At 38.8% G+C, this 70,007-nt stretch overlaps 5 protein-coding genes across 15 annotated transcripts in view; 2 read left to right on the top strand and 3 right to left on the bottom strand.

The window, feature by feature from the left end:
• Positions 1 to 460, top strand: part of LOC103480358 (SLAM family member 5-like) — a 6,724-nt gene extending 6,264 nt beyond the window's left edge. The window contains exons 9-10 of the mRNA XM_008435262.2: positions 77 to 127; positions 212 to 460. Coding sequence (XP_008433484.1) covers positions 77 to 123 — 47 coding nt within the window. The 3' untranslated portion in view covers positions 124 to 127; positions 212 to 460. The remainder of the gene's footprint in view (positions 1 to 76; positions 128 to 211) is intronic.
• Positions 461 to 12,582: 12,122 nt separating this feature from the next.
• LOC103480359 (SLAM family member 5-like) lies at positions 12,583 to 22,611 on the top strand. Of its 2 annotated transcripts, none has more exons than XM_008435265.2 (7): positions 12,583 to 12,677; positions 17,647 to 17,949; positions 18,369 to 18,653; positions 19,675 to 19,779; positions 19,885 to 19,943; positions 20,044 to 20,112; positions 21,234 to 22,611. In XM_008435265.2, the coding sequence occupies exons 1-7, from the start codon at positions 12,599 to 12,601 to the stop codon at positions 21,309 to 21,311; spliced, it is 978 nt and encodes a 325-aa protein (XP_008433487.1). In that variant the 5' UTR covers positions 12,583 to 12,598; the 3' UTR covers positions 21,312 to 22,611. The 2 variants fall into 2 exon arrangements, with proteins under 2 accessions (XP_008433487.1, XP_008433486.1); XM_008435264.2 differs by having other exon boundaries at positions 19,669 to 19,779.
• Positions 22,612 to 23,849: 1,238 nt separating this feature from the next.
• On the bottom strand, positions 23,850 to 33,874 carry LOC103480355 (SLAM family member 5). The gene is made up of 6 exons (XM_008435260.2): positions 33,647 to 33,874; positions 27,905 to 28,132; positions 27,717 to 27,827; positions 27,307 to 27,579; positions 25,621 to 25,725; positions 23,850 to 23,971 (listed from the first exon to the last, which is right to left on the bottom strand). The coding sequence occupies exons 1-6, from the start codon at positions 33,678 to 33,680 to the stop codon at positions 23,871 to 23,873; spliced, it is 852 nt and encodes a 283-aa protein (XP_008433482.1). The 5' UTR covers positions 33,681 to 33,874; the 3' UTR covers positions 23,850 to 23,870.
• A 116-nt stretch (positions 33,875 to 33,990) lies between these two features.
• LOC103480354 (vang-like protein 2) lies at positions 33,991 to 47,315 on the bottom strand. 2 transcript variants are annotated; one of them, XM_008435257.2, is made up of 8 exons: positions 46,764 to 47,315; positions 42,206 to 42,447; positions 40,621 to 40,744; positions 39,634 to 40,241; positions 38,900 to 39,036; positions 38,531 to 38,663; positions 38,104 to 38,350; positions 33,991 to 37,060 (listed from the first exon to the last, which is right to left on the bottom strand). In XM_008435257.2, the coding sequence occupies exons 2-8, from the start codon at positions 42,274 to 42,276 to the stop codon at positions 36,803 to 36,805; spliced, it is 1,578 nt and encodes a 525-aa protein (XP_008433479.1). In that variant the 5' UTR covers positions 42,277 to 42,447; positions 46,764 to 47,315; the 3' UTR covers positions 33,991 to 36,802. The 2 variants fall into 2 exon arrangements, with proteins under 2 accessions (XP_008433479.1, XP_017165903.1); XM_017310414.1 differs by lacking the exon at positions 46,764 to 47,315 and adding an exon at positions 42,518 to 42,633.
• A 9,152-nt stretch (positions 47,316 to 56,467) lies between these two features.
• Positions 56,468 to 70,007, bottom strand: part of arhgef11 (Rho guanine nucleotide exchange factor (GEF) 11) — a 23,853-nt gene continuing 10,313 nt past the window's right edge. For 6 of the 9 annotated variants that reach the window (XM_017310408.1, XM_017310406.1, XM_017310410.1 and 3 more), the window contains 28 exons: positions 69,380 to 69,478; positions 69,155 to 69,197; positions 68,964 to 69,060; positions 68,105 to 68,227; positions 67,651 to 67,674; positions 67,433 to 67,559; positions 66,083 to 66,176; positions 65,490 to 65,519; positions 65,178 to 65,310; positions 64,072 to 64,275; positions 63,865 to 63,912; positions 63,464 to 63,612; positions 63,233 to 63,373; positions 62,170 to 62,246; positions 61,823 to 61,948; positions 61,426 to 61,543; positions 61,021 to 61,169; positions 60,860 to 60,935; positions 60,601 to 60,783; positions 60,425 to 60,506; positions 60,233 to 60,304; positions 60,069 to 60,109; positions 59,313 to 59,462; positions 58,980 to 59,231; positions 58,586 to 58,708; positions 58,106 to 58,479; positions 56,816 to 56,948; positions 56,468 to 56,706 (listed from right to left, as the gene is read on the bottom strand). In XM_017310408.1, the coding sequence (XP_017165897.1) occupies positions 56,657 to 56,706; positions 56,816 to 56,948; positions 58,106 to 58,479; positions 58,586 to 58,708; positions 58,980 to 59,231; positions 59,313 to 59,462; positions 60,069 to 60,109; positions 60,233 to 60,304; positions 60,425 to 60,506; positions 60,601 to 60,783; positions 60,860 to 60,935; positions 61,021 to 61,169; positions 61,426 to 61,543; positions 61,823 to 61,948; positions 62,170 to 62,246; positions 63,233 to 63,373; positions 63,464 to 63,612; positions 63,865 to 63,912; positions 64,072 to 64,275; positions 65,178 to 65,310; positions 65,490 to 65,519; positions 66,083 to 66,176; positions 67,433 to 67,559; positions 67,651 to 67,674; positions 68,105 to 68,227; positions 68,964 to 69,060; positions 69,155 to 69,197; positions 69,380 to 69,478 (3,318 nt within the window). In that variant the 3' untranslated portion in view covers positions 56,468 to 56,656. The remainder of the gene's footprint in view (positions 56,707 to 56,815; positions 56,949 to 58,105; positions 58,480 to 58,585; positions 58,709 to 58,979; positions 59,232 to 59,312; positions 59,463 to 60,068; positions 60,110 to 60,232; positions 60,305 to 60,424; positions 60,507 to 60,600; positions 60,784 to 60,859; positions 60,936 to 61,020; positions 61,170 to 61,425; positions 61,544 to 61,822; positions 61,949 to 62,169; positions 62,247 to 63,232; positions 63,374 to 63,463; positions 63,613 to 63,864; positions 63,913 to 64,071; positions 64,276 to 65,177; positions 65,311 to 65,489; positions 65,520 to 66,082; positions 66,177 to 67,432; positions 67,560 to 67,650; positions 67,675 to 68,104; positions 68,228 to 68,963; positions 69,061 to 69,154; positions 69,198 to 69,379; positions 69,479 to 70,007) is intronic. The other 3 variants (XM_017310409.1, XM_017310407.1, XM_017310405.1) reach the window with 3 other exon arrangements.

Genomic DNA, 70,007 nt, shown 5'->3' with positions numbered 1-70,007 from the left:
AATTATAAGAAAATAAAAATCCACGTACCTTCAACTTTCAATGAAGTGTGTTATAGTTTGTTTTAATTACTGACAGGTGATGCTTTGGTGTATGAAAACTCAGGAGGATCTGCAGACGCTTAAGAAAGTACGAACTGCTGATACTCAAAACATTGTCAGGGATAAGGAAAGATGCTATTTTATATATTTATATATCTTTATTTTTTTTCAGATGAAAACATCCCATCTCTATAAGTTCCCATCAACTATCAGGACAATGGATTGAGAACGAGATGAACCCAGGAAATCCATCAAATCTCAAACCCCATGTCAGTTGTGGAAGACGGTTTCTCACACTGAGCCAGGTTCTGGTTGTGCTGGGGGGTTTTTCCTGTTAAACGAGAGGTTTTTCCTCTCCACTGTCGCTGCATACATGCTTGCAATGAGGAAAATGAAACAACAGATTGCAACGATTATCCACTGTCAATCACAATCTGCTCGGTTTCCTTAGGTTTAAAACATTTTAACAAATTTGAATAATAAACCAAACTTGACTTGATAACTAGGAACTAATAGAATGTATGATCGGATCGAATTGTCTCGTTTTATGTAAAGTCCCTTGAAATGGTGAAATATAAAAAAACTGAATTGAATTGAAAATGTAAACAGCAGTATCTCACATAATGAGTCATCGTTCAAAGGAAATGTTAGTTTTTTGCCTTTATGTTGCTTTTAGTCACACGTTGGTGTTTTGAGGTTTTGAAATGAGAAAAAGAACCGATTTAGATTTAATATCTTTCTCATCATCTGTCTGACGAAGATTTGCATATTGCTGCAATAAATACTCGTTGGCACATTAATATAAAATAAATGACTATTTTCTTCACCTCTGGTTTAAAGGTTTTTTTCTTCTCTTTTGCTAAGGACTCAGAAAAAAAAATTGCCAAGATATAAGAAATCTGAAAAATATTTTAAAAAACCTGACCTAATATTTCAGGTATATAATCTGAATTATGCTCAGATTGTCTCCGGATCCTGAAGTCATTGAATTTCATCTTCTATCCTTTTGGTTTGTTTGTTGTTTGAAGCTGTTCACCTGAACTGGTCCTTACATAACATGTTTAAATAGCTGTAAAACAATGGCAGACTTCTCATTTTCTTAATCAAATTAACCAAAATTGCAAATTTATGAAAAGGCAATGATGACCGGCAGCTGCTGCACTTGGTGGGAAAAGCAACCAAGTGAAGTAAGTGGAGATTTAAGCTGCGTTTTTTGTCAGTAGAACTTTAATTACCTTTTACAGTGAATGAGTACCAACTGGATTGTTTACAAAGTGAAACTACAGTCTGAAAGTGAAATGGTATTAATAGAGTATGAAATGGGAACACGGATCAGTGAATTAACACAGAACTACTGAGTGACAAACAATAATATTATAAGAATTAGAATAAAACATTTGGATCTAGACATAGCATAGGGTCTCAACTATTTCATTGTACCAATTAATTCTACTTTTTAGTTAATCATATACTTGTAATTTGTTGTTATTATTACAAATATTACTGTTTTAAGTCAGTAGTACCAAGAGATTGGCAGCAGGTGTCACTGTTGCTCCCTTTTCCTGTAACCATCACCCACCTGCAAAACCACCAGCTAATGTCCATCCCAGATGGAGCATCAGCAGATAATCCTAACGATATGAAACCATTTTCAATTACAAACAGAACCTTTTCCCCAAATCTTCATTTTTAACATCTAAGCTTTTTCTCTGATCATTAAACCAGAAAAGCTTCAGGTCGACTGCATGCTAAAAAGTCGTGGCTTTTATTTATGCTCTAAAGTGCAGCTTACAGACAGTTCAACTTCGACTCGCTCACTGCGGTTTTAGCACATTCCTGTCAATCACATTGACACTTCTCTACAAGAGGAAGTGCAAAATGCTCGTCTATGCTGACCAGGGGCCTTCTGGGTTTTTTTCTTCTTCACATTTCCTCTGATTACCATCTCTCTCTCTCTCTCTCTCTCTCTCTCTTTCTCTCTCTTTCTCTCTCTCACTTTATTTTCATTACTTATGTTAAACAGTCTTACCTACATATGTTTTCTCTTATGTCGGATAGATTTGTGAAGCGTTTGTTCAAAACTTGTTTGAGATGTCTGAAGTAAATGCCTCCATTTCAGCAGCAATAAGACCAGAAATGGTTTGAGGTGAATTTGTGACAATGGTCAACAAAGGTAAAATGGCTCCTCGGTCCTTTCACTTCTCCACCAAATTCAACCGTAATTTTGTACCCAGTTGTCCGATTTTTAGACCAGTGATCAAACCAGCATGTTCATGTAATTAACCACTGTGTATCTACGCATTTATCTTGGATTATTGATTAGAATTAGTTTTAAAAAAAGCAAGGTTTCCAAATCTCACTCATATGTTACTTAATATCAATTGTATATTATTCTCTCTTAGCATTTGTCACTTCGTATATGTTTCATTGAGGTTCTGAATCTAGTTTTGTCCATTTGATTCTCATTAAATATCATTAAATGACCTCCACTCAACCCAGAATAACTACTACTGGAGAGACAAAGCAAACAAAAATAAAACTATCAACTTTTTCTTCTTTTCTTAGTGTTGACTTTGTTAGCAGGATTTTAATGCATTTTTTTTTACAGATTCATATTGGTGTTGTTTCACAATGCATCTTCTTTACTTATTTGTTTTTGATCCTGTGATATTTGTGAAAGTTTTACATAGTCTTAGCCATCTCATTGTGTTTCTGAGTTTTAGGTCCTTCCTCTCCAAGAACTAAGCTTCTTTCTCATAAACTTTTAAAAGTTGCCAGGTTGAACCACATTCTGTCTTCAGTCCAGCTCTACAGAGTCGTGTGGGCGTCATCTCTTCTTTGCAGCTTTACCTTTTTTTTTTTTTTTTTGCAAAGCTTTGGGGAAGTGGGAGGCACTTGAACGAAACCGGTGGTATTCAGAGCGCTCGGCGTTTTGGCGAAGTCAGAACTACATTTCTGACCACATGATGGAGCTCTGCGGGTTTTCTTCCAGTTACACTGTCTGGTGGTCTGCAGGGGTGATACGTTGGAGCTTACACGAGGTGATATTTTAGTCCGATTGCGAAGCTAACAGCAGTGCTCAACATTCAGAGTGAAACTCACACATCTTGTGCTCTCCTACCTTGACGCACACACTTATAAAGATCAACAACCCACCTAGGCATTTGAAATGTATTTCTACGAGCTGTGAGATTTCTGGTCTGATATTATTGCATATAGCTGCTGGGTTGCATTTGTCTGTCAGAAGAGTTATCTGATCTGAGTGAGTTGTGCAAAACACATCGTTGCACAACATCTGCACGAGCTAAGATGATGCTTAAATAGAAAAGATAACATATTTACTAGGTTTAGTTCATTTAAGTGACATGATCTCGGCCTTTTAGCCCAACAGTAGCACAGCCCTCCTTTTTTTTGCTATTCATGTTTAACGTTTCTACATCTAATTAGGACTTGCGAGTGTCGATTCACTTAAGAAATGAGATATTTCTGCAATGCTAACGTGAATTAGCCTCCCTGATAGCAGTTTTATTTCTGCTCCGATGGATGTCCTTTCTCTTCCCTCTTGGTTGTGTTTCTCGAATGACTCACTGGTTGGATTTGTTTTACTGGTATTGTGTCACTTCTTCTTTCAAAATGCCAGTAAATGTGTTTTGGTGTTTCAAGAAGGGACTCCACAAAAACCTCTACAGGAACCCTGCAAAGTTTTTAAAACACACTCTGAAGTTTACGTGTGATTAATTGGAAAAGTAGAGTTTGTGGAAGACCGTTTTGTTTGTTTGTTTGTTTGTTTGTTTGTTTGTTTGTTTGTTTGTTTGTTTGTTTGTTTGTTTGTTTGTTTGTTTGTTTGTTTGTTTGTTTGTTTGTTTGTTTGTTTGTTTCAAAATGTGTTAAGACCTGTAGGAATGCAACCTGGATGCACCAGAATGAAAAAGGTTGAAGGTCAAAAATGTTACTAAGTTTAAACTTTTTTTTCACAGATACAAACAACCCTTATATTTTCTCTCTAAACTGAACTGAACAAGTAAATTAAGCTTTGAAATGTTAAGAGAAACTCCTTGAGCTTTTCTGATAGTTTAGTTTGTGGAGCTTTTGATTAAAAATATATATATATATTCCCATCAGAGTTTTATGAAAAGAAAGCTTTGGAAGTTACAGAGGCCTGTCAGTCTTACACATAAAAATGCATGACTGTTCATCGTAACATAAGTCTATTTATTTTAACAAACGTAACTAGGGAGTGACACGCACAACCCAGAAAGTCGCCATTTTTGATTCCTTAATATGATCAAATTGCAACTGAAAGCAGAAATATGTAGCTTATGCCAACAAAAGAGAAGTCTGGGAGAACCGATGTATAGAAAGCATTGGCTAAGAAGAGGAAGCTGCTGGAAGCCAGATCCCATTTTGCTGCCTTGATTTCCAAGAATGGACATTATCGTCTCCCACTTCTTTCATCCATCCATCCATTTTCTTGCACCCTTGTCCCTTAATGGGGTCGGGAGGGTTGCTGGTGCCAATCTCCAGCTAATGTTTTGGGTGAGAGGTGGGGTACACCCCAGACAGGTCGCCAGCCAATTAACCTGACAGTCATGTTTTTGGACTGTGGGAGGAAACTGGAGTACCCGGAGAAAACCCACGCATGCACAGGGAGAACATGCAAACTCCATGCAGAAAGACCGGGGCCGGGAATTGAACCCAGAACCTTCTTGCTGCAAGGCAACAGTTCTACCAACTGCGCCACTGTGCAGCCCCACTTCTTTCAGTACCTTACAAAAAAATAAAAAATAAAAAATGACATCATCTTGTCATCCTGATGTTTGTTTGTTGATGTTCATGTGCATTTGTGATTATTCAAAAGGGGGAAACTAAGGGTTTAAAATGCATCCTCAAAGTGAAGCTGATGTAGGCTAACATGAAAAACTGAACTTAGACATTTTAGCATTTTGGAATAGTTGAAAATTTAACAAACACTGGCTTACTTTTTGCACATCCTCACACTTCATTTGTTTGGTTTGATTTGAATTTTCATTATATTCAAAATTTCAAGCTTAGTTAAATGGTGGTAGGTCACAAGAAATGTATTGATCACTCTATAAAACAACAGGTCCTGTTCATATTTATGTATAAATATAAATCCATTAAATTTAGTTCAATTCATTTAACAATTAAATCCAACATAAGTCAATTCAGCTTCAAATACGTTTCCAAACAGTTACATAACCCTCAAGCTACATGGTTCTGTTTGTCTGATATTGGATTGGGTTTTCATTCTAGTTGTCTGTTGTTTGCTTTCTGTTGTGAAGTCCGATTGAGATCGTTTCACTCAAAGAGAATTTTTTGGGTTCACCTGATGGTCTTTGTGGTTCTACAAATGTGGTCTAAAGACTTCTTGGCTGTTGATTGGTTCGTGCCCAACCAAACATCTGGCCGTTTTAAAAACTAAAGAAATTCCAGAGCATGATATCCTCTCTATTTTCAAAAAAATGTATTTAGAAAAAAAAAAACAGAAAAAAAATTGAAAAAACATATATAAATATATTTTTAAAAACTGAAACATTTTTGTTTTTGAAAAAAAATTTTTTTAAATGAAAAACAAAACAAACAAAAAACATGCTTAAGTTTTTGTTTTCTGCACATCAAACCGGTTTGTTAATATTGGAAATATTAAGGGTTGAGCAGCCTTTTTTTTTTGCTACAGTTAGTGATAAGACAATGTTACGGTTTGCTTTATTTGTTATTTTGGTCTGAGGCCACCCTGAAGAGAGGGTAACAAAGCTTTAATACTGGTTTTGCTTAATTTGACTTTATTGTGGGCGAGGTCCCTCTCCGGAACATGGCCTCCTTTTGAGCAATATGGCTGAAAATAACATGCCCAAAATGAATTGAATGTATCTCAAGAACTACAGAGTTTATTTTAATTGTTTTGGTATCAAAACAAAGGCAAGACCCTAGAGAACATGTTACAGCTCTAAAAACCACCCTGCCTGTTACTGAAGAAAGTGTATTAATGATAAACAGCAGAAATTAAGAAAAAAATCAATTTCCGCCTAAAAAAAACACTTCAATCTATGAATGCTCCTTTCAAAACATGCAGTGAAAGCCAAAAAATGTAGTAACAACAGTACACAATCTGACATTTTACTGTGCCAAGTTTCATGAAAAAAAAGTCAATCATATGAGTTTTAGAGAGGTGCTACTAGATAAAAAATCTAGGCGGATCTTCCAAATGAGCCATTTTGGCACAATTTGTGCCATTTGAACTTTCTTAGTTTTTATTTCTGTAGGGTCTGTTTTAATAATTTATTCTTTTCATATAATAAATTATTATCTATCATAAATAAGTAATTACATCTAATAATTGTTTTTGGGGGTTCTTTYGAAAAATCCACATTGCATTCATTCATAAAAAGAGAAAAAAAATAGACAAATTGTAATAGACTGAAAATGGAACAGATTAACTTACAATAACACTTCAAATAGAATTATAYAACAATGAAAATGCAAATAGCAATGAAAACTAAGTTGTCAAAATGATATGATCAMAGGAAAAACTAATATATAATTATATTACAATAGCTGCGCTCTGTGCGTAAAACCTCCCAATCCCATTCAATTTTTCAAAACTACGCGGGGCAGTTTCTCGGGAACCCATTGGTCAATTTTGACGATTGACATGTCGTTCGAACCGTCAGAGCCAATAGAATCTGAGGGCGTTGACATTAATACGGAAACTAAAGTCATTCACCAATTACAGCGAAAAAAAAGGCATGTGACGTAAATTGACCAAGTTTGACCCGGCATAATGTGAATCCACATAAAACACGGAAATGCCTCTTTGCCGAACCAAAAACCATGTGAGATGTACTCAGGGAAAAGGGATTATCGGACCAAGTGGAAATATTTACTCTAATATGGATTATGACCACGAAACGGCAAAGGTAGGACTGGAKTTTTGATTTTASCTTCRTGAAATGAGCTATTTCTGTTTTTCTTCTTTAGCTGCTGGTTCATTGAGTTTTGCACGTGGCGTGGTGACTCTAGTATTGTTAAAAACCTCAGAGCTTCGGCTTTACTCTGTTTAATAGTTTTTGTATATCGGGCCTTCTTGCTCTTTCACTATTGCGTTTTTTACCGGGTGTGCCTCGTTAGCGTCTAATTGCGTTTCTTTTTATCAATCTGCTTAGTGTTCAATCTGGGTGTTGTTGAGGAAGAAAATATCGATCCTATCATTTAGAAGAGCTTTTTCCCTTTACGTGGATATGCAATATGCCTATATTGATAAATGTATAGCATGTGTTTTTAATTGATCTTGTTGCGGCAAGCGCCGAGGACCCAAATTTGGGTCCTCTAGCTGACGGAGACGACCCTAAACACACTCCCACGTCCATCCTGTAGCGTTAGACCCAATATGAGGTCATTATTAACGGGTTCATCCCAACTATTCTCATCTTGGTGTCAAACATAGTTTCTACATAGCAACAGTAATCGCCAAGGTTACAAACTGGAAGTTAGTTTCACTCTTGGGAGAAAGTAGTGAGGGTTTTTACCAGATAATAAGACTGTTTTTCCACGGAAGTCTGACGTGTTTCTGTTTCCATAAAAAACAGGGTAAAATCCAGCCATTATTATTTAGTGCTCATAACATCCATGTCATCATTTGGGGAGGCAACCACTGCAGCTCAGATTAGTAATCCTATGACTGAATCAACTCCTCCTGTTCTGTTAGAATAAGAATAAGCCTGTGAGTAGGTTAAAGGAAGTGTAATAATAAATGTATTCTTATCTTTAGCCTGAGTTTAAATAGCTTTGAGTCATAATTAAAATATCCAGAAAGAGATAAGGCATGAGGTAAACTCTGAGAAAACCTCAGCTGGCCACATATTAAAATTCATTCAAGATGCCGTGTGTTGTCTGACGTTTTCTGTAGCGATCGCGTCGTCTGCAGTCTTGTTCACAATGACGTTGCGTTCGCGACGGGCACCGCTGCTTTGTCTTAGCAAGAAAGAGTTGTGGTGAAAAATGCACAGTGCATAATTAGAGGTGCTGTGGGTGAATTTGCACTTCAACAGATGAACGAAAACCACATTTTGAAGCAGGAACTGAATCTACCTATTCAGAGGGTACTGACACGAAGCTACAATTTTCAGAATAACTTTGTATTTCCCTATAACTCCACCAGCACACATACATGGAGTTCTCACCGTTGCATATGTTGCAAACTATAACCTATACATTGACTTTTAGGTATTGGTAGTGTCAGACGAGCAGCACAAACTGAGATAGCCTTAATGTGGGCTTTATCTGTGTGTGGGTTTGCTTCCTCAACAATGAACAAGTATTGTACACAAGTGTTCAACCTGTTAGTTCTACTTATAGACCCAATCTTGCAAGGGCTACTACCTGCGCAACAGAGGAAACGAGTCGCACGGTGACCTTTGGTGCGACTCGTTATATGCAAAGGACCCTTCTGGTGTTCGAAGTGTTGGGTTGAGCAAGGCCGGCTTGAAAAGAAGACTGAAAATCCAACAGTGCTAAACGTTGTTCAGTACGGTCCGCGGTTGCAGGGGATGTCCAGCTGTACTATGACTGGCACTGTGTAACTTTATCATGGTAATGGAAAGTTTATCTCCCTGCTTTGAAGCCGATAACCTGTTTTATGAGACTCTAGGTCCCGCTTCAACGAAAGTTTATAACATCCAAATCCAATAAGAGGAAGATTGTGAGAAGGACTTAAACTGGAAGTGTAAAAAATACTTTGGTCAGTAAATAGCAACAACATTGACGGGTTTTCCTCTCCTATATGTAGTAGAAAAACCTCAACCAAAACCATGAACTTCTTACATAAGAAGCATTAGTAGCACTTCAATAACGGGGTGTATTCACAGTTGCCTAAAAATATTTTCACAGATACCAAATACGCAGAAGCTTGCTTTCTGTTTCCAATAAAAGTCACTCCAGGGTACTGCACACCATCTTTCTATTCAATATTATTTCTTAAACCAAGATGAGGCCAAAATAGAAATGTTGCTTCTTTAAGGTCCCACAACTGCAAAAAAAAAAAAGAAAAGAAAAAAAATTGCCCAAACCATTACCGCATCATGTCAACATCACACTTGAGATGTTGACATCTCAAGCTATACTATGTTTAGCTTTTGTCAAACACGCCACAATGCATTGTGGGATGGCAAACATCTCAGCTTTGCTCTTCGATTTCACCAGAAGGCCTTGATCCAGAAGTCCTGTAGTTCGTCCAGATTAAATTTTGTCGACCTTAAAGGAGAAACAAAACTCTTATTGGACTAGTGCTTCTTATTCATTAACATCTACCAATATAAAATGGCTTTCATTGTTTTAATGTGGCATGGGAAATACTTAACTTTTTTTTTTTTTTTTTACTTTATGTTAGATTCATTGATAAATATAGATTTTTGGAGGGATATTGCCAATCCTTGATTATAATTTTTAGATAATGGTGAGGTAAACAACCAAACCTAGAAGCTGGTTATTAATAAAAGCTGCTCTCAGGACAATAATGATGCATTAAAATGGTAATCAGTCAGTGTGCGTTGAAGATTTGAGAATAAGTTTGTTCTCTTGAGATAGCATTAGCCTTTAGCTTTCTCATAAAGCCGTTATTCATTGGCAATCTTTCAGACAATAGAAGGTAGCTGCCCTTATTTATTTTTTTATTAAATGTTTTTTATGTGTTTTAATCAGAAGTGATGATTTAATCCCAGATATAACTGTTTTGGTAATTGTGAAGTGATTGGTGATTGTTTCCATCCCTCTCTCTGGCTGTCTTGGTTACTTTAACCCATTTTTCTGGGGTTAGAAACCAAACTCATTGTTCTGGGTCAAAGCTGTAACCAAACCCTGTCTGTAAACTCAACCCAGGAGGCCGGATTCGGGTCAAAGTCCCACCCAACAAGCGTAACTTTTTTTAAACCAGCGGGTCACACTCTGAAAACTTTCTGACGAGAAAAAAATGTTCAGCCCAGTGTTTGATGTGTTCGGACTGCTCACCACTTAATCCATCCCAAAACACACAATCCAACTATAACTCTTTTCAATCCGGAAACCTATGGGCTTATCTCAGGGGCCGACAGCATCGCTTCCTCTCAAGCCCAAACTGGGAACTTGTTTCACAATACACCTACTACGGCATTCATAGTCAGTGTCACTTATTAAACTTCCAGGTTCAGATAAACAGAGTGCACTGTGTAAGATTATAAATACCGACCTCATGCTTTTTGCTATGTACCTGTGCATGGTGGGCAGAAAACTTTAGCACATTATCTTTATTTTTGGTCTTGAAACCTTCTTGGCAGGACAAATAAAGGCTCCCCTCTGCTTTGCTCTTGTGACTTGTACTTGTGACCCAACTAGCTAATTGTGGCATGCACACAGTTTATTTACCATGTTGAGCAGTTGTCACATCAGTATCAATAACTGATGGCAGGATGTGGTCTAGTTCCTGTGTGGTTGTTGATATGAACTGTTAGATTAGGTCTTCGTATCTCACTAAAACATGTAGAGCTCACTAGGCTGCTTGCACTGTTGAGCTAGCTTAGCTCTTAGCTACAGAACAGCATTTTATTTATTTATTTATTTTACAAAGTGGGAAAGTTCAGTGCTCACACCAGTTGGGAACTAATAAGTCTCTTATGTTTGTTGTCACCATGAAAACAAAACATGCTTTGGAATAACTTTCTCTCCTGCTTTCAAAAGGTTAAGACTGTTCAGTACTAGCAAATAGCTGACTTATCTCCAAACTGTCTAAGGTCCTAAAATGAGTCCACCTAAGAGCAGAAACTGCACTCTTCAGGGTTTTTACTGACCTTCGTTTGTTTTCTGATTCGGGGAAATCTGCTGCTTTCCTCATCGTACGCTCGAGTGCTGCTTTTGATCCGTAGATAACACCCTCTTATCTAGTCTCTGACGTTGTCTAGATATTAAAGAAACTTGCTTTGCAGCTGTTTTAAATCCTATTTGACAAAAACGTTCTCGGTTAAAATAAACCCGTATTCCCTTGTCGTGGGGTTACGCAGGGCTCCATTCTGGCCCCTCTTTTGTTCTCAAGGTATATTTTGCGTTATTATCTGTCCTTCAAAAGTATAACATTCGTTCCACTGTGGTTCAGTTTTATTTTCCTTTAAAAGTTAAAATGAGTTATTCATCGAGGCCTTTATTGGACTGTTTGGATGTTCAAGTTTTCTCCATTTAAACTAACCAAACAGAAGTCGCCCTATTCAACATATCCTGTTAGCTCTCTGGGTCCGTCAGCACAATTCAGTGTTCTGTTAAAAATCTTAGAGTGATTTTTGACTCCTCCCTCAGATTCAATAAACACATCAGTTGAGTGATTCAATCAAGTTTCCTACAGCTACATTTGTTTGCCTGCTTCCCTAAGGACTTTAAAAAAAATCTAATTCATGCCTATATCAAGATTTTTAACTTATATTTCTTATATAAAGATCTAGATCAGTCTTCCCCTCAATGCTAGCAGCCCGTACAAAATGCTGCTGTGTGTGGGGTGCTGTGGTGGCGCAGAGGTTAAGCACCACCCCCATAAGCAGGTACACATAAGCACCCACATTGTCCTCAATGCAGCCCTCGCAGGTTCGATTCCAGGTCAAGTGAACTTTGCTGTACATCTTCCCTCTCACTCTTTACCTAATTTTCACTTTCAAAAGACCACAAGAACAAAAAAAAATAAATGTTGCTGTTATGTCAGCACGTATCATCAATGCTGGCTTTGCTCCGCAATCCAATATAGGATTGATTTCAAAAGCCTGAAATTAGAGTTTAGGCTCTTTCTGGTCATGAAACAGGCTAAGGAGTCTGAAAAAGACACATCATTTCCTGATCGTAAATGAACGCCCCTTTCTAAAGCTTCTGGATGCTACTAAACCACAATGAGGAACCATTAGCCACAAACAGAAAATACCTGGAAGGAACCTTCTCGGGAGTGGCTGACAATCACTCAAAGAGTGCAATGAAGACTCACAAAATAATTTAATAAGAGGTCGCAAAATAATTCAGAAAACAAACCATCTGAAGCCCTGCAGACCTCAGATAAGATCAGTGATCATGATTCAGCAGTAGCATAGAAACTGGGCCAGAACTCAGATCTTCATCTGAGAGTTACGAATGTTGAAACCCATCGTTCACCCAAACAGGACCATTAGTCCAAAAATCATCTTGTGAACTGATGGGACAAAAGTGGAACTTTTTGGAAGCTGTGTGTAATATTATATTTGTTGTAAAAGAAAACATAGCATTTATTGCAGTGAATGGTTGGTTTTGTTGTTTTTATCAAATTCAAAATTTGCATAGTGATATAGTGAACAAAATAATAAACACAAAAACTGTAATGAAAAAAATGATCTTTTTTAACCTTAAAGTGTCAGCAGATATTTCTCCGTATACTAAAACTGCTTCATGCTCTACATTTACAGAAGCTTCCTCCACCCCTCCCTCCCTCCCTCCATTTTTTTTCTAACTTTGCTGACTGCCGCGAGCAGAAGAGGAAACAGACTCTGCTCCGCTCCCCACAGAGATGGCTGGTGGTCGCTTTCGCTGCCTGAGCTGCCTTCTCGCGTACACGGCCGCGCTGCTTCTCAGGGTCTCCCGCCACGGTACGTGACCTGGTCTGGCCCTCATGTTTACTGCCATGGATGGTGATCGACCTCCCGGTTTTCTGTAGTTGTGACTTTGACAAAGAATTACGATTCGGTTCCTTAGAACGGGATATTTGCACACCTCCTTGGAAAAGGAGGTGTTGCTTCTTCAATGTTTTTTTTATTCTTTCCTCGTAATGTTTTGTTTTTCGTAATTGATTTTTCAATATAATACAAGATCTTATCATTAAGAAGGTTTTGCTAAAATATGAAGTCCTGTCTACTTTTGAAGCTGAAGTTGCATAATAATTTGGGAATTGGAACATCCCAATGAAAATGAATATTCTCACTAAGATACGTGACGATCTGAATTCATCCTCCTTGTCTGAGACGGCATAAAGCAGTATGGCAGCTTTGGGCATCTTGTGGTTGAATATTAAGAGTCAAGTTTTGCATGTTTCTGTGTTGCTGTGTTGGCAGATTTCCTGCTTCATATGTATGGAAACTTTTGCAACTTGGAGATAGATCATCTTTTCTCTTTTTGTCACTTCCGGCTTTGTTCTTCAAATTGTAGGTCACAATGAAATACCGTTCACTTCTTCAATCTTGTGTGCTTGCTCTGTCAGGCCACATTTCAGAGCTCTAGCTGCTATTTGTTGCGCTTCAGTCGTCGGCTGTTTTCTTTTTTGTGTGTGTCTAAATAAAAGTGTGAGACAGAAACAAGAGCAAAAGCAACGGTGGCATTTCCTGTGTGTTCTCCACCAAAAGTAGTGACGCTGACCGAAAATGAGACGGATACAGACTTATTTGAACTTTTCCACCGAGGGCACAGATTGTGGTTTGTCTCGGTTTTCCAGGGAAATGATGCAAAGTTGGCCGTTACATGAACATGCAAATGAATTTATTCAAAAAGTGGAAGCTAATGATCAACTTTGACGCATCCGTTTTTCTTTAGTCTTCACTGAAAACATTCCCTCGTTGAAAAAAAAAAGTGAGAATGGAGCTCCAAGTAAAAAAAAAAATGTTACAGGCAATTGAATGAAGCGTCAGACTAAATTTATTTACGTTTATTTAACTTGACAATTTAATAAATGAACTTGAATAGAGTTAATTTGGCTATTTGAGACTAATTAATGCAATATATTTAAGTTGGAGCAAGTGCTCTTGTTTTTCAGTGAAAGTTAGTTTGACATCCAAAGATTGTTCTGTTTCAGTTCAAAACAATTTAAATTCAATGAACACTTTGAGATATATTTAATGATGCTAAGTGTAATTATTAGCATCATTAAATGCTAATAATTTCACTTTGAAGTGGATTTCAAAGTGAAATTTGAAATCCACTTTCAAATTTCACTTTCTGTACAACTGTTAGTTATTACACAGAGCGGTAAAAGAAGAAATGGTCACGACAGTCATGGGTATTACTGCTGATCTGACAGTTTTCAGGATAAAGTCTTTGTCACCCTGCCTCCTCTACACGGCCCCAGCCACAGTTCTTATTTAAGTTTGATCATCTTTGAATGTAGCTAAAGATTAGGGTGATGACGAAGAGTTTTTCCATCCTCAAAGAGTTGGAGCTTATTGCCAAAGATTAAAACAACTGGTTAGCAGCTATGAGAAGCTCTTCCTGGCTGTAATAGTAATAAAGATTTTTCCACTGACTATAAAATGAGGTTCCATCCTCCTGCAACCAAAACATGGTTCTCAAGCTGAGGTTCAGGCATCACAGGTGGTACTTGGCGAATCTTTAGTGGTACCCAGAAAAAACATTAGCATGGATGCTTGTCAGGTTATTGCATCAACAGCTCTGTAGCGGCCCTAAAAGCACCGGAAGCCCCCAGTTCAAGCTTGTTCAAGTAAACACAGTAAACACAGATCTTAAAGATCTTTGAGAACTTTAAGATCTTTTGAGGTCTCCATGTATAACATAAAGCAGGCAATGATGAACCAGAAACAAACGCTGGATGTTGCTAACAATGTGGGATTTATGTCTGAGGTCAGACGTCGAGATTTCAAGCCTAACTTAAGTGTATAAAAGTACAAAAACCAGAAGGATTAGCTGATTAATATGCTAAATCACAAGGTCAACTGCTGTTAGCAATACAAGTGAATAACATGTTAATCACATGTATTTGCATGTTCTCAAGCACTTAACTTATATGTTCACTAAGAAAGGTTGAACTGAAATGCAAAGAGAGCAAATAAACTGTTTATTTCTGACTTGCAGAAATTTACATTGGCGGTTGGGAACTTTCCAACCTCAGCAAAGCAATTCAAGTAATTGCATCTTTTAATATTTCTTTCTTACTTGAAGCTTTTAAATCTAAGATTCTGAGTAAAAATTAACTTTCCGCCAAAGAAGCCGTTCCGATGGATAGTGATATTGTCTTTTCTGTTTTATCGTTTCCTCTTTACGTTTTTTAAGACATTAACATGTCAAGTGAAGTCTCGTTATCTACAGTTTTAAAATGTCTATCAGCGTGGGAGGCGGCTTGTATCTGATGACACGCGTTGTCAGAAGTTTGATCACTTCATTAAAACATTTTCCTGTTTGTCCAACAACAGGAACTCACCAATAAGCCGTGTAGCTGCTGCTGCTATGTGATAAAAACACCTCGCAGTGTTTTCAAGTGTTTGATTACACTTCCTTCTTGTAGCTGCAGAGGTTTTTGCAAACAGTTAGAAATGAAAAACCTAAGGCCCAGAAGCTGGTTCTTAAAACCGATATAAACCACAGTTAAAGATTTCTTCTGGTAAAACATTAGTTTATCATTTTTATTTTTTCTAAATAAACATTCATGAGATGCAGCGTCATATCCGCAGTTCAGAACTCAACCCTGTTTCTAGTTGTAGCAGCAGAAATTCACAGAGCAAATATAAATTTGATCCTATTAAATGAAGAAGTACTTTGTTCTGTCTGAATACTGATTAGACACATGACCTGCTGTACAGAAAATAGACTAGAATTTCCTTTATATTATTACAGAAGTGTCTAATAAAGTAATTATGTTCTTGTTTACAGGAGCAGTCTTATGTACAGTAAACATTTTTGAGCTTTACATCATGTTAGAATGTTACTCCCTCATCAAAAACAAACCTGGAGAGTGTTACTTTGAGTCTTTCATGCATGTTTGAGAAATCTTTTAATCTCGCTTGGCAACCATTCAGCTGTGCAAAACGTCTGGGTGGACCTAGCTCCGCCTTCGAGGACAAAGCTCCTCCTTGAAGTTGCATTTTCCAAGCTTCCGTCTCACAGAGCAGCCCTCCTCCGTGACCCCACTCAGCTCCTACAGACTAGCCAGCAGAAATGAGCAAACACCTGGTGGTACTGCACATCAGCTGAGCTCGTCACACAAGCTATTTCTATTGCAATGGCGGTAAAAAAGTTGTTAGCATTAATAGAGGGTTGATTTTGTGACAACTTCCTGAAGGCAGAGTTTCAGAAAGAGCAGGAGTTTCTTAAAGAGACAGAGGCCCAATTTCACGGTGTTAAATTAGGAAGTTTAATTTCTTTTAAGCCATATTTGATATTTTATAACAACTGCAGGTAACTTCTGATTGCACAGTGGCTGAAAAACGCATAACACCTACCCCTTTAAATTTAAATGTACATTAAATGTCAAGACATGTTACTTTGCAACATCATTTTCTGAAAGCTTGAACAGACGGAATACCAGCTCTTTGGAGATAATACGTTACTGAGTGAATGCTGTTTGTTTGCTCACCTGAACAACCTGCAGATACAGAAATCAGTACAATCAGCTTTATTTCTCTTCATGCTCTTTATATTGATTACTTTATTAGTGTAGTGAAACCCCCAAGGAAAAGGTTATTTTTTGTATCAGAAAAAGTTAGTTATGGGGAAAAAAAAGAAAATGTATAAAAAAAAAAAGAAGATGCTATTAGTATCTGCATTTTGCTTTATAGGAAGTTTAAAGAAATTAAGCTGTGCCACTTTTATGTTTACTTTAATAGTAAATTTTGATTGTTCCTGGGTCATAATTTATTTACTTTATTTTCTGGAGTCCTCTTCATATTTTGAAGGGAAATGCATAAATTGATTCTACATATATCATTACTTAAACATCTTAAAACTTATTAGTTTATGACTGTTTGAACTCACAGTCATAAACTAATTCCCTCAACAACCTTCTCAACTATAGCCAAACTCAATAAATCTTTTCTCTACCCAACTGGTACAAACTTTGTAGCTCTGCTTACTAACTTCTTATTTCATCATTGCACAGAATGCGTTAAAATTCGAACCAAAGGCCCAAGATATAAGTAGTGATCATGGAGTTTATGTGATGCTGATGCATTTTTTGTGAGAAACTGTTTACAGTTTTCTGCATAATAAGTAAAAATCCATAAGCTGGAACTAAACTACACATTTTATTTGTTCAATTTTACCACAGATTTCCAGTCAGGACAAATCTGTATCCGTTTGTGATCAGTCATCAGGGCAAGTTTGACTCTAAATCTGTTGGTGTGAGAGGAGAGATAAAGACAAGAGTCTGCAAGTGTATGAGGAGAACCGACCCAACCCGCAGTCAAACATGTTTGATTTTTTTTTTCTTGCAGAATCTGAACTGATCGGATAATATGAACTGAGCAAAACAATTGGATCTGAGTGTTGCTGGGAGGCAATGGACAAAAGATTAGTTATATGAACATGAGAAAAAAATTACATGTGACATAACACAAACTAACAAATAATCATACATTAGTTAAAAAAATGACACAAAAGAGAGGAACTAGGACATTCAAGACAAAACCATAATACATTACAAAGAGCTTTAAACCAATCATTTCAAATTTTAATAATAAAGTTTTAAAAGGCTTTGACATTATTAAATGTTAGTTATTAACATGGTTATTAACTGCTTACAGACATTTTTAAAAAGTGTAAACCTTAAACTGTATGCAACAGAACATCTAAACGTCTCAGTTTAAATAATAACATTATGCTCTTTGTTTTGTGTTTCAGATGTGGAGGCTGCAGAAGGAAAGCAAGTCATTCATAAAAGAGTTGGAGACTCTGTGGAGCTTTTATCAAATTTACCAACTGAAGGCGTCATAAGGGCAGAATGGAAATATAAAAACTCACCAGTAGCAATCAAAGGTTCAGGTCTTACTGCAAACAATCCATTTCAGGGCAGAGTGGAGTTCAATAACATAAGCCTTAGTTTAACAATAAAAGACCTGACTCTTCAAGATTCTGGTGAATTCAGTTTTAGTTCATCAACAGACAAACAAAGACCTGCAGTCTTCCTCACTTTGCAAATTCACGGTAAGATGCTGGTTTTTCAATCCAATCAATTGAAAACAACCTTTTCAAGAAATAAAACTTGTGTAGAATTATTAAAGAACAGATTGATTAATACACTGTTTTCTAAATGAAGAACACAATACTTGTTAGAAAAAAAATCAATACAACAAAAGAGCTTATCCAAATTTTTATATCCTGTCTATGGGGGTCACTGTCCTGCTGCAGAATCTAAATGTGCTTGATCTTTAAGGTCAGTGATTGGAGGAGATTCTGATAGAAAGCAAATTTCATGGTTGCATCAATTATGAGGAATTCATCATTTGATGACATCTTTCAGAATTTTCTAAGATTAAGGGAGCAAATACTGTGTGAATTCTGCAAATAAAATACACATATAATGTTACTGACTGTTACACTTCTTCCCTCTGTTCTTACATTAGAGCCGATATCCACAAATTCAATTGTGTTTTCAAACATCACTCAGCCTGGACCAAATGGATTTTGTACAGTTTTTCTGGAGTGCAACGCAAATCCTCACAGCGACGTCACCTACATCTGGACTGTGGGAACACAAACCAGAAGTGGCTCCAGGCTGCAATACAGCATTAGACCACAAGATGGCGACACCACATTCACCTGCAATGCCTCCAATGTTGTCAGTGAGGAGTTAACATCTGAAACACTGAGATGTAGCAACAACACAGGATCTACAGGCTCTAATGACGGTATGTGCAGAAAGGAGAGGTTTGAAGACAACAACAAGAAGAAGTCAGTTTATTTTATAAATCTGTTGGCTGTTTTGTTCTATTAAAGGTCCAAGTCCACAGAACACAGGAAATCTCAGATCCAGACACTGGAAATTAATTTTCTTGCAGTTCTTAAGAAAATTTTCTGAACCATAAAGTAATGATGATTTTCAATATTTGGTAATAATACAGACAAAAATCATAGAAGTGTTAGAAATATACTTTATGGTTTATCAAACGTGCTGTAGATGATGAACGTCACCACAAATAAATAATTTATGTATTGTAACCGTTCTCTAAAGAGTCAGTATACACTTTACGTTAACTAAAATTAAACAATCAAATATAATTTGCTAAAACAAAATTATACCTTGATTATAACACACATTTTTTTAAAACTACCTTCTTCACTAAAGTTTTACATCCCTGTTTCTTTTATTATGTTAAAGTGCTTTTGATTGTTTTTTGTTTGACTGAAGTCATAGTTAAAACTATTTTTTTTAAATGGCACATCAATGATAAAAAAATGCATTGCTTTTAAAACATATTGACACCTCTTGAATTGTTTTTCACAGTTGATCACGTTATAATCACAAATTTCACCGTATCTTAATTACAATTTTATATGATTGACCCAACACATCACACTGCATAAAAATGGAAAGGTAAATAAAAGGATATATTGTTTCAAATTGTTTTGCTAAGAATATGAAGTCTGTTTATGTCTTCTAATATACTCTTTCTCCTGAGCTTCAGATCTATTAGTTGCATCTTTTTTCCTGTTACTTTGCTGCTGGTATTCCTGAATTAAATGTTATTTCTATTCTACTTTGAAGTTTGTGGTTGTAACGCGACAAGATGTGAATACAATAGCAAGGCACTGTGCACTGTGCACCATGCAAACCTTGCTGGACAAATTATTTTCCTGCTTTTCTTCTTAAAGTGTTTTTATTTGCTTCTTTTTAAACATGACATATTGTTAATCTGCTGTCAGATACAGGAATCCCAATCCTAGTCTGGATTATTGTTGCAGCAGTTGGAGGTTTACTGATCATTATTATAATCATAGTGGTGAGCGCATGTCTCTGCAAAAGAAGATGGTCTGGTAAGAAACTCTTTAATGTGCCATTTTTTCTCTCTCTCTTACCGCATTATTGTGACTTTATACCAGCCAGTGAGTCATTTCTGTAATTTTGTTTTCTTTACGCAGGCAGTGACTCAAACGAACTCACAGTTTATGCCGATATCTCAGATTTTTCATCTGAAGTTGTAAGTACACACAAGCCTTACAATGAGCAAATGTTTACAGTGATTTATTGTTTCCTAACTGAGTTTTTTCTCCTCAATACATGTGAATGCAAACCTGCAGAGTCCCACTGACAAGCCCTGCTCTCTGTACGACACTATCGACAACAGAAACAGCCCGGATCACCAGATGGTAAGAACCTCAGCGGTGACCCAAGAGGGCACTAGGTGGTGCAATAGCTCCCCCTGGAGGATATCAGGAAAATATCTGATCATTACTTTCCTTTTCACCTAAGTTAATATTATTTAATATGTGGTTGTTGCAATATTTTCCTCGCAAAACACAGCTTATTAAAACAAAATCCACCAATGATTGTTGCTGAGTAAAAATAAATTCCATCTCGCGACAGGAAATGAACTTGTAAGCTTATTTTCACTTCCGGTAAACAATTGAAAGCAGCACAACGCTAAAATGGATTGTTTTATACCCATATTTTAAAGGATGGGGGCTGAGGCAGAGATGTCTATCGGTGAGAACATATTGTCCTAGGCTTTTACAACAAAAAAAAGAAAATTAAAAATTCTCTTTGTCTTTCTAACTGTTTATTCACTGTCACATGCTGTTTTTATTTTAATTATGTAAAGCACTTTGAAATGCCTTGCTGCTGAAATGTGCTATACAAATAAAATTTGATTGATTGATACGGCGCCCCCGACCAGTGAACCGTCAAATGATGCCAATAATTAAAATAACACTTAAAAAACACTCACATAAATGTGAGCATTTAACACCGCTGTATAACGTCTCTATATTTTTTAGTATTATCTAATAATAATAATAATAATAATTACAATAGGCCTTCGCAGCGCTTAGCTGCTCAGGCCTAATAATACATTTGCAAAGATGGAGTCAAATATTCAAGAGGGAATTGTGGATAAAGCAGTGAAGGTCATGTCACCAGTTTGGATGTATTTCAGATATATAAAACAAAAAAGCTAATCAATAATTACCTATATTGATTGATGAAATGCTTATATTGTGATGTTTGTCAGCCATCTTGTTCTATATATGCTTTAAAGTTTAAATAAACAGCAGAACACCATTTTCACTATCTACTTTAAAGATGTCTGCTGTAGATGTCTTAGTTCTGAGTTATTCTCTGTGCTTCAGTGTGTTGAGAACTGTAAGAACAAAATGTCCTTCATAGCACTTTCAGTGAATTGTTTAACCCTTGGAAGCTGCAGGAAAAGATGATCTTAAGCCACTGCTGAGAAACTCTAAAATGTATTTTTTATTTTCTCCCAATCATTTAGCCTCAGACGATCTACGACAAGATCCAGATTGAACGGATGAGGAAGGCTTCAGTGTCTCCGTACCAGGAGGTTTCCTAGACGGTTTGAACCTTTACAGTTTGGTGCACCTCAGAAAAAAAGTCAGAAAACACCTGGTAGCGTTTAACGGTTCCTGTGTAATGGAGGAACCATTAGAGCCGAGCGTAATTTTGTGACATTTTCAGTAACTTTAAGATTGTGGGCAATTTTGCTCCAAGGACGTGTTGTCCAAGTTACACATTATACCTGTTCATGTCAATGAGGGCTTTGGCATTTACATGTAATGTCAGACCCTCTTCAGACCTGGAAAACAAAAGAGATGATCTATTAACATGTTTGTTGGTTGATAAAGACAAACAGTCCACTGGAAATGTATCCAAACCCCTGGATCTGTTTCCACATTTTGTCACATTCCGACTATGATTTGTGTGATAAACAGCACAAAGTAGCATATAATTTGGAAGTGGGAGGAAAATTATACATGTTCTGTAAAAGATGCAGTGAATTTGGTTTCGGACTCTTCAACCTGTGAATCTCTGTAGCTCCTCAAGAGTGACCGTATAGTATCCTTGGTTGCTTATTGAATTGATACGTAGTTCTCATGTGACAAAACACTTTGGGGAACTTTGTAGCTGTCAGCCATCTTGGTAGGGATCATAACTATATGTAATGGTAGTTGCTATGGAGTTGCTATGACAATAAACAACCCACAAGCTTAGAACTAGCTCTTGCCTCGTTTCTGTCTAATTAATAAACAATAAAAGTACATTACAACTACTACTCAGTTACAATTTTTTAGTACCTTCATTTTATTGGACTGGAAGCTGTAGTTCATCTATGTTTTACATCTTCTACCAAGATGGCAGTTCAGTGGTGTGGATCACTTCCAGTTCAGATTCGTGGGAATTATGTATTAATGTGTGTGAAGTTTCAACAAATAAAGCCCATTTTCTCACTCTTTGGAGCAACAAAAAGAGAGGTTAAGATAATTAGTCAAATTTCTAAAATAATACACATATCAGATATCGGTGGATGATATGCAAATTAATAATAAAAAAAATTGATAAAACCTAATTTAGGGACGATGATCTGCAAAATGGATTATTGTTCATTTAAAATGTGTCCATGTTTTTTCCTAATTTTAAACTGGGATGTGTATAACTTTGTTTTAAAAAGTGCAACTGGGCTCTGTAACTTATGTTTGTACATCTTGTAAATATATAGATGATATTAAAAAATGTATATCTTGTTGAGGTTCACTTGTTGCCTTTCCTCCAGATGTATATCTGCTTTTTATGTTTTTTTTTTTATTTATTTTTTAAACCATCTGTACTATAATAAAATTTTACATTTTGTCTGATTTCTTTTGACTTATCTATTGTGTCAAACAAGAACGCAGTGAGTTCCTGGTCTGCCTACAGTTTTATTTGGTGTGTTTTAATTACTGGTTTCAATTGGCCAAGTTGGCTATGATTTAAATAAAATATTAAGTTGATGCTAATCATTGGCATATTTCCATCAATCAAAGCATAAATATGTCAAGTTATACAGTAAAAGTTGAAATTGTTTTTCTTTCCAACATGGCTGGTTGGAGTAAATAAAACTAAATGTTTAACAAGACTACTTTCTTTTAAATATTTATTTACGTTTTAACATTAAAGAGAAGCAGACAAAGTTATAAAAACACCCGCATTTATTTAACGCATACAAAAGATTGACATTCACCTGGAAAAAACAGAACAGATACACAATAACATGGAAAAACCCATACAATCTTTGAAATTCAACCATACAAGTACCACTATGGTTTTTTATAAAGTCACAAAAGGCAGATGCTTGCGTAGAATCAAAAAATATTTTTGAAAATAAACGTTTAAAAAGCAGTAATAAATAATATGACTTTTTTCAAGAGTTAAAAAAAAGGAAAATTCACATTTGCGGCTGCAAAGTGCCATCCTCAGGTATAAGTAGCCTCATTCTCCTTCTTTCCATTGGATAAATATCCAAAACCTAAATCAGCACAGAAACTACTTCCAGTTACAATCTGAGAAATTAATCTTTTGTGTGTGTTTTCAAATCCATCTGAGCAAAAACACAAAATAGCAATCAATGATTGCGTTTATCAATCAAGAAACAACCTTGGGCCAGCCCAGGGTAGTGCTAACTTAATATGCAAAGTAATATGTGACTTGTCCGTACTGCATCATTTGGGTGCGGTAAATGTTCTTATTTCATTACGTGGCAGTAAGAAGTTGGAGATAAAATTTATTCTGAGGCCATAAAAACACAGCAGTATCTCAATTCAAAAAGGCTCAACATAAAAAAAAACATGAGAAATCAGTCATGATAATGTAGACCAGACATGTGAAATTAATATTTTAGAATATTTTAAACTCAGATTTCTGACCAAAGATGAATGGACTGATGGAATGTTACAGTTTCAGTGATTATGTTATTCTGGTAAAAGGTTTACATTATTGTTGTTCATCTTAACCATTGTTTCTTTGCTGTAGTTGACTTTTAAAAAGAAAAATATTAAAATAGATCTTTTTTTTTTTAACAGCCAAACAGCACCCTACTCCTTTTAAAACAACCACGTCAAATTTAGGACTTTTATTTTTAGGAAGTCACACTCTCCGGCTGAACTTTGGATTCCGTCATGCCTGGTCCTGGTCCTGGTCCTGGTCCTACTTGCCGCTGGAATATTTCGGTTATCTTACCTAAAATGAAAACACAGTGTCAATGTCTGGCTGGTCAAACCAGAAACAGAAACAGTTATAGTCTGGTTGAACATAGACAATGAATTACTAGATATTACAATTCACAGTTCAGTCCAATACAGATAGACGGGCATAAAATGTACTTAAAGGAACAGTATTATGTATTTTACAGATATATAGTGTCTTTTTATAGCACAATCAAGTAGCTATGTTATCTTCAGGTGCTATAAAATGCTATATATACACACCTAATGTGACTCAAGAAAAAAAAAAAGTTGTAAATCAATGCTTTAAAATTGGGCCACTGTCTCTTTAAGAAACTCCTGCTCTGTCTGAAACTCCGCCTTCAGGAAGTCTTCACAACCTCGCTCCTTTATTAACCCTTTAACAACGTTAAAGAGAAGCATTGTTGTGATCATAGACATAATATAAGAGTAGAGCATTGGCTGAAATACGGCAGCCATCTTGGAGCGGTATACCCTCCTACTTTGTTCAATCAAAACAGCAGAAGATGCCTCAGCACTGAGGGATATTGTTGTTCTGATCGATGGACTATTGATGTGAGGGCTCCACAGACAACATTTCACAAGTAAGATGGACATATTATTGTGTATATATTGTGATTGGAATATTACTTTACTGTATTTATGTCCACCGGCGAGATACCAGCTAATATTAGCTACAGTGCTTGGTGTAATACGGGGTTCAGCCCCGCTATGAAGGCTAACTGAGATTCTGTAATTTTTTTTAAAAGCAGAGTTTGTAGCATGTCTTGTTGAATTTAGACCCTCTTTATCCACAACCACTTTGCCTCTGTAGGATTTTTGCACGGGTTTGACGCAGACGCTAGGTGGGGCAAGACGACCAATTCTTCAGGTCTATTGTTTAAGAGAACAAATAAAACCTAAACAAAGGAGGAACATGCTAACCCCAAACTGAAATCCCCCAAACAGTTTCAGTTCAGAAAAGTCTCAGGCAGCATGTCATGTCAATCTGAAAAAGGTTTTTTATTGTTTTGGTTTTTTTTTAAAGGGATTTAAAAAATCCTGGTGACTGAATAAAAAGCACATTCTGTTAAATCATTATATAAACAGTATTTACTATTAAAAACATTCATGTATACTATGACTGTTCATGTGTCATGTATGTGTTTCAGAAGTAACCTTTAACAATGAAGTCGAAATGTAAACAGAAATATGAAGGTTCAAATATTTCATTTCAATAAATGAAGTCAAATTTTTTTTTGCCAACCTCATTTTAGCAATCTCCTGTCTTACATGTTCTGATCTTTCCCCTTTTTGAGGAGCGACTCTGTAGGATGTCATATTTAAACTCCTGGGATACACAAGTTTAGAGACCAGAACACTTTTTTACTTTAAAAAAATTGTCTCACCAAACCAAAATGAGTTGGATTTTTTTTTTGTTTCTCTTCTGTAACCTGGTTTGGTAACACTGCAGCTGTTTCATCCCTCAATTTAAATCTGACCTTCTTCATTGGGCTATGAATGTTTTAACATGAAAATAAATGTAATGTCTTGGTTTAATTTGTTTTTTTCTCTTCCATTGAAATAGTTTTGTCTGCAGGTTCAATGAGTGTCACAAAGAAAGCATACAAATTAAGTGAAAAATCGGAATGTTTTTCCTCTCACCTCTAAACCGCAAAAGTACAATCACCACGGTCACAATCAGAAATGCAGTGATGAATCCCCAAGCAAACATGTAGCCACAATCGGATTCCATTTCGAGCATTGGTACTGGAAGAACAACAAAGATAATCATAAAACAGTGTAAATATGTGTAAAAGTACATGTTAAACAGTGTAGTATTTTCTACTAAAAGCTTAATTGAAAAAAAACTTAACACGTTTGATTAAACTATAATAAAGCAACATGTTATTCATTTATTTACAGAGATCTCATATTGCTACAATTGATACAATTCATTTATATATACACACATATAACATGTGTGTGTATATACACACACATGTGTATATAACACATAAAAAACCACATATTTAAACATTCAGATTGTAAAGACTGTAGCTTCTCCATTTCAGACAGAAACCTTGAGCCAGAATCATCCATTTAATAACTTGTTTTCAGTAATTCAAGTTGAAAAAGTAAAACTTCATAGATGCATCACCCCCAGAATACAAGATTATACATGTGTTTCAAGTTTCCTTCTGTTCATTTTGATGATTATCACAAATAAAAACAGCAAACCCATTTATTAAAAAAAAAAAAAAACTTAAACTAATAGAAATGATCTTTAATAGAGAAAGGTTATGTTAGAGGCCCACATAATCATACAGCAGTTTTCTGACTGGACAGATGTCCAGCAGGCGGTCACCGACACCCTAATCATGAAGACAAAGCAGCACCTTGAGTCAGCTGTAGTTGTCATCCCGGGCCACTAGATGGCGGTGTGATTTTATGATGTCTTAGAACACGCATGCGCCTTTCACCCTTAGCTTCCACCTCATTGTAAACAATTAACATGTCTCCGTCTCCCATGAACGAAGTGCTCATCTAACACATATATTCCTGATCTAAAGCTATGTACAACTCAACAGGTTAAGTACAACACAGCACCGTGCTATCCGCCATTGTTCTGTACAGTCACACCTCTGTAGGAGGTGTTCCAGAAAGTTTTACTAGGAGGTGGTTTCTTAAAGCGCAGGTGTGAAAGACTGTGGTCGCTGTTGTCATGTAAACGAGCCATTTTTAGAAGCATGTGGAAATGTACTCAAAATATCCAACAACGTGTTAAGCTTTGAATTTAAATAAAGTCCTAAAAAAATTAAATAAATAATAATCTTGATTCAGTATCAAAGTGAATTTGTCAACCTTTTTTATACAGTAAATCTACACTTCTGGTTTCAACTGTACATACTGATTTCAAACCTTCTGTTTTTGTTTTTGTTTAATCCCTTTAGGCTCTTTATAGTGAATTTTTCACATAAACGAAAGGAAAGCTGACTTCTAGGCAAATGACAAAGAATTTTTTCTCATTGCAGTTTTTGCAGACAAATACATTTTAACTTAGAAATTGAGAAATTAGGTGCACTTGTGATGGTTCAGAACTAGCAACCCTCCAACTAAACAATGTTGAATGAGTTGGGTTGAAGGGACTATGTAGTAGTGGCACCAAACCAAAAAGTGATGCGACTTCATGTCATCTACATTGGTAGATTTAAAGAAGGTCTTGTGATTATATTATTGGCATGAAAAACAGTTCCACTGGTGGATCTTAAACTCTAGGCATTTAAACCGAAAATGTTGGCTTAATGCCAACGTTCTCTGTCCACGGTTGATGATGACTAACAAACTCACCTTTAATCTTAGAGATCAAATTGTTTGATTCGATATCCGTTTCGCGCGTGACAATGCAGGTGAGATTTACAGAGTCTGGCTTTGTCGAGAAAAAGGCGACAAGCTCTGAAGTGTTACTTGAAGAATTGTTGCTGCAGTGGTCACACGAAGGCTCGACCTCCCAAACGAAGGCAACGCCGGTAACTGGAGAAGAACAGTTCAGCACCAAAACACAGCCATTTTCACTTTTTGTGAAATATTGGTTAAGCTGTATGGTCGGTTTCTTGAGGCGTTCTGCAATTGTTATTGAATAGAAAAAAAGGTAGATTTTTTTTAACAATTGAACTTATCACCACAAACATCCAAAATGACATGATCAAAAATGATGCAATGATTATAGGAAAAAAACGAGTTAAGGAAATGCAACTTACCCTTCACTACTAGATAGACCCGGTTTACTTGGTTGTAATTTGAACTGTTGAGGAGGTTCACATCGTAATGCATGGAGTCACGTAACCTAAGATCTCGCATCGTTAAATCCCCTGTAGAAACACAGAAAACATTGTAAACAGAAATCAACATTTATTTGCATCTTATCAGAGGACCATTTCCTTTTTACCTGTTGTTGTGTTAAGTGAGAGCCTCCCTTTGTATTCTGGGCGATGTTCAGTATTTATACCAGTGTGGTCCCATGTTGCGATCCAGGTGAAGTTGTGCAATATTGACCAGTCAATTCTGCTCAGAGTCCATGATTCGATGGCTTTGGCTCGCAAGATAATGGTTTCACCTACGTACCCTATGACTGTGGTTGTGGAGCCGAATTGGCCAAGAACTTTAACCTGCAGCCCTGGAGGAAAAAATTAAAAGGCATCAGTGTAATTGCTACGACCGCCCCTGGCCTTGGGGACCAGGGGAGTAACAAGTGAGACTTAAAATGATTTATTACAAAAAAAAAAGGGTGGTTTTACAGACAAAAACACAGTACAAATTAAAGAGGGTTAAGTGAAACATCTGTAATTAAACAAAAACAGCCAAACAAATCAATGTAAAGTAAACTCAAAAACAAAAAGGAACAAAAAGGGAGCGCCATGCCTCCAAAACACAAGCTTCTAAATTAAGTTGAAGCAATCAAGATCAGACTCAAACGGTGCTAAGCAGAACAAAAATGGGTCAGCAGATTAAGGTTCTTCAAAACAGTCAATGACAAGCAAACGCATGCAAACAAATGTGGGGGGGCAACTGAACAAAGTCTCCTCCTGACTTTTTCCTTAAAAGTGCCAAAAAATATAAAATAAATTATGCGTCTCTTTTTAAAAATTTATATTGGAAAAAAAAAACTGTTTTTTTTTTAGTTGGCCTAGTTTTATAATTTCTGTAATTCCAGTTGGTGAAGCGAAGCATTCTCTCTTGGTTTGATAACCGCGTCTTCAGGCTTATACTCAAATAAACAACATAGTTCCAGTGAACTTTAACTACAGGGTTGAAACCTGTTCATACCTTGTTGTCAGGGTGACAAGATGCATGGACAAGATTTTTACATCAAAATGTTAAAGTGTAATGTTACTTCAAAATAGATCAGGTGACTCCTTACGCTCACTCTAACTTTCGCCATTATGACTCCCTAAAGCCGAGGTTGTCACCATGACTCCCTCGACTTTATTTAAACCTTAATCAGCTGCTTTATCATTTATGAAACTGAGCAGTTGAGCAGGTGTACCGAGTGCAGCAATCAGTAAGCCCAGATAATTATATAAAATACAGATTAGGTCAGTCATATCCTTTTTCAAAAGAGTAGCTATAGTACACTTGTAACAACAGCAGCTTGGATTTCTTGAGGGCGATAGAAGGGTGAGAAAGGTTTATGCATTTTGCTATATTATGGCACAATCAAGTATATACGTTCACTTAAAAGATATCTGGCTTCACAATTTGACGCCTTGAAATTGGGTCTCTGTCTCTTTAAGAAGCTCCTGCTCTTTCGAACACTCTGCCTTCAGCACGTCATCACAGCGGTGTTCCTCCATTATGTCGCTTATCAGCGTTTTTAGTGTGCTAGTCGGTCCATTTACTGGACCACGATTCAACTTTACGGATTGCCCTTTGCATTTTAAAGTAAAATCCTTGACCTGAAGAGTACCTGTACCACAGAGGACAAGACAAGGAAGTAGTACAACTGTTGTGTATAATAATAAATACTTTGATAAAAAACTAATTTTTCCTCATCTCTTTAAGTACTTAAGCTCCTGCGAATAGTACACAGACTGAATACATAGCATCTTTCCAGTCTTTCTGACCACTAAAAGCCCTTTATGCTACACATTCATTGCCTCCCTGAGGCAAGATTGTGTTACTTCAAATTGAATTAGGTGACTCCTTAGATCCATCCCAACTTTTGCCCTTTCACAAGTCGCCTTTTCCCAGAAAATAAATAAGAAATGTGGTAGGAGCCCAGCTCAGGTTCTAGCCTCAGATTCCTGTTGAGATCTAATATCGACTGGAGTGGCATCCAGCATGGTGTCCTGCTTCTGGACACCATGCAGTCCTGCACCTTAAAGGAACCTTAACTCCTTTAAGGTTCGATGTGTTCGATATCAGAACTTCCTGCCACTGGATGATTCATTTTTTTAAACACTGAATGTAACACTGTAAACTTTAGAGACAGCTGTTTCTGAATCACTCAGACCATGCCATGCCATGGTCAAAGTCACTTAAATCAACTTCAGTTGTCCTTACAGTGTCTAGATATTGCTACAATGTGATTATCTGGTTCACTATTAGTGTTAGCCATTTATTGTTCCTACTAGGCCAGTCAGTGAGTGCAGATATTTCTAACTGGATGTAGGTACCGTCTAAGGGTTTAAAAACTTAGAGAAGTTTTGTCGGATTGGTACATGCTCTTTGAAGATGTAGAATTTTGGGAAGTGAAACAAGTGAGCGACTTCTTTTATACATGAGTACATTTTCTCACTTCTCTAACTAAAGGTCAATGAACATTGTTAGTCCAGCATAAAAAAAACTCATATAAAGAAAGGTGCAGTTATTTCCTTAAAACACCAATGCAACCAAAGAGAGGCAGACAAGAGAGCAGTAAATGACGAGTTCACCCACACCAGCCACCAACACCACCGCTACCACCAGTAAGACCAGGCAGGGAGAAAGGGGCTTACCCAAAGCAACTGCATCTCTTTCAGCCAGAATCCACTGCTCATTGCTGTTGAAAGGGGTGAAATATTGTTGTTCCAGTATTCATCAAATTTGCATATGTTGCTCATCTTGTCATTATCACGATAAACCAAAGCAACACACTTCATCTCCACTCATGTAAAAGAACATCGCGACACTTAAACACCGTCATTTTGGGCGCAGTGATGGTGTAAAGGTTAAGCCATGCAAGATGAACATTTGCATGACTGACACAAAGAGAAATGAACTGGGGGAATCTTAAGCTCCAATGGAGCTTAACATCAGAGCTAATAAAAGCTCTGATGGCTTTGTTTCTCACGGTGAGGCAATTTTCTTCTTCCTGATCAGGTCCTATCTCCCTTATTTCTATTGCCGTTCTTCAACAGATACCATTTAAACAAACCTTTTAACCATCCATCCACTGTCTTACACTCTTATCCCTAGTCGCGAGGGGTGCTGGTGCCTATCTCCAGCGAACGTTTTGAGAGAGGCGTACAACCTGGACAGGTCGCCAGTTCATCGCAGGGCGACCTTTTAACCAATGAAATCAAAACAGACACTGACCATGAAACAAAGATCAGCCCTTACAACATGGCACTCCTGTCAATCATCAACATTTCCTACACACTTTTAAGATTAGTGATTTGAATATGTAAGTGGTTCTATGCATCTGAATTAAGTTGTGCCAATACAGTGTAACTCGACAGGCTAAGATGCTGTTTCAGCAATATTGTTATTAATATTGAATTATTTGCATTAAACATCTATCTGCCATTTTGGAGGAAGAATTATGAGACATTGTGACCTCGTGTTTTAATCAAAAAACAGTCAGACAGCATAAAGTTTAGATTCTTGAATCAATGTTTCTAATCCATAACTTGAGGTTCAGCAAGAGTTTGTGCAATCGCTGACTCATAAGTTTTAATACGAAGAAAGTTTTTCACACAGGTTCTTAGCATTGCTTTTTTCTTAGTGAGGCTAAGAAAAAAGAAAATCCAATTACAAGAATAGACTCATAATATTATGAGAAAAAATATACAATAATATTATACAATATTCAATAATATTGTTGCATTATTTCGACAATAAAGTCAAAATAATGCGGAAATGAAGTTGTAATATTAGGATAATAAAGTAGTAACCCAGTTTTACAAGAACTCTTGCATGATAAATAATTAAAAATAAAAAAAGAGAAATGCTTAGCAACTTGTGAAGTTATACTTTGGTGTCGGGCTTTACAAATAAGGAAGTATCTAATCTTTCAACACATTAGCATAAAGTTATCATACGTGGAGGTCCTAAAAGACATTGAAAATAACCTCCTATGACACAGGTGAAGAGTTGCTTTTCTTCCCACTTGCGCGCATCAGGACGCAGAATTTGTTGAGTATCAATGACGTTCAGTTTGGATGAATGCGGCCTGGACATTAGGTCGCATTTGAATCGAATACGTATCGGATATGGGTCACTTTCGAAAAGAATCTGACCTGTGCTGTTCAGACTGTCATGAAAAGATCAGATACAGGTCGCATTACGTCAAAAAAAAAAAAAATCGGAATTGGGTCACTTTAGGCTGCACCCCAAGACACAGAGACTTAATTCAAAGTCTGTATGAATTCAAATTACACAGACTTTAAATTAATTACTTATTACAGATACTAGAAAATTAGCTTGTTTATGTGTATACGGGTGCTATACGTTTTTTAAAATTTTGTTGGAATTGCATGTAATTAACTCAAAGCACAGCCCAATTCTGAAGTGAAATTTAAAAAGAGCCTGAAAACTGTCTTACACACATGAATGCAACAAATGGCTACAAAGTATTGAGTCGGGAGAGTGAATACAAATGCATGCCACACTTTTCATATTTTTGGGGTACAAGAAACTTTCAAAATAATGAGATACTTTCTTTCCAGTACAGAGTAATTCTCTGCTATGCATTAGTTTGTGACTTAGAATCCTAATAAAATTAATTGAAGTTTGTCACTTGAGAAAATATGAAAAAGTTAATGGGATTACTTTTGTTTCTCAGTCTGCAGTAATAGATATTTGAACTGGAATGTTAAGTTCCTTTATTAAGGAAAAAGGGAAGGCCATCAGTATCAATTCTTAGTAAAAGGGAAATACACACTGGGACACATTCTGCTTTATTATTGGATCTCATGCATATGCAAATAGAAAACATTTTTCATGGATCAATCTTTTGAGAATTAAGAAACAACTGACACAGGGAATAAAGTATACAATATTTCCTATATCTTTTTTTCTTTTTCATGCCTGTCATGAGAACTAGCCATCGAACCAACGGCATGTTTTAATTTTAAAACATCTGCACTTGAAATAAACACACTTAGCCCACACCAAATGCTTCCGTCAGGCTTAGAAACCATGAAGTTTGAAGTAAAGCCTGACATTCCGGCTTCTGTAGGTCTTAGAATATGTCTTGAACCGTCGTTCTATATTTTACATTTTAAAACAGACATTATATTCTCAAAAACCTGGGCCTCGTTTCAGAAAGAAGGGTTAACAAGCGAAGCGCTGAGCAGAATACTCTGAATAAACCGACCAAGCTCACTCAGGGTTTACGGATCGGATAAGAAGATAAGTCAGGTAAAGCGGTTTTCAGTGCGCGAGCTACTTGTAAATGTCAACATTACAATTATTTATTTTCCGAAGGTGGATGAAAAGATTTGGTTTTGAAATAAAACGAAGCTCTTAGTGGAAAAAAACACACAAAAGAGAAGCAGAATAACTTCACACAACACCTCGTGGAGCTCAAACTCAAAGTTTCCAACAGACACAAGCGCCACACAATCACACAGGTGATTGTGTAACATCACAATCACCTGCGTTGTATAATTTACAGCGCCTGAGAGAAACGGTAGTGCTCAAAAATATGTTAACCAAAAAACATGACCAGCCTCACTCGACAGAAATACAGGCTTTTCTGCCAATTTCCCCGTGCCTGACCAGCTATAAAGTAGGACAGACTCAAAAGTTTACGGTTCTCAGAATGAGTTGTGGTGGCAACTTGACTGGAGTCAACGGCTGCGTGGCTTTCTGACATGTAGCCGTTAGCCTGAGTACACACACACACACACACACACACACACACAACTCCTGACCCTACATTCACTAAGCCCGCTCTCTGAAACGGGGCGCTGGTATAATTACTTACCTTGAAACAACAGGAAAAGGACGATAAATCTCATTGCTGCAGCGCCGGACAATAGACAGCGATGACTTCAAGGAGAGTAGAGTTTCCCGTCTTAACTTCCGCAACGGCGAATGAGAACGCACCAACAGCTAGATCAAGATTTAGTTACACAAAGTGTTTGTTAATCAAACACTTTACATGATATACAAACATCCAGACATGTTGTTGAGTTTAAACTTCTGTTTTCTCCCACACAGATGATGTGGGAAATTCTTACACATCAATTACACTCTCGTCACGTCACATATCACATTTTTTTGGGGGGGAAGGGGGGGTTGCACAAAAAAAAAAAACAATAAAACAGGTGACATTTAAAAATGTGATCATTTATTATAAAGTGTTGGCATCAACTGGAAGCATAATAGTACGAAAAAATAGTTTCTGATAACAATGTCCTTCGAAGGTTTTAGCATTTTTAGCAGATGAAAAAGAGGCTAAAAAAGTTGAAGTCAGACGGCATTATACACTTTCAAGATGTAAAATAATGTAAGTACACATATTTCACAATTTAAATGTATGGACAGATGTGTGAGAGGCCTGCAGTGACCTCGGGTAATATCCAACAGCTTATTCCTGATTACAAAACACAGAGCCAACTATTTATTGATCAGGTAGCTTATTAAAACAAATCTTTCACAGGCTTAAGCACTTTACATGTAATTCATACTTGAATTTGAGAGAGCTTGGCTTTGTTATCCAAATACCAACAGTAATACTAGAAAGCAAGTCGCAATACTGAAGTCTTGACATGCTGAGCTTAAACTGCTGTTGTCATGGAACCAATAGCACCATCACCACACTTCCTCTTCTCTCAGCCCACTCCAGTTGCTTTCGTCATACCTCAACTTCTACTGAGGAAGATTGTCATTATTTCTCAAGAGCTTGAAAAGAACTACTTTGACAGGAAGTCAAAAAGAAAATGTAACTTTTTGTTCCAATGCGTAATTTTTGTAAGAATTTATTTTTTTAACAACTCAAAGTTATTCCACTGCAGTACTAATGATACCCCTGCTTTTGTCTTTGGATTCAATTTTAACCATAGAACATATCTACAAGTCAGAACGTAGTTTAATTCACTAGGGAATCCAGTCAGACCTAATAAATGCTCTTGCAGTTCAACGTCACACTTAAAAGCCATTTTGTGATGATAGTTCTGAAACATTTCTTCTTTTTTAAGTCCATATTCATAATTCACAGACATGCCCTTTGATGGCGTTTGCATGCAAGAGAAGCAGACGACAAGTAACCGCTGACAACAGTTCTGTAATTTTTATAAAGAACTCCCTGCGTTCACAGGGTGGGTGATGTGCCATTTCCCCTGTTCCATTGGCTTGTCATGAAGTTAGGAACAACAAAGATAAAAAAAAAAACTGCATAGATATTCTGGTGAAAATTCATTTTATTCTTTCGTTTTTGGTTATTTTTGTCTTCTCTAATTGGCTGCAGCGACTAGTGAAAAGAGATTTTCTCCAAGTTGAACGCTGTGGTTCAGTTGAGTAGAAAATAGTATGAGCAGGAGGTTCTTCTTTGAGGTCTACATTAACGTACGTTGAAGTGTTTGTTAAGGCTTTTAGTGTTTGAACTCACAAAACAGAAAGAAATACACTATTGTCTTGTACTGCAACCAGTAGTACGATTAGTCAGTCCATGACCTTTCAGAGATCCACAAATCTACATGTTAACTTCAGAAAGAAAAATCAAACAAAGCGTAACAAAGTGTACGGTATAACAATGTAGTGAATGTAGTTGGTGAGCCCACAACAAGTGGACGCCAACGTGCCTCTGTTTAGCATACATTTAGCAAAATGTGTAAAAAGGGCAACTTCAAAGTACATCTCGGGCATTTCTCAGCTCTTCAGAGGTTTAGCTCTCCAAAATATGTGTTGGAGAAAAAAAAAAAGACATCAAATCACAGCATGATCAAGCTAACCCAACAGAGACTTGTGGTAAGCAGTTATGGTTAACCAGGCATATACACATAGCCTTGTGTCTTTGAAGGGACTTTCCTCTGACACGACACACTTGACTAATCACTAAAATGTACGTTTCAAAAAATATTTGTGTGGAATACTTGCAAGTATAACAATAGTCAGTTAACAACAGTCAGGGTAAAAAAATTGGGAAAAATTCCCATGTGCCAGTAAATAAATAAACTACTCAGCGTACCATGAACTCTAAATCCACATTTTGAAAACAGAGACACCATGAATTTAGCTTCACTTTCAGGTTAAGTTCCATCAGCTGATTTGGTATACATTGTGTACAATGTGGGGGGAAAAAAATGACAGTGTGTTATTACTCACTGGAAGCCACTACCTATCTGTGAACACAAAACACGTTCCAAACAAAGCAATTAATACATTTTTCACATCAAAATTGTTCCTCATGTCTGTCACGAGAAAGATCATCTGTCAGTCATCTGTCTTCATCTGCCATTTCAAGAAAGCAGAACTGCTACCGCAATCTAAAAAGAATTCAGTTGTTTTTTGTTTCGGATCGTATCATTTTGTTACAAGACTCAGTAAAGGTTAAAATATCATTTCACTTGGGTTTTGCAATGTTTGATTCTGCTGTATAAGGTTACAATTTGAGTTGTACCAAAGAAAAAAGAAAAACTACTGAAGAAATAAAAACCAAGATTTGTTCAGCAAAATAGTCTTATCTAAAAGCCTAATACTCTGGTAAAAATAAAAGATTTTTTAGTAGAGTGCTGTGGTGGTACGAAGGGTCATGTTAAATGGTAATAAAAAAAAGAAAAGAAAAAAGCAAAAAGCACAACTGGATCTGGAGCAAAGCCTGAAGAACACATTTTGTTGTGTATGACATTTGTTTAGAGAAGAACAAAGTGTTAGACTGATACTTCCCCAGCAGCACTCAGACAGGGAAGTGTCTATATCTTTATTTCTTCAAACTAATATAAAGGGCTACGACTTCATCTTTCTTTGTCTTGGCCATATGTTTTATGGCTTTGTATTTGGACAAATAATAATGATAATAAAAAAAAACCATGTATAACAACACTGTAATACTACAAGGTATATAAAATAAAAAACCATGCCCTCGATAAGAAGTATCTTTCAACTTCCCCTTTCCTTCTGTCCAGCTGCATCCGTTCTGCTACACAGACGTCTCTGACTGGAGCTTCATGACAAACTTGTGACTTTTTGGGTCGATAAACTCCTCTGCTAGGCGCAGGAAAGGGAGGGGCATCACCTTGACGACCAGGGCGAAGTCGAGGCGCTTCAGCGAGAAGACCTGGCCTTGGCGCAAGGAGGCCGTCACTGGCTCCTCGCTCACTAGTGTCCACTGGCGCCCCCTGTTGTTGTCCAGATACTGGAGGGTGGGACCAGGACTGAGGTAGCGCTCTAAGAAGGCCTTTAAGGAGAGGAAGAAAAAGTGGGTCACGGGGAGTTGTATTATGCAAAATCAACTTTTTTGAGCTTTATTTGATGTCAACCATAGCTTTTATTTTAGCTTTTAGCTTTTTTTTTTTTCTACATAGCTTTTGACTCATTCATGGATTGTGAAATCACAAGTTTGCTGAGCTTATTATAGGAACTTTGACGCTCCTGTGAACAGTTATAAAGGGCATCAAAAGACTGCATGGACAAGCATTGTTGTTATGATGTGCTTCAGAGGGAGTGTCTGAAAGGGAAGGAGCTTCTTACGGTGCATTCACACCAGCCCCGTTTAGTCGGTTTTAATCGAACTTTAGTTCGTTTGCCTATAAAGTCTGGTTTGTTTGGGGAGGTGTGAATGAGCAGTTGAACTCTGACGAGGAACTCTAGATCCCTAGATTTTGGTTCGGTTTAAGTGAAGTCTGGCGCGGTTTGAATGCATGCCAAGCGGACTGGAGGCCGCTCTAAAAAGCCGGTGCAGACTATAGCGCAGGGCATTCTGGGTAAATGCAACAATACAAAAAGCATAACTGTAACAGTAGTGGGAGAAATGTCTTGTGGTCTTTTACCAAAGACAAAAGAGAAATTCAACAACTGCTAAAATCTGACGCCACTCCATGTCCGTTTCCATTTTGGGAAGAAGGAAGTAGCTCTGGATATCATCTTCAGAGGCTTTTGTGTCGTTTCCTTCAGTGGTTCATGGAACAGCGCCCCCGCAGGTGAGGAGGGGAACAGTTTTATCAGAAGGTTTGGATTGTTTGGCACAATGAAGTGTGAAAATGAAAACATTTAACAAATGTTGCAATTTTGGCTCTCAATCAAATCAAGTCTATGAGACTATCAGGTATTAAACACCCTTAAAGGGATAGAGGCCAATTTCAAGGCATAACATACAGATATAATACAAAGTCAAATTTCTTGTAAGTTGTTTTTGGTATAAACTGCAGGTAACATAGTTTCTTGACTGTGCTATAAATGGCACTACATTAAAATCGCATTTCAAAAGGAACACCTCCTAACCTTAGGTGTCATGTTGTGCGTGATGCAGAACTGCAGATGGTTGATGATGCTCTCCATGGTGTGATAGGACTGCTGCCTGGTGGCCCGCAGGTACTTCTGCATGGCCCGGGCCATGGGGGCGAAGATAGCCTGGGCGGCCTCCCTGGGGTCCATCACCTCCCGTGGGTGTTTGGGAGACGATGTGGGGGTGTCGTCATCCTGGTGACGCTTGATGTGGGTGAAAGCTTCTTCTACTGCCACCACCAGTCTACAAGGACACAAAACAGGATGTACGAGAGGTGGAATGATTCTACTAGAACATCAACCAAAGTTGGTGAACTTTATGGATACGAGCTGCTGCTTTAACTAGACTGGTCCAGGGAAGTTACTTTATTAGGTCTATCAAGTATCTAACAGCAACGTCCAGTACTTTTCCCTGTATTGCTACCTGGCCCTGCGTTTGCGGAGCCTCCTCTCCACCTCTGCCTCCTCGTAGTAGTACTCATTATGGGAGTTGTCTCTTCTCCGAGCGGCGGCTGCTATCATGGCTCTGGACTGGCCTGTGGAATTGTTGGTGTTCTCTGTGGGTAGAAACATGCATTTAAATTGTTCCACCTAAAGGATGGATATAATCATCCGTTTCATCTTTTGATTACACAAAATAAGGAAGTGCCAGTTCAGACAAGTGACACACGAATAAGGCCTTTTCAACCAAGGTACTGATCTTTGTATTGTATGTATCACATTAAATATAAAAAAACATTTAGACATTTAGAACAGTGATGGCTTCTTATAATATAAAGGAGAGAAAATGTACCTTCTTCCAGGTTGTAGACTTTGAAGGAGGACATCTTCTTGGTAAGGATGGACTTGGGGAGGTTAAGTAATGCTGGGTTATAGACTGGGAAGTCGCTGTAGTACTGGTCCAGAACCCACACTCCTGCCCTCTGGATGCTGCATTGCACCAGAAAAAGGGGGACATGACTAATTTGCTGCATTTTAGAAAGGGAAAGTTGTTGTCAGGATGTTACACAGCTACAAACCAGCAAAGCATCAGGAAGTGGTGCGCCGCAGTGAGTCATGACTGGGGGGCGACGATAACGGGCCACGAGGATAAACAGTTTTATGCAAAGCACAAATAACAATCTACTTTTATGTTATATTAAGGCACATCAGCTAAATCTCCTGCCTTGTAGCGAGTGCTTTGATTGGACCTGATCTCTTAATGTATTCCTCTCGACCCTAATGTGGCTAAAGCAGAACAGTTCAGAAACAGGTTGCAGTTGCTCCACTGAACTATTTCAAGTGTTTGAGGTTTCATTTCCTTGCTGCTTCAAAGTGCATGTAAATGTCACTGCAAGCATTCATGTAACAGCATTTCACAAATCATCAGCCAAGAAAGTCTTAACCAAGTTTTATACTCCAGTCTGTTAGATCATTATTACAGGAGTGACAGATAAGCAATGAATTTGAGTGATTTCTCAGGAATTTTACCAAAATTTGTGCTTTTAATCGCCGACTGATCCATTAATTGAATGCATTTATACTAACCTAAGATGCCCCACGTTGTAGAACCGACTGACTCCATCAGCGGTCCTGACGACCTTCAGACAGAAAGCGGGCCGCAGGTGTCGGACCTCCAGCAGAACCAGAGCCAGATACTGAATGAACAGCAGTGCATCCACCAGAGATGCGGCATATCCCACGATCCCCCTGTAGTCCGTCTCGCGGGGCTCCAAGACCCGGACGCCGTAGAAGAGCCAATAAGATGCAACAAAGAGAAAGACCAGCGCCAGGAGCAGACAGCGGAAGACGAAGAAGCGTGGCAGAGTGGCCCTGGACGGGCGGAGGAACAACGCCCACGTGGAGATGAGGAGGATCAGGAGTTTGAAAGCCAGAGAGATGTAAAGGCCCTCACATGGCGTTCCACAAGGGTCCAATGTGTCCCGCCAAAGGAGCTGTGGAAGGGCGAGGAAAGCCAAGGGAGTGATTACAGAGATGAGCCCCAAAATGGCTCCTAGAACGGGGCTGATGTAACGGCGACAGTCGAGAGGCAAAGAGTCCTCCAAGTCCTTAGAGATCCGAGTCAGATCCTCATTGGAGATACTGTCCACAGAAGTCCCAGTGACCACGGTGGTGGTCTCACCCCAGTTGTCGTCCTGTGGGAACATAAGAACGGTGGGTGTTGGTGATCATGTGTTCACATAGATCCCATATTACGGTGGCCGACAGGTGCAAACGCGCAGCAACAGAGAAAAGATGCAAACAAAAAAAGAGACGCAACCAAATGAAATTCGCTTTTTGTTTGCGTCTCGTTTTTTGTTTGCATCTCTTTTTGTTTTCTGCATTAGCTTTTTGTTTGTGTCTCTTTTTTGTTTGCTGCATTAGCTTTTTGTTTGCGTCTCTTTTTTTGTTTGCTGCATTTCATTTGGTTGCGTCTCTTTTTTTTGTTTGCATCTTTTCTCTGTTGCTGCGCGTTTGCACCTGTCGGCCACCGTACCATATAAAGACAGACGAGTTACACAATGAAAATCTGACCCGGTCGTCTGCTACGGTGGACTCAGGATCCAGCAGTGGCTCGCCCGGGGCCTGGATCATCACAGACTTATCTCCACGGATTGAGCCATCCCGATTCTTCAAGCGATGCCGGTCCCTTCTCTCCCTGAAGAAACAATGGAAAACAGAATAAATGTCAGGAATAAGTAGTCATTCAGGGACAATAAACATTTTCTGGAGAGACATTTTAGGAAAAGGACTGTCAGATTGCGGATGTACAGAAAAGTAGGTCATGATAACATAACTTGTAATAGACTGGAAAAGAATCATGAAACGAATCAATGGTTAAAAGACAACAGAGCAAAATAAGGTTCAAAATCAGGGTTACATTTCAACTTAGAAAAAAAAGTTAATCTTTTTTGGTATTCAGGAAATGCCAGGAACACTCATATAGGTTATAGATCAGCTCAAGCCATATACAGTATTAGCCTTGAAGTCGCAAACTTTTACCTCAATGAGCCACAGCATCACAGTTTACATATACACATTTAGAACAATGATTGACCCAAGAGCTTCCCAAATAATAAAATCCATAATAACCTTAAGTTTAAAACACTGAAAGAGGGTTTAAGTTAACAGGCTGTGCTACTTTAAGGATTCAAATCTTTTTTGTATTACTTTTATTTCAAATACTGGATAATTTTCAGTTGCCTTTTCAACATTACTTCAACTCCTTCATTCCCTTTTCTACCTTCTATGAAATACAAAAGTTTAAAAAGGGTGTTTTGGTCATGTTCACTTTGAAAGATTAGCAATTTAGTTGTCAATCTAGAAACTTCCTGGGACGAGACACGAGAGACTATTCACCCTCAACGGTAATTACTTGTGACTTTAAAATAAGAAACCATTTGCAACAAGTTAAGCCTCAACAAAAGCGCTGCAAAAGTCTGGATCCAACTCTGTCTTATTTGGTGACATCTAGTGGAAATGCTGGACATTGCAAGCACTAGTATTAATGCCTGACTTCATATTCCACTTGTACTGCTGTAGAAAACCCCAAATCAGTCCACCAATCCATTCGCAAAACCTGCTGTTTGGAAAGAGGGCCCAGAAGTCTGACCCGGATATCAATGGGTGAGAGTAAGGCACTCACACAGGAAGTCTATCCACAAGAATTAAACTCACACCAAATATCAATTTAGAACAGTCAAATAACATAAAACGCATAATTTTTGCACTGTGGTTTAAGGTCTATACCAGCTTTGCCCACCAAATGTCTGAATTTGTTTACCTTTTATTCTTTGCAAAATACAAAAATCTCAGTCAGATTGGCTAGAGAAAGTCTTTGAACATTGAATTTTAAGCCTTGGATCACATTCTAAATTAGTTTCAAGTCTGGAGTCTGTTAGATTATCCTAATGCAATACTCTTTGATCTGACTAATTTCATTGTAGCTCTGGCGGTGTGTGTTGGATCAACGTCCCACTGGAAGGTGAACCTCCACCACAGCAGTATCATGCAGGTTTTCATCCATATTGTCCCGTATTTGCACTAACAGTGAGTACATTAGCAAGACACAGTAAATATCTCCCTGTAAAGACAGCGAGAAACAAACACCGTCCCCTACCTGTTTTTGCGGGAGGTACGCGAGTGGGACGACTTGTAGGAATAGCCCGAATACGTTGACTCGTTGTCCATGTCGGAGGCCAGCGGTGGGCGGAGTTTCCGTGACACTCCCGTGCCCGAGCCGCCGCCCTTCTCCCACACCACGCCCAATTGGCTCTTGCGGTTGCTGATGGACTTTGTGGAAAGGACCAACGGAAGACGCAACAAGTCCACTTTACTCCTGAGGGAATCTATCTTGGAGGCCTGAGGGAAAAAAAAGGAGGAAGGATGAGAGAGGAAGGCAACGTGAGAGAAGAGTTGCAGGATCTGCAACCCAGTAGAGCATACTGCCCCGTGTGAGCCAGGGGACAGAGGAGAGATTAGGAGTGAGGAGAGAGTGCAAAGGAAGAGGATAATTTGTCATGTGAGACAAGTAAAACTGTCTCGAAAGGGGCACATACCAAGCAGCCATGGAAAGAAGAGAGACAGCATTGTTAAAATGTTGGCACTGTGCGCTCTGTTGAAAGGCTGTGTGCTGTCGGCAGCGCAGGACATAGCTGAGCCCATTCTTCCGTCTTATGGGAGACTTTTTCATGAGAATCCATAAGCGTATTGGCCCAGAGTGTGTTCTCAGCCTGATAAAGTGCAACTTCCATACCAGGCCTTGAGTCTCCAGCATTCAGGAAGCATCAAAGAGGAGGCCAAGTATTTGCACAGATCCACAACATGCTAGTTTTACATTAAAGCTAAAGATAAAATGATTTAAAAAATGCAACATGCTGAATATTTGTCTTGCTCTTTGCAATGTCGAGTTGACGTCCGCACACAGGCGCCACATTCCCAAGAGTCCCCTGTGGTATCTCAGGGCAACACAGCTCAGCTACTACAATGGGGATGAATGGGAGTCTAGGGGTGAGAAAAGACAAAGGAGGGAGGTGGTGGTGGGGTGTTGTCATGGAGACCAGAACAACAACTCAGCGCTCCATCTCCTCCTCGACCCCCTCGGCTATACACACCCCCAGAAAACAAAAACAGACAATCCTTTCACCAAAGCTGTGAATCTGACTCCAGTTCAAGGTTTGACTTCATCTTCAAAATCTGATCCAGTTTCTGTTTTTTTAATACTCAGTCTTTGTCGGGACATGACTCGTGTTGTCTTCTTGGTACTTTACAAACCAACCTATAATCTAATAACCAACGTCCTCGTGCTTTCTCATTTGTGCCCTAACCTCCTGTTTCTGCTTTGTATATCGGACACTTCAATTTGCGCTGAGGGATTTCATGTGATTCCCACGTGGAATTCTACGGCGGGACGTTCGGCAAAGCAGAGAGGCGCATAGCGGAAAACATTTCAGGTGAATTGGACTATAATATGCTCAATTCACCTGAATATTCCTTCTCAGGGGGAATATTACAGTATCTGTTCTCAGTTCTTAGAATCAAGTGAACAAACCACTTCAAATGACAAAGATTGGACACATTTTTCCACCTTTTGAAAAACTCCACAGACAGGAAGTTGTGTACAAATTGCTACCCAATCACATTTTAAGTACATTTTGTGACATAATTCTGGTATCTGACCTCTGATTATGTCACCAGGCAAAGCAAAAAATAAATAAAAAAAATCATTAAACTAGTGAAACAGGATCCCAATGGCTCTTTTAAGATTCCCTTGGTGATGTCATTTTATGCTCGGATTGGTCATGTTTTCCTCTTGTTTTATTTTTGGTTAATGGTTTTCATAGGTGGCTCGTCTTAGTTCAAATTAAGCAGACTGGTTAGGCCAGAGGACTTAAAAAGTCTAATGAGTTCCCCTTAAACATTCAGATACAAGTACTGGACAAAAAATGAGGGTAAAAGCAGCTACAGTTCAAGAAAAGACTTGGAAGACCTTCAAAAAGCTTATGGAACGAGTGATTTAGACCTCTTTATAAAAGGTCTATGTCTGCTGAGCAGCCAAATGGACTTCTCTCAATTCCTGAAGACATTTTATCTCTCATGCAAAGTGCTCTGTCAGATTTGAACATGGGTTGAAAGTATCGGGTTCATTTAGGAACAATCGCACTAACTAATAGGTTCCTTTACGGACTCATCTGTTTTACAGGCATTCACACCTCAAGACATGTGACCCAAACAACTCAGGTGTTGGCATAATCAAGTGGCAATGTTCCAGACATTGAACAGATTAGAAGGTAGGGTCCCTAACTCATGAACTTTACAGTCCATTTAGAGACATTAGCAACCCTATCAGTGCGATTGTAGTTCTGACTGCGACTTCTAAGCTTGAAACTTCTGACATCTGTTCAGAAATGACAAAAATGTAATTTTTCCGAATGATTGATGAAATGTCTACAAAAAAGCAAAAAGGAAGCTCAGCTGACTTCTGTGAATGGAACAAGAATTATCAAGGATGATAGAGACTCTACAACAATTTATTGGAGAGAAAATCTGAAGAACGGAGGCACGACTGGAGGACTTTAAATTTTAAGTGATATTTAAACAAAAAAAAGCAATGTGACATTTGAAGGAGGCATTAAAATGCAGGATGTTGCATATCAATAAACAGTTGGATCAATGTAAACCTGAAAGACTCCCTTTGCTGACATTTTACAATAACTTACATGAAAGCTAAAGAAAACTTCGGAGCTGGTTCTCATGGTTGCTTGTGTTTTTTTTATGCTGCAATTGGACAAAAATGTTAAATTAAGGCCTTCATGGTGAAAACAAACGATAAAAATAACTCCACCATCACACAGTGTCACACAAATCAGAGTGCTCCTATTATTTTGTAGCTAAAAATACAAATCCCATTGACCTAAGAACCTAGTTTCCCAAGAATGACACGGAAATTATATTTAGAGTTTTCTGCAGTTCAGGAAAATGTTCATATGTTGGAGTACTGGTTCAATTAGACTGTTAAGAAGTGCGTTTCATAGCTGCAGTAAATCTGGATGTTTATCGCCTGGTACAAAAAGACTCGTACTTTAAGGTCAAAGACATTATAGTAAGACATGCTAGTGCGTGAGAAAATACCTCTGAGTGTTTCTTGAGTTTAGCACAACTGTTTTGCTAAGTGAATGAGAGAGACACAGCTGGTAAACAAAACCAGCTGTGTCTCTCTCTCTCTGACTCTCGTTGAGTCACGATGGAGTCAATCCTATTGATGGGCGCAAAGCTTTCTCCTCTCCTAATTCAATCAAAACATATTGATTCCCACTGGATACCAAGATCAGCTCCATATTCAACGTGATCCCCTCACTGGCAGCGCGGAAGCTAAATATCGAACATAGCTGTTTACAGATGTACACAGAAATTGTCCCGTGATGATAATTTAGCATTTGACCGGCCCATTATCAGTCGGAAACCAGTCGTTTTTGCGTTCTGACGTTCTCGACAAAATGGAAGCGAATTAAAAGTTCTCTGCTTACAACATTTGTGGATAAAAGTAGTGTTTATTCCATTCATTTGACTACTAGAAAGTGGTCAATGTTATGTCGTTGCTGTACGTACAAAGCTGGGAGGTTGGTTGTTTAAAATTAGCTCTATGAATGACAAAATGAAAGGGTTTGATTTATCTCATGAAGGAATATGTACAATTTTAAGCTGTATTGACTTGGAGGAAATCCATGACTGTCTATTAAACCCGTGTATACAGTTGAGTCAAACCTTAAAAGAAAGTCCCGAAAAGCAGAGAAATAATAACAATACTCAAAGATTCAAAAAGAAGAAAGATTAAAAAAAATAAATAAAATTATTGTAAAAATAATTATTTGTTTATTGCCAGAGTATAGCTTTGCAGCTGACCAGCATTAGAAACAAGGGCACAAAAACATTATATTATATTACAGACACTGTCCTGTTTTATTTCTTATTTTGGTGCTGCATAGTCCAGGACACTTTTGTAAATTAGATTTTTAATCTAAAAGAGTTTTCTTCCTGCTTAAATAAAGACTGACGGATAAAGAATTATTTAGCCCCTTTTGTCCTTTAAGGAGCTCCCTCTGGAATCCTAATGACGCAAACATTATGTAACTTATACAAACATGCTTTCTCTTCCCTTAAGGTTTGTATATTTAGAAAAAGTATACACATTGTGTCCTACTAGGGAGCCACCCCACCCCGCCCCGCCCCGGCTTGGGAACGGCACTGGCAGAGGTGCTTTTTGAGACAAAGCAAACACACCCAACGTGTAGTGATGCGGTTGGATGCAGTCACTCGCTCAACAAACACAAGCCAGAAAGGCGCATGAGACCGCCGTGAGATCAAACCCCACAAATAAAAAAAGTTAAAAGCTACCTGGTTAAAACTGCGCACACGCAGCCGGACTTAAAGCAGGAAAGTGCGCGTCAGTGTGCACCACATGAAAGCGTGCAAACATTTTCTAGTCCAGCCGCAGAGATGTTTGCCAGCTCATCAGTCCTCGACTGGTAGGATCGGGGCAATAATAATAATAATTTAAAAAGATTAAAAAAAACGTGTGACAACTCTAAACTTGTGGGAAGTTTTCATATTGCAAACTTGTGTGACCAAGCAGCCTAAATGAAGAAGACGTGAATATAAACCCCGCAGGGTGGTCTCACCTTACTGCTCAAAAGAAAAAAAAGAAAAAAGACGCTTCCGACACAAAGAGCCAGTTAGCAGCGGCGTCCCTCATCAAAAAGTCTTTTTGTCTTTCACTTTACGTCCTTTCTCATCAGTCCGCGCGGTTTCCAACGGCCATTGAAGGTGAAATTTACAAATCAACCCCAAAGCTCACAGTGCAACAATCTGTTGTTTTTATTTTCCGAGGCAAATCTTCCCCGCGTCCCTCCCACAAAAACGTCGCTTCAACAGGCTGCTACCAGCACCTCGTCCCGGGGCTCCGTCGCATCTGTTGTGTCCCGGAGTCCCGCTGAGTCGGGATGGGTGGACGACACAACGCCGGGCTGAGAAGCGTCGAGGTAAAACTGGGTTCACGCGCAACTTCCGGTGAGGGGTTTGGGAATTAAAAGTCGTTTTGGAAATTTATTACAAGTCGTGCACGTTACGGTTTCAATGAGACAAAAAAAATTTATTTTCTTTATCTTTCATTCTTAGTCACTCCGTCCGTACAGTGGTTGTTCACATTTTGACTCATTTTATTAAGTTTTTTTTTTTGTGATACACCAGCTAAGTTTCGTAATTGTAGACCGAAAACTACAATCAATGCTCGTATTTTTCCAACTGAAAGTTGAAACTTTCTGCATGAGAGTATGTTACAACTGGTAATCCAAAAAAAAAAAATGGCCGTCAATATATTACTTGTGAACTCAACAAATCCAGGCAATAACCGTCCAAAGGAAGTCAGACGAAGTGCTGTTCGCAGTTTTTCCACAAATCATGTAGGGGACCCACCAAACATGTGGGCTCTGACCAGATTAGACCAAGACAGAACGTTTCGGTATGCAAAATACTGTAGAAGTGCTGAGAAGCTGACACTGATCATCGTGAATACGTTATTCACAGGGGTGAAAGTAAGGGGGTACGGCGGGGTACTGCGTACCCCTAAAAGATTTAGCAGGGGTACGCAGTACCTGCAAGAGAGGGGAGTGGCTGTATGCTGTAAAAAAATCAATGGGTGCATGTGCAGCAACTAATCAGCCATGACTGATTAGTTTTTCAAGAACAATTTAAAATACGACTTAATCAGTTAATAAATAGCTTTTTTCCCATTTCATGTTTCTGAGCTGTTTGTGCTCTGCTAGAGCAGCGGTGCAATAGGCCTACGTCGGCGGTAGGTGACAAACTGAACGCCGCCAGGACCCTGAAAGCAGCACGTCCTAGTCTGGCTCCTTATCAAAACGTTCATAACTTTATTAAAGAACAACAACAACAAAAAATCAACAAGATGTTCATATTAAAGACCCAACAAAAATAATGATCTCAGTAATTGTTGTTTCTACAAGGTGTTGCACAAATCTGTGCGTTTCGGTACCAGGCCAAAATAACGAGCAGGAGTTTAAAATTAACTAATCAACCACCGCTGTGTTCAGGGAGGCTTATTAATGACCACAAAATAAATATCAAGCCTGAAAACCTAATATTGTAAAGGACTGAATGTTATGGCTTGCGCAGGKGGTTGCCACGGCAACGGGTGTGCTTAAATGACAAAGAGAGACAGAGGGTAAAAAGGTAGGAGATGTTTTGAGTTGATCACCTGTTCAGGTTGTTTTACCTTTGTTTACCTTTGCTGTGGCTCATCACAGCCCCTGTAGTTTCTGAACATTCAATAAACGACAAACTCGGACTAATTATCTCGTTCTTTGTGACTATATGTCATTTACAACAAACATCAAACACGGTAAATATGTTTCATTAAGTATTTAACAAACAAATGGCYTCTACCGCGATAATTATTTGAAATTAAATAAATTGTCTACTAGGGACAAGGGTGTATAGAAAATGGATGGATGGATAGTTTGGACATCTCGCTTTGAGCTCAAAGTTTGAGAGGCTTTTCCTTTAGCAAACTACTTTTTTGCCTTTTATTTAGTGGAAATATTGATGTTGATGAAACTTTCTTCAAAGTAATAACCTTTTTTCAACCTTTATAGCTCCACTGTTGAAAATGAGGCTCTAACATTCACAAATGACATTGAAATAAAATCCAGTCCAACATCTGGTTGGAGGTGATTCCTCTGGAACCTGCTGGAGGAAAAACATCCCAACTTCAGAAGATGAGCTTTAACCTAACAGAAGCTCTGTGGTTCCTCCTGTCAGTATGAGAGTCAGGGTGACAAAGTGGAAGCTGCAGGATCTTCAGAACAAACAGGTCATGATGCTGGGCTACTGGGGGTAGGCTGCTATAGGGGTAGAGCGAGCGTATGTTGTGTGTGTGTGTGTGTGTGTGTGTGGGGGGGGGGATTTATGTGTTCGCATCCACCTGAATAATAAATATATAATTGCAACCCTGATCATCAGTACAGCCGGTGTTTAATGAGCTAATAGCTGCAGTAGCTAATCTACCACATTGATCACTTAATCGCAAAATCAACATCAAGTCATAATAACATAAGACTCTAATGGACTGAATATTCAGATTTTTTTTGTGGGGATATTAGTACTACTATTATTATTAAAAATCAATAGCAATAATAATATTAAATTCTAAATTTAAATATTGATATGTTATTAAATTATAATGACAAAGTTATAATATAACTTTGTTATATAACTATATTATATTACTATTGTTTTTTAATCGCAATAGTACTAATAGTACTAAATAGTACAATCACAATATTGTGGTTAAAAAAACAATCTGTGTTTTTTAATGATAAAAAACTGTTTTTTATGATTAAAAACACAATCAGTGTGTTTATTATAAATATATATTATTTATATATAACAATATATAAATAATATGAATATTATTTATATTCTTATAAATAATATTACTATTTATAATAATAGTAATATTATTTATAATAAATATTATTATTTTTTATTATTTTATTATTATTACTGTAAATATTATTATGTTTATAATATTTATTATTATTATTAAATAATAATTGTATTATTATATAATTATATAATTTAATTGTTATGTAATTTAATATAATAATTAGATTATTATTTAATTATTATAATTAAATAATAATCTAATTATTATTAAATTAAAACCCCCTCCAAGGACTCCAAGAAGGCTGGGCAATCTTCTCAAGAAGACGTCGAGGTAGAACCGACTATTTCTAGCCGAAACCTCTCAATCTCACCCACCACCCACCAACCCTTCTCAATCTATGCACTTTAGGATGAATGGAGAAATCGTTCCCTTCATCAGCATTCTCTCCATCAGACCGACCTCAATGATCTTTCTGTTTGCTGTGGCCTGATGAGCAAACTGCCCCAGCCGGGGCAGATGTACCATGCTGTCATTCAAGGTAAAGAACAACAAGACTTTCTGGGGTGACGTTTGGGCTGATGTTTAGCCCTTTGATCGTGAGTTCTCTTTGCGGCAAATTCCGGTATCATGAGATGCCGAACATCGTAGGGATGCAGCGCACAAGTTAAAGTCTCTTCAGAGGAAACTTCCTCTGACGAAAGATCAGCCAAATCGTCCCCTAGGACAGATCTCTCTTTACGGGTCTGATCTTCTAATGCCGGTTTCGTCAGAGCAGAGGTTGAGCTTTTAGACTTGAGACTTCTTGAGACCGTTGAGTCTAAACAAACTTCCCCAGCCCTCTTTTGACAGGTCCAGTGATTTAATGCCGCTATCATAAGAGCAGAGGTGGCGCTTTCAGACTCAAGGGTCTCCTTTTCACCACAAACTTCCCCAGCCGGGAAAGTTTGTTCTTTGACATTCCCTATGACAGATCTCTTTTGATGGCTCCATTCCTCTAATGCCGCTATCATCAGAGCAGAGGCTGACTCTCCAGCCGGGGAAGGGTTCAAAAGATAGGAGTCAAATTCATCGTACTCGATGGACTCATCCCTATAGCTACTTGTGTCAAACGTCACCCCAGGAAATAGCTTGTTACAAAGTTTCCTCACTCCTTTAGTGACCAAATATCCTGCACCAAAGGTAATCGGAAAAAACATGGTGGTGAATGCGATCTTCTCCATTGTCAAAATATTTGTCCAACACACTGCTAACAATCAAAGAGATGCTTGGATATAACCTACTGTTTTGAGACCCAAGCATTCATAACCTCAGATGTTCTTTGATCTATGTCATAGATGAAGTCATAGCTACAGAGCTCACTGTAGTTCTGGAGGAATATCTTGCTTTTGACCGTTGCTATGGAAACGGTCAAATCAGTTCTGCATGACTCAAACTATTAACCGTTTGCAACTCCATCACTTAATCATTCGAGGCGCCATGACGGACAAGGGTATATTTCAGGAGGCTAGGGGTTAAAACAGGGATTTTAATGGTTAAATATTAAGTTTAGATTGACCATTTTATATTAAAACCATTAATTTAAGTAGGATTTTTCATCATTTAAAATTTTTAATCATGCTTGACTTAAAAATATCTTAAAAGTAAAATTTAATGTAACTTACAAACATTTGCTGCTGCTGCTGTTGTAAATTATGACAAGAAATTGGGCCTGCTTGGAGAACAGCTACAAAGAAATTATTTTGGTTTAATAATTTTACACGTTAGCATAAAAATAGAATACAGGATGATCCCAAAGAAATGATGCTGTCGCTCCATATTTGATGGGTTGTAAACGACCCACTTGAACACATTTGTTCTGTACGGTGCAGAAACGTAAACAATAGAAAGAACGTAATGTCTTCCAGCTTTTTCTGTGTAACTGAGAGCTCGACACCAACAGCAGCCCATATTGCGGATAGCGGGGAAGGAGATAAATAAGTCCAATTCTATGCTTTCCTGTAAACTGGTTGTGAGTCTGTTGGTTTTTCACTTTTCTTGTATTTTAACTATTAAAAGAACTGGTAAACAAATGTTTATATCTGTTTTTAAAAGAATAGAAGCTTCTCTCTTATGTCTCCAGCAGATGAGCAGCATTAGCAGCTTTTGGTGACATTATTATTAATAATAATTAGATTGTTTTTGAATACGATGCAGGATTTAAAATGAACTGATGAAGATGGTCTATGTGTTTAGTCTGGACTGGGAGAGATGCCTGTTCCCTTCTGGACCTGTTACCCCATCAACCCGATGTGGAAGGCTATGTTCAGAATTTAAGTCTCATGGCATTCGCGGTGCCAACATTGCAGCCAGTGGGCTGAGGGAAATACATTTTGTGTGTGTGTGTATATATATATATATATATACTCTTTTGTCATAGAATAGGAATGGAATATTCTGATATTGATGTATGATGAGCATATTACAAAGCGCACAGCCGTTCATATATATGTGTGTGTTTTTCAGCCGACGAGTTCTAGCTTCAGAGATTCAGCAGCTGAGGAGTCCAAAATCCGATGCGAGATTCATCCGTGCTGTAGTGAAACTGTCTCTCTTTATAGATATCTGCTTCTTCATTCTCACATTGTGTCTTTAGGAAACCTTCAAAACAAAAACGGAAGATTTGGGATGTATCTTACTAGTGAAAGAATAAATAATAATCTTTACCACCTGTGTAAACTTTGCTGGTCAATGTTATAACACAATATAAGTTTTATAATATGTGTTACATTGTTTCATCTCTAATATAGGCTCTTGTGTCAGATAATCTAAGTCAATGTTAGAGAATAATAATTTTTTTAGATTTACAGAATCTCAGTTAGCCTTCCCGTACCCGTATTACACCAAGCACTGTAGCTAATATTAGCTGGTATCTCGCCGGTGGACATAAATACAGTAAAGTAATATTCTAATCACAAAATATGCATAATAATATGTCCATCTTACTTGTGAAATGTTGTCTGTGGAGCCCTCACATCAATACTCCATCGATCAGAACAACAATATCCCTTAATGCTCAGGCACCTTCTGTTGTTTTGGTTGAGCAAAGTAGGAGGGTATGTCGCTCCAAGATGGCCGCCGTATTTCCTGCGCCGGAGCAGCCAATGCGGGGGCTACTCTTATATTGTGTCTATGGTTTTCTTGGGGAAGTTATTCACTTAAGTCCTTCGCAAACATATCGGTTTTATTTTGAAGGTCCATATCCGGTTTTGTCTGGACTGTCGGTTGAAGATGGACGCTTTTCTGCTTTGCTGAGCACATCACCCAGTTCATCCCCAGCTCTTTTATGCGCCAACTGCAGAATCCACTATCCAGCACCGACTAAAAGCATAAGGAATAATTTTCATTAATAACAAAACCTTTGTTTTGTTTTGGGGTTTTTTTTTTACTAATGAAAGTCCACACAATAAATTTTCTTTTCCAGTTTCATCGTTTTAATCTCACAAAAACACATAAACCAGAAACAAAAATCTGTTTGCCTTTTGTGCAGCTAACAAACTCATCCATCTTTTAAAACAAAACAAAAAAACAGAAAATAATTTATGCATCCTTTTATTAAAATCATGTCTACAAAAATAAAATCAAATAGAAGAACTAAGGCTTTACAGAACAGAAAAAAAAAATTAACATATAAAACAAGTGGGTTGGATTTCTCTATATTACACATGACTGATGAGACCAAATAAAAAGACAATGAGATGGAAATTAAAGATGTGTTTATGCATACAGTAGTTTGCACTGTGCAGGGAAATTTATTTGTGCAACATATGTATATACATATATATATATTTTTTTTAAAAAAGGTCATCAGTTTGAGCTGTTTTTAATTCAGCCAGTTAGGGTCACAACATTGATGTCAATGTACAAGTTAATACATGAAAAGGAAGATACAAAGTGTAGAGGTAGAAACAGGAAATACAACCACGGGAGTTGAGTAATAGAGACGGAGAGGAGTAAAGATGAGATGAAAGATGGATAGATAGAAGCTGATCCTGGTTCAGCTGATTCAGACCAGCGAGGATCGGTGGTTTTTCTGTTTTGGGGTGGCGTTTTTGTGCTGAATTTTCAAAACCGAGGAAGACAAAAACATCCCTCTGCTGGTCTGTGGTGCTGGAAAAAAGAAACAAAAATCCCCAGCATCCAAAACGGTAAATAAAACAAAACAAAAATGTTCCCTTCAACGCCTCACGCTTTGGTAGATCACTTTCCAACTTTACAATTCCTTTTACAAGTTTTTTCAGGATCAGCTGCGATTAAAAATCTGTCTCTCGCTTTTTTTCTATTTCAGCTGCATTTCATAAATCTATACACATGCTACCGTTTTCCTGTTCCTCCTTCAGAGAGCGTAAAAACCACCAGAAAAAAAACCACGTTCTGACAACACATTGGAGGCTGCTGTAGTGACAGCGTAGGGTTGGAAGATGGAAATCACTTCCAGTGATAATAAGAAATAGCTCAGATATAAACTCCTCCAGTGTGTTTCAGATATGCTTCTGTGAAAAATTTTTGAAATTTCAAGAAAAACATAAATTAGTAAGTTAAAAAAAATGTAGTATGTATTAGTGGAGATTTGGTTAAAAAAAAAAAAAAAAAAAAAAAAAAAAAAAAAGGAGAAAAGCACTTGGTTTTAGCGTCTCTTGATGTTGCGTTCAGGTCTCACCCAGGACCAAACTAATTTCAATACATATATTAAATAAAATAAAAAAATAATAATAATAAACTCCACCGGGCGCTCCAGAAAGTTTTTTTTCCTTTTACACCAGGCATACAAAGGTGAACAACATAAATCTTCCGCAAGCTCAAGACGGAAAGCCGTTAGCTTGATGCTACATGCTAACGTCGGATTTTGCTTGGATGTAGCTTGATGCTACATGCTAACGTGTGTGCTTGTCTTCCGTAAGTTTTTAATTTTAGTTATTATGTGTCCTACTTCCATTTATTTACTGACTGTGTCAGCTCGTACCCTCTTTGAGAACTGTGGCTGTTATCTAAATCCCGCTAACAATGTGTAAGGTATGCGTCTAAAATTAGCGTGGCAGGAGAGCGGTCAGTTATTCTGTTGATTCAATCAAGCGTCACAATTTGCCTTATTTCATAAGAGTCAACATTAGAACTACTGTTAATGAAAGTAGGGTGCGATATCAAATATTAAGTAAATAACTTAAGAGATATATTAGACTTGAGCATTTTTAAGGTTGTGCATAGGTATTTTCAATTGTATGGGTATGAATTTTTTATTCATTTTTTCAGGAAGTAGGACAGAGCAAAATGGCTGAAAATGGCGTAGGTGCAAATTGATTTGAAATGTTAGTATGAGAAAACGTTTTACCAGGAGGTTGCTCAAACTTTGATTAGTTACACACCAACAAACGGAAATATCTTTTTTTTTTAAAGTTATGCTGGTAATCATCACTGGTTTAGGCTTAATATTTGTATAACTGTGTAGAAAAATGGCAGCCTTTTTTTTTTCCCTTTTAAGTGGGGTTCTATGAAGTCGTTGCGAGTGTTCAGTATCTGACCGGCAGCTGGATCATATACAATCCAAAGACTAGTCAATGGTGGGTGTAGACTAAAGTAAATTCCTGCCATAATATAATAAAAAATGTAGCGGTTCATGCTATCACCTAAACCGCTTCTACTTTTGCGTTTGACATTTGCGAATGCAAATGTTAGAGTTGGTCTGCTACCAATGTTTTATCAAAAATGTGGACATGAAAAACCTAAAATGCTTCTGTTTTCAGTCTGTATCAAGTACTGACTGCACAGAACCCTACTTCACAAAACAAGAACCATGCCACCAACGCAAAGCACAGAGCAAGTTCTGCTGGAAATATACTGAAATTCACAGCTACTAGTTATTACATTATGACTCGTTGGGTTATAATCTGTATAAAATAAACGAGCGAGCTTCTGAGGTACCCATGGGTGTATTTCGTTATTTATTTTTTATATCTTTTACATGTGACTTCTTCCAGGTTTATACTAAGCTAACAGGCTAACATGCACAAAACCAAGTGTATTTGCCGAAGATAAAAAAAAATAAGTTTTTTCTCCCAAAGCTTTTCCGAACTTCTCCCTAAAAACTTTACACTCGACTTAACCGCAGTACGAACAACGCACAGTTTTCCCTCACATTTAGACCAAACACCGGACAAGGGTTAAGGGTCATGGGATACAGCACCGCCGGTGCCAAAATTTGGTTATGACAAGTCAATATAAACCTCCCCAAACAATCCAACTTGGCATGATGTGAGCAGCTGTGTGAATCTGCGGAGATCCCTTTACGCAGTGGAAGCAAGGAAATTAAACCTACCTGCTTTTTTTCTTCTTCAGTAGTAAACAGAGCAGTAGTGTTTCCCCAAAGTAAAGCAAAAAAAAAAAAAAAAGTGAAATAATGCAACAGTTCCACCTTCCTGTAGCTTCAAATGAAAGGTGAAACCAAACGTGAAAAGAATTTTTTAAAAAAGAAGAGTTTTCCACAGTGATTTAGTGGTGCTTGTGTTCGTGTGACTTATGGTTTTCCTTACGCAGTGCAATTTAAAAAAAAAAAAAAGAAGAAAAAAATGACCTGAATTAATCAGACACAGTCCTTCGGCCGTGAAACGTACTGTCGTCTGCTCCCCGGTCGGGTCCGAACGCGACGGGGGGAGCGCTGGGTTTGGGGGAAGAGATGCATTATGGGTAAAGTGCTGGGGTGACGGGTCCCTAGGAACATTTCCTTACATTAACATTTCGACACTTCTCTGCTCCGCTTCTTCAACCAGCTCTACAAAACACAACGTAAAAAGTCTTGTTTTTTTTTTTTCCTTCACAAGAATCCAACTTGGTCATTTTTTTCTCCCCCAAAAAAACTTCAAGTTCTTCAAACTTCCTTCTTCATCCTTCTTCTGCTACCTGGTTTTTTTTCCTGCCTCTCTTTCTCTCTCCAGACTTACATCCTTAAAAAATAATAATCTATCTCCATCGCGCCGTCTCCCATCGTAAAATGAGATGTGCGGTTAGATCCGCCAGACTTATTAGTGTTCAACCTACAGACGCATGTGGAGATCAGCCGACAGCGAGGGAATCCACTCAGAATCCGGTTGAGAAGATTCTGGGATCTCCCGGGTTCCCCTCCTTACCTGTTTAGGTGCAAACACAACCACAAAAAAAAAAATGCTTAGCATCCAAAGCAATAAGCTTAAAAACAAAAATAAAAGGCCAAACATCTAAATAACGGCAGTCACAAACCGTCTCCTGAGCTGCGGTCCATGGACGGCGTCCTGGAGACGGTTGCTGAGAGACATGCCTGGTCCTCTGACTCCAGACTGAGGGAGGGATCTCTGAGAGATTCTAGCAGCTTGTGATGGGCCTTCTCGATTTCCTGCAAAGGAATCGTACATCAATACTCAACGCAAACATTAGGAGCTGTTCTTAAGTGCACTTCTGTAAACAAACCCAAAATCTAATCAGAATCGCATTCATCCGTTAAGCCAGTGTTTCTTAACCGTGGTCCTCACCGCCCCCCTGCTCTGCATGTTTTAGATGTGCCTCTATTCCAGAACAGCTGATTCAAATGATTGCATGACCATCAAGTGCTGCAGAAGCCTGTTAATCACCCAGAGATACAATTCAGGTGTGTGGCAGAAGGGAAATGCCTAATACATGCCGGACAGGGGGTCGGTGAGGACCGGGGTTGAGAAACACTGCGTTAAGCGAGAAAGACGGAGTTCAACATGGCGGGAGGAAGTTGGAACTTAAGAACTTTCAGACTGCAACATTTTCCATACATTTTCAACTTAACTGTTATATCACTGGTATTTATTGTAAATACAATAAAACTGCATGAGATATATTTCGCTGTAGACATTATGAGGTCAAGTTTTCCAGCTTTCATTTTGCTAACTAAAATCCCTGCAGCAATACTTGTAATATTACTCTGAGTTCGATTGCAACTGACAAGGAAAATCTATAAAAATTAATTTTATCCATCCCGTAAGAAGAATTTGTCCAGTTTAAAACTCATGAAAGCCTTGAAATGTTAGACACATGTCTGTGGTCCTGCCCTAAAATGTTCATGTCAAGCTAAAAAGCAATTCATCACAAAGTAAATGTACAAAATTGTCATTTATTTTTCTATAATTTCAACACAGTCCCAACATTTTCTATTGAGATTATGAAAATCATATTTCATCCTAATAAACCATTATAATCCTCCTCAGATTACAGCGTGTCCTGAAGTCTTGCATAAGGTGGTTGAAAGACACTTCAACCACCCTTAACTTTAATTTTTTTTATTTTTTTGCAAATTACAAAATTTGGACTAATTTTAAATTAAGGCACAGGCAGAAAAACAATGTTTCTTCAGCAAAAAGCTTAATCAGTGAATGAGTTCAACCTAACCAGTTGAACTCTCAATGTTCTGGTTGTAACATGAGGAAAAGTGGAAAAGTTTGAGCGTTTTTAATACTTCTGAATGTTGCCGTTTGAACCGGATCGTCTTGGTCCCTCCACAGGGGCAACAGAAGACACAAAACTCACCTTCAGCTTGTGCAACTTGCTCATCAAGCCCTCGATGGTGAGGAAAATCTCATCCGCGTTTCTGATCACGTGACTCTGTTGTGCAGCTGGAGGCGGGCCCGTTTCATCATCCTCTTCACCATCATTGTCATTGTCGTCTTCCTCTAACTCTACTTCCATTTGCATAGTTTCTGTCTCTGATTGGATGAACTCCGGGCAGCAGGCCGCTACTACTTCTTCTTCTTCCTCCTCCACCTCCTCCAGTTGAGTCTGTGATAACGTCACTTCCTGTGGAGGTTGAGGGAAGTGGCTTGCGGTGGGCGTAGGAGGGTCGGGGAGGTCGTCGGTGGCGCTCTCTCCTTGGTCTAACGGCATCACCAGGTAGAAGACGTTCCCTAAGAGAGTGGAAAAGCGGCTTTAGCTCGACCGCCGTCGCCCGAATCTAAGGTTGATTTTTGAGTGTAGTCTCATGACAACTGAAGCAGGTTCGGTCTCCATTACCCTGCGTGTCGGCCTCGCCTCTAGACTGCGACGACAGATCGGAGGGGAGGCTAACATCGCCGGCGGTGCCATCAGGGGCAGAAGAAGAATGAGGAGGATTAGGAGGAGCACCCGCAACCACAGCTACGCAGAGGATAGATGTGTGTGAAGGAAAAGTGTGTGAAAGGGTGAAAGAAGGGGGAGGAAAAAGAAGCATTTTTTGTGTTGATGTTTTTTTGTTGTTGTTGCAAGCAAATGAGATAAAAAACAGAGAGAAAGAAAATTATAATCACAAGTCGAAAGGAAACATGCAAAGACACCCAGATTTCCAAAGACAAACGTCGCCTTCGGTTTGATCATCATCAGCAAGTGAGAGATCGGAGTTGACCGTTCGTCTTCCCTGCAATCCGTTTACCTCTCCGCACCACCTTGGCGCTGGGCTGCCTGCTTTCTGGGGGCGGAGCCTCCGGCTGCCCGGGCTCCGGCTCGCTCAGGCAGAGGTCCAGGACGGTCTCCAGGGAGTCCTGCCGTCGTCCGTCGGGGTTCCCGTTGCTCATGGTGTTGGTGGGGGTGTCATCCGTATCGTGGCTCCTCCGGTCCTCGTCCACATCGTGGCTCCTCCGGTCCTCGTCCACATCCGGCAGTATGAGCCTCCGCAGCGTTTCCACTGGAGGAGAAACAACAGTTAAGTCCAACATCCTCCAAAAATGCTGCTTTCCGACTCCGTTGCGTTCCGATTTCTCCCCACCGTCGTGCAGAGCCGCTTCGGCCACGCCGACTGCCCTGTCCTCATCACAGCTGTTGGCTTCAGGTTGGTCGGTGAGATGGTCACCCAGCATGCCGCCGTCAGCGGAGGTGTGGCTCCCAATAAACTCCGACTCCTCCTCCGCCGGGTGGACTGATGAATTAGAAACAAAAATTTTCTAGAATTTAGCATTTTAATGTTAACTTTTTCTGTGGTCTTTGTCCCTGGAAACAAACGTAGTCAGAACTCTAGCTGCCAACCAGATGGAATCGTTCAAACTTAATAGGGGACTGACCATGTTGGGTTGAAAGGCTGATACCGGATATAGAGGCTCTGAGTGACCCAGTGTGGTCAATTAGTTATTAGCTGAAGTAGCCAGAAAATATGACAGCCAGTCCATTTTGCGCATTTGGCAATCTGAGGTGAGTTATCCTTCACTGGTGCAGACAAAGTGTCCACATAGTGTTGTGGTCAAACTCATTTTCATTTTTGGGTCCCATCAAGACCAGGAATGTTCTCAAGGATGTATATGCCAGTATGTATAGATTAAACCTATTCAACTTTTCAAATATTAATAAATAGCTGTGTCTGCATTCAACACTCATTTCTTAAAATTAATTAATACTGAACATCTTTTCACAGTGATCAGTCCCTGTAGGATTTCAGAATTGCTTCTGGGATGTTTTTGCAATTAAAATCACAGAATTTGTGAGAATCAATGTTTTTTTCCCCCCCTTCCCATTGCTCATGGTGTTTTACCTTCAGTTAAGGCTGGTGACCTGCTTCGTAGGCTGGTAGAACTGGAAAAAACAAAACACATACTGAATGAATACATATGCATGCGATTTAACCAAGACTAGAAACATGTAGGGACTTTTCTTCCCCTTGTTTCTCATTCTCAACATATATATACATGTACTCACGATACAGGAAGTGATCCGTGATTGCTCTGTGGAGATGAAGTTTTAATGGTCTTTTCAAGTAAATCCTTCCAGCTGTGAATCAAATAGCAGAAAAGTTAGCAAACCATCCGGACAGAGTGAAGCAAAATGTGACTTCTAAAGGTGAATGGAAGAAGGATGCTCGTCCGTCTGCCGCAGAACAAATCCACTTACGTGTCTTTCTCAGATGGCGACCCCGCCGCCAGCTCGTAAATCTGCGTCTCTTTGGTGCTGATGATGTACAGAGCTTTTTTGTCTAGAAAAAAAAAGTACCCAAAGTTGTAATTTCATTGAGAAAAAAAAAAAAAAAAGAGAAGGAAAAGATGTCCAAACTTTAGCAAAGATCGTACCTGTAGCTACGGAGCGGACGAGCAGCGAGTCCAGCTTCACCACGGGACTGAAGGAGGTCTTGGTGTCCGCGATGACCCCTCCTCCTCCTCCCATCCAGCGGGACGGGTAGCGCAGCAGCAGCCGGTCGTCTGGGCCTTTCTGGAGGAAGACCAGGCAGTCCGACAGCAGCAGCGCTTGGATCTCTGAGGAACGAGCGCAGACACGAGATGAAACGAACGCCACAGCCGACGGTAACCGATCGGCGGGAGGAATACCAACCTATCTGCTTGTCTTTGCCGATCTTCCAGACGAGAGGACCTTCGTGAATCATTCTCTTCATGGTGAGGTCCAGACTCTGTGAGGAAAGAAGAAGTTTTAAAACGGTGTTTGACGAATAGAGGACCCTACCAGGGCGATAAATTAGAAACGTTTGGCCCCACCTTGAACTGAGGCGCGGAGTCCAACCGGCGCTGGTACTGACTGAGCCGCTGCCGGTGCTCCGTCTCCCTCACGTCTTCATTGACCGCCTTCAGGATGCCTCGGCAACAGGCCTGGGCACGCTGCAGCGACGGGAGGTCCGATGAGCCGCCTGTAGAGAAAAAAAACAAACAGATATGAGCAGGTTTCAATAGAAGCTGAGAGCGAATGTACTCACATTAACTCATGTTTTAACTTGCGGTATTTCGAGAAAACTGTAGGTAAATTAAGTTGTTAAACTAACTCTTTATCTCAAGAAAACCATCAGAAAATTTAGTAATTATACCGTGAAATCAAACTCAAGTACGACTGTTTTTGGCTCCTTTTATAGTCATAGATCATTTCCATTCAGTCTCCTGCTCCCTCACCCTCCGTGTATTTGATGATCTTGTCGAGCAGCAGAGGATACTTGGTGAGTCTCAGCATCTCGGACACCAGCAGGTCTTTGAGCTGCAGCCTCCGACACTGAGGACTCGCCTCACACTCCTGAGCCGGAGACATGTCAGCAAACCGTCAGCGAAACCAAACCGTTGTCTTTTTTATGTTTTCTGTTTTGATGGGACTTAACAGCATTAAATTATGTTTGGGGACAAAGACAGGTCTGATAAGAGAAGATTTGTAAAACAGCAACTCTTTGCCTCTCACTTTAAAAGACCCAAGGATGCTGAAAGTTTTAGTTTTATAAAAATCTCAAACCAAATCTGTTAAAAAGACAAGGCAGACATTTTGTTTCCCAGTTGTTCTGGAGTCATTGAGCGTGCAGACCTGGATGATTTGGGCGAAACGTTGATCTTTCCGTTTTTTGTTCTTGATGAGCTCCAGTGCCTGAGTCTGCTGGCAGCACAGCTGCGACGCCTGCTCCTGAAACTCGTTTCCAGCTGCGCCTTCAACCTGAAAAACAACAACGAGGGTTAGGACGGTAAAAAGGGAAAAGACCAGCAGATTCTTATTTAAAATCCCCTGGCATTTCAAACGGACCATAACCAGCTGTTGACTTTTAGAAGAGAAAAAGGACCCTAAACCTGCATTGCTGAACATACTTGGAGTGTTTGTTACTGAAATACTCCGTCTTAGTCCAGGAGAGTTTGGTAAACACAGCAGGAGTGACTCACCTTGGCCAGCATGACGTCACCGATGTTCTGAACGATGGGGCTCTCTCTTCGCTTCTTCATCTCCTCACAAAGACTCGCTACATAGAAAAAAAACCATCAGCATCGGGGCAGAAATACAGCATGAAATAAACAAAAATGGCTCCACAGACGTCTCTAGATGTAGTGAAGATCAGTGCAGAGAGCAGCTGAAACACTAGTAATTAAATGTTACGATGTTGGAGGCTAAACACTGAGATTATTAAGTGGAGAAGAACGTTTTCTGTACGTAGTCTTAACCGCAAACGCATAGAAATGTATTACAAGCGGAATTATCAATGAGTCCTATCAAAACAGAAAGTAGACGTGCTAACGTTAGCCTAGCGCCTCCTCAAACTGCTTTAGATGAAAAGTATTAGAAGAAGCAACACATCTTACAGTAGTCGCATATGTGTATTCATGTGTAACAAAATATGAAGCAATGCATTTTTGGTCAGAACAACATAGCATTTAATTATTTTAGCACGTAGGAGCAGCTGATAAAAGCTCTCCAGCAAAAACGTCATAAGTTATTATAACGGTTATTTCACCAGACTTTATAGCATCTATAGCAGACTGTACCTTGACAGTGATTTGTAATCTTTTATACGTTCTTGCACTGAGGTTAAATGCCTATTCTTAAATGACTGATCAGTATTGTTTTATTGCTTTACAAGTCGCAGTTGCAACTTTTTCCAGAACATTTGAGACACAAGAACAACATTTCACTTGTTAAAGACTTGAAATGAAAGACTTTTTTTTTTTTTTAAATAAAAGTTGCCCTACAAACAGCTTGTTACATCATTAATCCAGTTAAGGCTCAGTAGTTTGGTTCAGTTCCAATAAGTACAACACTAACACTGACTGTTTAGTGAGATTAACTATCCAAAAAAAGTTACATTTTCTTACAAATGGCTTCAAGCCCTTTAGATAATTTTGTAGTTCCAAAATAGAAAAACTGTGACTTTACGAGAGCTTTCCGTTCCATAAAAAACATCTTCCAAACTCTAGCCTTGTAGCCTGACGACACGCTGACACCCGGACTGACCATGGAGCTCGTAGACCTGAGGCAGGTTTGGGAAGATGCAGGCCAGCTCCTCCGAGTTCAGCACAGATCTCATCTTCCGGTAAAAAACCTTGTCAAGAACCCGTAAGGTCCGAAGGTGGGACACCTCAGTGGTGAACAGCTCTGATTGAAACAAAGGGAAGTCAAAAATGACAAATAAATTCCTGACCGTACGTCTTTTTTCCCGTAAATCTCGGTGAACGCCAACCGTACCGTAAATAACGGCTTGCCGCTCCACTTCCCTGGGGCTGAGGGTCGCCAGGAGCTCAGGGGGAACCGTGTCCCTCCAGTTCTGACCGTCAGACACCTCGTCCTCCAGCACCGCGGTGTCTGGTAGCAGGGCCAGCTGCGAGTCCACACTCCTGTAGGATAATCAAGATGGGGTCCGAGAAAAGGGGAGGCAGGAACAGGCAGTGGAGGAACAACAAGAAAACAACGTGGATGAAGAGAAGAACAGAAAAACAATTATTTGAAATGACTCATATTTCCAGAGTCAGCCTAAGGTATTTTATTTTAAAGCCATAATGGCTATTATGAACAAAAAATGTCCCCATTTCTGCCTCTGGGCTCCTATTTCCCTCACTCTGGATGATCCTTCGTTAATCCTGACTCACCTGCGTCTGGACCGAGGGGTGTATGGGGGTGTAGGGTTCTCAAGAGACCTGAGTGTGGGAGAGTGGAAATAGAGATGGCGTGAGGAAGAAGCTACCCAGATCAGGGGAATGTGAGCGGCTGTTGAGCGAGATCCCTGGACTCAGAGCTGCTAACGGGAAAAAACAACAAAAAAAACACAGAAGAAGTCTGACAGCAAGAATCCTTACCGAGCGGAGCTGCTGGATGCGGACGACGAGGCGCTGTGCTGGAGCAGCCGGAGGCCCGGTTGCTCCCTCTCCTCGCAGTCCTCCATGTCCACGTCGCTGCGAGAGCGAGGCACCGAGTCCCCGCTGGAGATGGTGCCCCGCCGGCGGTCCTCGCCCTGAGCCTTCAACGACCCGCTGCGCCCCAGACGCACCGAGACCATGTGACTGCGAGACAAAACCAGGAAACGTCAAGGTACCTGCCGGTTTCAGCAAGTTAAAATTAAGACCTGTGTAATGCCATCTTGAATGAAATTTAAACAGAAATAATATGATGGTGGGGGATTCTGCTGCATTACCATCAAGGTTCACAAAAACTGGCTAAGTAGCTAGCTAAGCCTGGCTGCCTTGAGTTTCAATGCAATGAAAATGTTTGCGTGCGACTCAAACTTTGACCTGACAGAAAAGTCCAGCAAGAAAATAAAACTAGATAAATACTGCTGCCACAAAGAAATTTACGCTAGCAAAGGTATCATAGCGGCTAGCAACCATTAGCCTATCTGACCATCTAGAGTCACAAAATGCAATGAAGATGTTTGCATGTGAATCAGAGTTTTTTCTGACACATTAGTCCAACAACAAAAAAGCCTACATTAAATACTACTGCCGTGACAAAATTGAATCTAGCAACAGTGTATTAGCAGCTAGCTGGCTAATATATTCCAGCTAGTTCCAAACTGCTAATATGCAGCTAACTGCTGGTAGCCTCGACTACCTTGAGTCACAGAATGCAACAAAGAAGTTTGCGTGCAACTCAAACTTTCACTTAACAGAAATGTCCCTTAAGGAAGAAAAAAAACAAAAGGCTAGTCCTGTCACTACAAAATTTAAGCTAGCAAGGGTACATTAGCCGATAGCTGAAGGGAGCCTGGAGTCACACAATGGAATGGAGATGTTTGTGACTCAAACTTTTGCCTAGCAGAAAAGTCAGACGGGGGAAAAATGAATAAAAATAAAAAAATAACTAGCCTCCCATGACAAAATTTAAGACCCGTGACTAACATTTATTTTCATGGATTCAATACATTTTAGTGCATTAATTTTAGGTAGGTAATTTTGGGTACAGTCACCTGTCCATGCCTTCTTCTCCCAAGCTGCTGGAGGACAGCCTCTGGGGGTCCACACCATCCCCGTCCTCCTCTCCTGGAAGCTCTGTGTGGTTCTCGAACTGCTGAATGATGTTCTTCACGCTGCCGGGACGCACTGCAAGACACATCTCGGTTCAGTACGACGACACAAACAACAACAAAAACACAGAACGTAGGGCTGGAACTAAGTCTACAGCAAGTGCCACCTCATAATCAACTGATGAAGAACAGATTTTTAATTGAAAAAGCAAAAGTGAAATAATAAAGAGGAGGAAAAAAAACATAATAATGTACCTTCTGTGGGTGACAACGGGACGTGGAATGCTACAAAACCAAAAATGAGTCAAAAAGAAACAATTAAATCATGAGTCAATTAATAATTATTAGAAAAAAAAGAAAGTAAAACAACATGGTGAACAAAAACCAAAATGAAATTATTATGATTGAAAATGAACAGTGAAAGGGAGAGTTTCAGGGTGTTTTCTATCACAAGTTGCTGCAAATAACAAAACTATAACAAGATATGAAAACTTTCTAGAACACAGATCGGCACAGCAACCTGTGGCTGCACACTGCCAGGCCAGCTGACTGAAAGAAGGCTACAGCACTTTTCAAGACAAAAATCGGTTTTATGAAAAGATATTTACAGTTTTAGGAAAACAAACAGTATAAGTTCATGTACCCTTATTATTTGTTTACCAGTATATATATATATATCTGTTGCTTTTCTGTATAAAATAAATGTCATAGAATCATTTTATTGAATCTTTTGCTGTAAATGGAGGATCTCTTATTCATCTGAGGTTCATTTCTGTTTAAAACTGTATGTGTGTGTGTGTGTGTGTGTGTGTGTGTGTGTGTGTGTGAGAGTGTGTGTGTTTCTTTACTGGACTGAGATGTGCTCCGGGGTTTGCCGATGTACTTCAGGATGGGGTTTCTCTTCTTATCCTCTCCATCTTTCTCTTTCTTCACGCTGCTCGGCTGCAGAAAGACAAAATGATTGTAAACATAAGTTTCATTTTCTACATCCATTCGCTTAAAATATGTGCTAAAATGCCAAAGATTCCGGTGTAGGATTTGTTTTTCACTTCTTTCTTGAGTGTAAACACCAAAAAAAAAAAAAAAAACATAACCAACTTGATGCAGTCTAATGTATCAAGTTTCACATTAGTGTTAGTTGATGTTAAAATGAATAAAGGTGGCAAAAATAGCTGATATTCCAATAGGATTCTAGAAAACATGGCGGAAAACAAGTTGCAAAGTGTGTTGTTGTTCACAGATAAAATTAAAACAGGTTTATATTGTTCATGGTTTAATATTAATAAACTCCAACGTTTTTCCGGGCAGTGAACGTACCATGAGAAAGCCCTGAGTCATGCCTACTCTGACACTCTTCTTTGTGGATGCTGTGACTGCAGGAGGAAGACTCACTTATTTACACAACCAGCGATTGAAAAAGTTATTTGAGAGAAAACTATTTGGTATCGAGACATATCGGTTGTTCAAGCTGTTTATTCAGACATAAACAGGAAGTGAAACTTTCAGGTGGTAACTGGAACACTAAACTGATTAAATTTGTTTTTGTACATGTTATAGAACATGCATGAGTTTGAAAATATAACAATAATTTGTGCTAATCACCACCCAGTCCTTCCAGGATGTTGGAGAACTAGAATTATTCATTTTAAAGCATCTTTTTTCAAAAAGTTGCAATTTTTTTAAGCTTCATTTTTGCCCCAAGATGGACTTCTATCACTTATTTCATGTTTTATGTGAAATAATCCACCAACTAAGACTTCTTCATCAATATTCAGGGATTATCAACTTAAAACAAACTTCTAAATTGTGCTAAAAAGTTACTTTAAAGTTAGTTTCGTCTTATTTTAAGTGTACTAAGATATTTGAAGTAGAAACTAGACCAAAGATCCTTGGTGAGATCTGGTGTTTCTGCAGCGTACATAAACACTCTGCTGACTGAGAGCAGAGTTCAGCGCTTATTGGAAGCCAAACAGCTTGGAGTTATCAAGGCTTTCAAGTTAAAACGTCCATTAAAGTTCAGGGGCGGATTTGGTTTCTCAGATATTACAAGCTATAAAACCAAGAAAAAACTCGCTTCCTCTGTTAAAGATGAACTACGTGTGCAGCAGCGACTGCTTTTCTCAAATCAGACGCTTACGTATTTATTTATTTTTATTTTTTTTTTACCAGCGCAGATAAGAATCCCGCCTTGTCTTTACCTTTTTGGGTTTTAAAAAAGCCAGCCACTTGTCCTTCTCCGTGCTCAGGCCGAGGAAGACCTTGGAGTCTCTGAGCTTGATGCCGGAGTGTCGCAGGTAGAGGAGGACAGCTGAGGCCAGAGGGGAGCTGCAGTGAAGGAGAGAGAGCCGACGCGATGAGGTCAACGAAGAAACGGAGAGCTGCTAAAGTGTCGAATAGACGTCAAACGCGCTTTTACCTTCTGTCCTCTTCATCCTTTGATCTGGAACGGAAAAAAACAGAGTTTGCTGATTGGATCTGCAGCGGTTTAGCTACATCCACAGGCGTTAGAAACAGAAGCCCTGCCGTCTCAGTCATGTGACAGAGAATCTGACGGTGTGTGTAAAAAGCCGAAAGCGCAAGTGTCACATGGTTTCCAGCCTTTACATCTGGAGCAACGACCTTTGCTATGCTCATTTTGCTGCTGCTGCTGCTGCTTTGTGATTAACTATTTTATAGGACTCTATAAACACCTGAGCAGGTGGATCTACTATCTATCTACGAGACAGAAAATAAGAGAAAAGCTTTTTTTTTCTCTTTCTCTCTTTAAAAGGAAAGAGACTTCCCTGATTTCTTAACGTCAAAGTGAGCCAATCAAAACTACGGACTACCCTTTAACGACTTCCATTCATGAAGGCAGCTTCATGACTCACAGAATCTCCCAGAGAGCGGCGACCTGTCTGTCCACCACCTGCTTCTCCTTCAGGGGGTCTCCGTCCAGCTGAAGCAGGTCTCCCTCCCCAAACAGAGAGCCCAGACCAATCATCTGCTTGTTCCTGTCAGGAGACATGAACACAAACTCATCAGGTTACAAAAAAAGAAAAAGCTATAAAATAAAAGACTTTACCAGGAAACAGAATCCTATACATGTAGCGGTTTTACAACTCGCAATAAATGAGCGTTGCACACAAACTTTAAGATCCAGTTACAAAAGCAACTGAGGCAGAGAGTCTGCTGGTTTCAGAAAGTCACAGTTATGACTTTATAAGATTGTTTTAATGCCACCTGGAATGAAATTTAAGATTTAAAAAAAATCTATCTATGACTAGCTAGTCTTTTGGCTTCATTAGAGAAAGAAGAGAGTTGGAGGTTAAAAAGTAGAATAGATTTTTTTTTTTATCTTTGTTAAAGTTGGCATGAATGGTTACTGTTACTGTTGCATTTCTCTGAATTTTTCCAAAGGTTTAAATGTAACTACAGCTGAACTAGACAGAGTTCAAAGCCAGAGTCCCACATCATGCAGAATCTGCAGGGTTTAAAATTCATGTCCTTAGACTAAACTAATAGCCTTCAGACTCAGACTTGTGCCTCCAGCGTTTTTACACCTGCTCTTTTCTGACTGAACGTTTAGTAACGTCTGGGTCACATCTGGGTCAAGATCAACGACGACACGTAAGAAGTGATCAAAAACACCAAAACAAACACTTTGTAGAGCTTAAACTCAGTCAGAACAGACATTTTGGATGGAAAACGGTGTTGAGTTTTGGACTGCACCATCCTTAAATGACACACCTGTAGTCTTGAATCTGATCCTGGATGTCCGGCAGAACCTGCTGCTGCAGCTCGGACAGAGGCCCTCGGATGTCCTCCTGGGCGTGAAGGCGGTTCTCTGACGTTAATACAAACATTAATGATAGAATATAAAAGCATGCACGAAAAAATAACTGGTGTTATATCAGATTATTAATGAAGCCTCCTGTTACCTATTTCTGTTAGAAATTCCTCGCGTACTTTGATTTTCAAAGGCTGTAAGAAAATTGTTCCAATGAGTTGGCGCACTGAAGGTGTAACATTATGGTTAAAATTGTAAGAACGTATTTATTTTCACATTTTACAAAAGAATCACACATTATTACTATTGTCAATCTCTGCAAAACACATTTGCTTATTATCACAGAGAAAACATCAGTTGTTACTTGGATACGTACAGCGTCTGGATCCAGGAAGTGGGAGCAGATCTGAGGCGCGAGTGCGCGGGCGTCTTTAGGGGCGGAGCCTAAATACGCCTCTACAGACAGGTAGAACAGCTGTGGAGGGGAGGAGAAGACGTGAATGTAAGAAACTAAGTCCCAGTTTGGATGATGTGTTTTCCAGGCACATAGTGCCATTTTAAGGCACAATAAACTAACTATGTTAACTTCAGTTGTTTAAAAAAAAAGCTACATATATCAAATATGACTTGAAAGAAATTTTGCTTTGTAATTCAACACCTTGAAATTGGGCTCTTTAAAAATTTCTACTCTTTCTGAAACTCCGCCCTCAGGAAGTAATCACAACGTGGCTCCTCCATTAACCCTTTAGCAACATTTTTATCAGCGTTTCACTGATTGTAGCTCTATTTATGAGATCAGCAGATGTCCAGTAACACCAGGGGTTTGCTAATTGCTGCTGGCTAGTCTGAAGGAGTTGAGTGGGGGAGTCAAATGCCAGAAATATGTTTGAAAGAATCAAAGCAGCACTCCATTTATGTTTTGTGATGAGGGAAAAACATCACAACATAACGTAAAGCTCAAAAATGCCCATTTTGCATAATATCTCTTTACAGCAGACTGGGCT

The sequence above is a fragment of the Poecilia reticulata genome, linkage group LG18 (genome assembly GCF_000633615.1).
Source record: "Poecilia reticulata strain Guanapo linkage group LG18, Guppy_female_1.0+MT, whole genome shotgun sequence".
In the NCBI taxonomy this organism is placed as follows: domain Eukaryota; kingdom Metazoa; phylum Chordata; class Actinopteri; order Cyprinodontiformes; family Poeciliidae; genus Poecilia; species Poecilia reticulata.
Note: the sequence above shows the minus strand (reverse complement) of the source record. Positions and strands in the feature narration are given on the sequence as shown.

Excerpts from the sequence above, each read along its gene's own strand:
- LOC103480359 (XM_008435264.2), top strand. The coding sequence starts at position 12,599 with ATGGCTGGTGGTCGCTTTCGCTGCCTGAGCTGCCTTCTCGCGTACACG. Across the intron at positions 17,950-18,368 it reads CCTCACTTTGCAAATTCACG|AGCCGATATCCACAAATTCA; the intron begins GTAAGATGCTGG and ends TTCTTACATTAG. Across the intron at positions 19,780-19,884 it reads CTGCAAAAGAAGATGGTCTG|GCAGTGACTCAAACGAACTC; the intron begins GTAAGAAACTCT and ends TTCTTTACGCAG.
- LOC103480355 (XM_008435260.2), bottom strand. The coding sequence starts at position 33,680 with ATGAGATTTATCGTCCTTTTCCTGTTGTTTCAAG. Across the intron at positions 27,828-27,904 it reads CTCACTTAACACAACAACAG|GGGATTTAACGATGCGAGAT; the intron begins GTAAAAAGGAAA and ends GTGTTTCTACAG. Across the intron at positions 25,726-27,306 it reads TTTGATCTCTAAGATTAAAG|TACCAATGCTCGAAATGGAA; the intron begins GTGAGTTTGTTA and ends TTGTTCTTCCAG.
- LOC103480354 (XM_017310414.1), bottom strand. The coding sequence starts at position 42,607 with ATGACAAATTATCCTCTTCCTTTGCACTCTCTCCTCACTCCTAATCTC. Across the intron at positions 42,448-42,517 it reads GGGGCAGTATGCTCTACTGG|GCCTCCAAGATAGATTCCCT; the intron begins GTTGCAGATCCT and ends TTTTTCCCTCAG. Across the intron at positions 38,351-38,530 it reads CTCCGCAAACGCAGGGCCAG|ACTGGTGGTGGCAGTAGAAG; the intron begins GTAGCAATACAG and ends GTGTCCTTGTAG.